This window comes from Phyllostomus discolor, chromosome 5, assembly GCF_004126475.2.
Source record: "Phyllostomus discolor isolate MPI-MPIP mPhyDis1 chromosome 5, mPhyDis1.pri.v3, whole genome shotgun sequence".
NCBI lineage: Eukaryota > Metazoa > Chordata > Mammalia > Chiroptera > Phyllostomidae > Phyllostomus > Phyllostomus discolor.
This window is the reverse complement of record NC_040907.2, coordinates 116,128,600-116,200,688: the sequence shown is the minus strand read 5'-3', so window position 1 is coordinate 116,200,688 and position 72,089 is coordinate 116,128,600.

Sequence of the window (72,089 nt, the reverse complement as noted above, 5' to 3'; positions counted from 1 at the left end):
CTGAAACATTTTTTCTTGTCAAAATGCGATGAGTACAGGGTTTGATGAGTTCTGAAACTGATGAGTACCAAAGTATAACTGTAATTATTTTAAACTCATATTAGAATAAAATTTCAGGGTAATGTCTGATTCTGGTCATGACAGAATAACTGTTTTCAGAATTGCCTAGCTTTCATAAAGAACAGGTTTACAAAATATAAAAGGCAACTCTGCAAAAGCTGTACCTCAACCAATGAAGACTGGCTGAACCAGATATTTAACCATTTACCATTAATATCCTAAAGGCCTTTGCCAAACCAGATCATGATAATCTACTCAAATAGAAACATTTATTTACTGGATGGAGTTAACAGAGGGAGTTAACAATTATCCTTAATCTACATAAAATTTTGCACCTGGTTTTTGACCACCTTCTTAGATTAACATGGCAAGATTCCAAGGGGCTTTGTGCAGGTGCACTAGACATCAGAAAACAAATTTCAGAGGCTGCAGTATTCAAAACTATGTAATATTGGGAAGAATAGACAATTGTAGTAATGGAAGAGAACAGGCAGTCTTATGGAAGAATATATTTTAAATATATTTCCAGTAATACCAAAACACAAAAATACTTAGAAAACTTAATAATGAACATGCAAAGCACTAAAAAACTACAGAACACTGCTAAGAGAAAGCAATATCCACTGTAATCAAACAAGATGCATAAAACAAAAACAATGAAAATTACCAAGAATTGTCAACTGTCTCTATCTGCAGATGACATCATTTTTTATGCAGAAATCCTTTAGCCTCTAAAATCAAGTATTAAAATTGAAAAGTGAAATTAAAGAGGTAACAGGATACAAAGTTAATGTACATACATCAATAGTATTTTATGCACATATAGTTAACAATGGGAAAATAACATTAAATGTATGCACTAAAACACATAAATTACTTAGAAAAAATTAATAATGGTCATATACCTAAATGGTGCAATTCACAACTATAATATACATATTTAGTCAAATTAACAAATTGATTCTAAAATATATAGGAAAATCTATAAAATTTAGACTATCCAAAGAATTTTTTGGAAGAAAAACAAAGTTGAAAACCTATGCAACATAATTTCAAGATTTCTATGGGAGTATGCCACATCCCTCTGGACTGCAGAGGCAGCAGCTAACTAAAGCCTGAATCTCAGCTCCTCGCCACAGAGAAACTGGACGAGCCCCAGCATAAGAGGACACCTGACCCAGGCACGGCAGGAAGCTCTGCAGCCCTGATAAATAATAAGAAGAAAAAAGATAGTCTTTTGATTTCAGTGGTGCTCGACCAGAGACTGAGTGGCTAAGTGGAACCATATACCTTGGCCTACCTGGCCCTGTGAGCCCAGAAAATGAGTTGCTAATTTTAGCCTGGCAGCTCACATAGGACCTGGTAAGGAGGCTGGACAACTATGAATATTGCAGCTCATACCGGTTGCCCATCCTCTCAAAACTATAGGTTGGGAGAAAAGTGAAACCCAGCCCTCCTTTTCCTGTGGAATACAGGAAGACCATCAAACATGCTGTATAGGTTTAAAGTCAGCAAGAGGATTACTTTTTTCTTTCCTCTATCTTTTTAATCATTTTTTTCTTCCCCCAAATGACGCAATAAGACGTGGAGTCATGAAGGGTCCCAAGACAGATCCAAAGGGGAAGCACAAGGCTAACCACCAAACTTGAGACACTGAGACAAATGTCACTTTGCTATCCCATAGAGCTGGCATTTTATTGCCTATGCGTATTATTATTATTTTTTCATTATTTTGCCACTTTTATTATACTAGTATTTTTAAATTTCTTTTCCATATGTTTAGTTTTCCTCATTTTATTACCCTGTTTCATTGAACTATTTGATTGGTTTTCCTTACTCCCTCTATATTATATTATACTTTTCTTCTTTCACTTCACCTGTGTTCCAATAACAAACTACTCTTGATCGTGTACTTTCTACTCTGGTTATCCAAATCGTATATTTCTTGTCATATTATTGTTGTTCCAGTACTATTGTAAATAATTGTTGTTCCATACAATTGTACATGCAACACAGCAACTCTCCCTTATCTTGGACAACTTCCCTTAATTCCTGAGCATTATCATTGTTGTGGTTATCCCTATTCTCTCTCACACTATGCCTACTTTCTATCCTTTACTCTCACTATATCTCCCCATCTAACCTTGCACACATGCTCTGTTTTTGTTTGTTTGTTTGTTTGTTCGTTTGTTTGTTTGTTTGGATTCAGCTCACAATCCTCCTCTCCTTTAACAAGAGTCTTATCTCTCTTACACCTTTCCTAAAAAGTGGCTACTTGGGTGAAATACCACAGTTAATGTTATATGTATCCAAAGAATCTCCTATCTCTTCTCTACTTGCTGTTACTTTAAATCCCATAAAATACTCTCCCACTGTCTTAACCCATTTTGCCTATCCCTGCCACAGATCACATACAAGAATAAGTGGGAGCTGTGAACATCAGTATACATGTTGGAGGAGAGAAACCACCAACAAAGGAACCACCAAAAGGTAAAAACCCAAGTACAATGAAAAAGCCCACAAAAACAGAAGAAAGGGCAAACTTAGAGAATCTAGACAAGGAGATCAAAGAGACCACACCACTCTAGAACAGCATAGAAGTCCTACCATTAAGTTCACTCTACAAAGACAACTAGAAAAGCGACACAGCACCAAGTGCAGAAACAAACAAAAAGAGTTGCCTAAAATGCGGGGACAAAAAAGAACATGCAATCAAAAGGAATGAAAGACTCCCTACTAAAGGAGCTAAAAGAAATAGAGGTAAGCAAACTATCAGATATAGTATTCAAAACAATGGTTATAAAGATGCTCAAGGAACTCACAGACTACTGAGTAAGGAACTGAGTGAGAACTACAACAATATGAAAAAGGAAATAGAAACTATAAACAAAACCCAGGAAGAAATGAACAATAAAAGCTCAGAAATAGACAACACAATAGAAGGAATTACAAGCAGGCTGGATGAAGCATGGGATTGAATCAGCAACTTGGAGGACAATGTAGAAAAAAACACTGAGAAAGAGCCAGAAAAAGAAAAGAGGCTCAGAAAGAACAAAGAGGTAGTAAGGGGACCGCAAGGTAACATGAAATATAACAATATCCATATAACAGAGTTACCAGAAGGAGAAGGAGAGCAAGGGATAGAAAACCTGTTTGAAAAAAGGAATAATGAAAACATTCCCTAATTTGATGAGAGAAAAAGTCACACAAATCCAGGAAACACAGAGTCCCAATCAAGAGGAACCCAAAGAGGCCCACTTTAAGACACATCATAATTAAGATTGCAAAATTCCTAGACAAAGAGACAATCTTAAAGGCAGCAAGGGAGAAACAGGAAGTAATATAAAAGCAACAAAGGAGAAACAGGAAGTAATATACAAAGAAGCCCCAATAAGACTAGCAGCTGACTTCTCAGTGGAAATGCTCCAAGCCAGAAGGCAATGGTGAGAAATATTCCAAGTAATGAAAACCAAAGGTCTACAACCAGGACTACTATATCCAACAAGGTTCTCAATTAAAATGGAAGGCCAATTAAGGAGCTTCCCAGACAAAAGAAGGCTCAAAGAATACACCTCCACCAAGACAGCTCTGCAATAGGTGCAAAAGGGACTTCTTGAAGAAAAGAAGAAAAAGAGTAAGAGAGACAAGAACACAGGTATGGAAAGATGGCAATGAGTAAGTACCTATCAATAGTAACCTTAAATGTAAATGGAGTAAATGCTTCAAACAAAAGACTTAGAATAGCCTGATGAATAAGAAATCATGACCCACGCCTATGCTGCCTACAAGAGACACACCTCAGAACAAAAGACCTACACAGACTGAAAATGAAGGGCTGCAAACAAATATTCCAAGCAAGTGGGCAAGAAAAAAAAGCTGGGGTAGCAATACTCATATCAGACAAAATAGTCTTCAAAAAAGGGCCATAAAAAGAGACCCAGAAGGTCACTTCATAATACTCAAGGGAAGAATCCATCAAGAAGACACAAATGTTGTAAATATATATACACCCAACATAGGAGTACCCAAATACATGAAGAAAATCTTGGAGGACTTCAAGAAAGTTATTAATGGCAACACAATTATAGTAGGGGATTTCAACACCCCACTGTCAAAAATGGATAGATCTTCCAAACAAACTATCAACAAAGACATTGAGACACTGAACAATGTCATCGATCCAATGGACTTAACTGATATATACAGAGCCTTTCATCCCAAAGAAGCAAATAAACATTTTTTTTCAAATGCACGTGGAACATTTTCAAAGATAGAACACATGATAGTATACAAAATAAGCCTTAAGAAAATCAAGAAAATTGAAATCATATCAGGCATTTTCTCTGACAACAAAGCACTGAAACTAGAAACAAACCTCAAGGAAAAAAAAAAACAAAAAACACTCAAACTCATGGATATTGAATAGCATGCTACCGAACAATGAATGAGTCAAGAATGAGATCAAGAAAGAAATCAAAAGGTTTCTGGAAACAAATGAAAATGAACTCACAATGATCCAAAACTTATGGGACACAATGAAGGCAGTCCTGAGAAGGAAGTTCATAGCAATACAGGCCTACATAAAGAAGATAGAAACATTTCAAAAGAATAGCCTAACCCTACACGTACAAGAACTTAAGGAAAAGCAACAAAGGCAGCCCAGAGTAAGTAAAAGGAAGGAAATAACCAAGATCAGGGCAGAATTAAATGACATAGAGACTAAAAGCACAATTCTAAGGATCAGTAAATACAGGATCTGGTTCTTCAAAAAGATAAACAAAGTCAACAAGCCGTTAAGCAAGCTCATCAAGAACAAAAGAGAGAGGACCCAAAGAAACACAATCAGAAATGAAAGAGGAGAGATTACAACTGACAAGACAGAAATACAAAGAATTGTAAGAAATTACTAGGAAGAAGTATATACCAAGACATTTGAAGACCTAGGTGAAATGGACAAATTTCTAGAAAAAATATAATCTTCCAAAACTCAGTGAAGAAGAAGCAGAAAGCCTGAACAGACCAATAACAGCAGATGAAATTGAAGCAGTAATCTGAAAACTCCCAACACACAAAAGCCCTGGACTGAATGATTTCACAGGAGAATTCTACAGAGCATTTAAGGAAGAGCTAACCCCTATCCTTCTCAGACTATTCTAAAAACTCCAAGAAGATGGAAGACTCCCAAACTCTTTCTATGAGTGAGAATCATCTTAATCCCCAAACCAGATAAAGACACAACAAAGAAAGAAAACTTCAGGCCAATATCACTGATGAGCGTAGATGCTAAAATCCTCAACAAAATATTGGCAAACCACATCCAGCAATACATTAAAAAGATCATACACCATGACCAAGTGGAATTCCTCCCAGGGATGCAAGGATGGTATGATATTCACAAACTAATAAATGCAATATATCACATAAACAAAACAAAAGACACAAATCACATGATCATATCAATAGATGTGGGAAAACCATTTGATGAGGCATAGCACCTATTGATGATAAAAACACTCAGCAAGGTGGGAATAGAGGGAGCATTCCTCCACCTGATAAAAGCCATATATGAGAGACCTACAGCCAACATCATACTCACTATGCAATAACTAAAAACTTTCCCACTAAGATCAGGAACAAGAGAAGGTTGTCCACCTTCACCGCTTCTATTCAACATAGCATTGGAAGTCCTAGCCACAGCAATCAGACAAGAGAAGGAAATAAAAGGCATCCAAATTGGAGAAGAGGAAACAAAACTGTCATTGTTCACAGATGACATGGTAGTGTACATAGAAAATCCTATAGACTCCACCAAAAAACTGCTCGACCTAATAAATGAATTTGGCACACCAGCAGGATACACAATCAATATTCAGAAGTCAAAGGCATTTTTGTATAGCAACAATGAAATATCAGAAACAGAAATCAGGAAAAAGTCCCATTTGATAAAGCAACAAGAAAAATAAAATGCCTAGGAATTAACCTAACCAAGGAGGTAAAAGACCTATACTCAGAAAACTACACAACACTGAAGAAAGAAGTTAAGGTAGACAGAAACAAGTGGAAACATACACCATGTTGATGGATAGGGAGAATTAACAAAATGTCCATATTCCCCAAAGCAATTTATACAATTTATAGATTCAATGCAATACAAATTGATGTAACAATGGCATATTCCACAGATATAGGACAAAGCTTCAAAAATTCATATGGAACCATAAATGGCCCTGAATAGCTGCAGAAATTTTGTGAAAGAAAAACAAAGTAGGAGGGATCACAATACCTCATATCAAACTGTATTACAAGGCCACTGTAGTCAAAACAGCCTGGTACTGGCATAAGAACAGATATGTGGACCAATGGAACAGAATAGAGAGCCCAGAAATAAATCCAAGTCCCTATGGTCAATTAATATTTGACAAAGGGAGCAGCAGCATAAAATGGGGCACATATAGCCTCTTCAACAAATGGTTGCCTCAGACAAGGGCTTGATCACCAAAATATATAAAGAACTCACATGACTCCATTCTAAGAAGACAAGCAACCCAATTGAAAAGTGGGCAATGTACTTGGACAGACACTTCTCCAAGGAGGACATACAGAGGGTGCAGAGACACTTGAAGAGATGCTCAGTATTGCTAGCTATCAGAGAGATGCAAATTAAAACCACAATGAGATACCACTTCACACCAGTCAGAATGGCCATCATAAACATGGCGACAGACAAGTATTGGAGAGGTTGTGAAGAAAAGGGAACCCTAGTGCACTGTTGGTGTGATTGCAGCCTGGGGCAACCACTATGGAAGACCGTATGGGATTTCCTCAGAAAACTGAAAATGGAACTGCCTTTTGTCCCAGAAATTCTACTGCTACAGTTATATCCTAAGAGCCCCGAAACACCAATCCAAAATAACCTGTGCACCCCAATGTTCACAGCAGCACAATTGACAATAGCCAAGTGCTGGAAGCAACCTAAGTGTCCACCAGTAATATATCAAAAAATGATGGTGCATTTACTCAATGCAATACTGCACAGCAGAAAGAAAGAATGAGCTCCTGTCCTTCACAACAGCATGGATGGAATTGGAGCGCATTATGCTAAGTGAAATAAGCCAGGCAGTGAAAGACAAATAATGTATAATCTCACCTTAACTGGAATCTAATCAACAAAACAAACAAGCAAGCAAAATACAACCAGAGACATCGAAATTAATAACCACTGAAAGTAACCAGAAGGGATAGGGGAGGGTACAGTGGAGGGAAATTGGTGAAGGGTTTTCAGGAACAAGTATAAGGGACACATGCACAAAACCAAGGGGAATGTGGAAACAGGGAAGGAAGGTGGGGATGACTGGCATGGTGGGGAGGCATCGGGGGGAAAGATAGAAAACTGTACTTGAACAACAATAAAATTCAACAGTATGTACTAAAAAAGCATAAAAATAATAAAATAAATAAAAGTTTAAAAAAAGGCTTCTGCTGGAACAACTTGTTATCTCTAAGTAAGTTATAAACATCAACATTACTTAACACCCATATAGAAAATTTCACCTAGAATGAATCATGGATCTAAATGTAAAAACTAACATTATAGAATTCTTTTAAAGCTACAAAAGTAAAAATATCTGTAACCTTGTTTTAGAACCTGGAAGTCATGAAATATAGAAAGAAAATAATGATAAGTTGAACTTATTAAAATTAAGAACTTCTACTCTTTAAAAGAAGCCAAAATGAATACAAAACAAATTCAACAAAGAATATATATAAGCAAACCACAGAGTGGGAGAAATTAAAAACAGGGATATATATATATATATATATATAAGCATATATCATATATGCACATGTGTATGCATATGTATATGTACTATACATATACACATATTCAAAATGAAACAAAATACAAAGAACATTTATTTAAAGGATAAAGATTTAAACAGACATTTCACAAGAGAAGGCAAATAAAATGTAGTCAACACATGCAAAAATGTTTATCATCATCAGTATTTAGCGCCATGCAAATTTAAATGACCACAAATTTTAAAACACACTTAAGAGAATGCCTAAAATTAAAAAAGACAATACTTTGGCTATGATTCAAAGCAACTATAATGCATACACACAGTGATGGGCATAACTAGGTTTATAGTTGTTCATATAGAAAATAATACAAAAATTAATAATAGTATAAGAATAAACTCTCCATTTCACATACTCACAATACTGCTGATAATAACATAGAATTGTACAACCACTTTAAAAATGGTTCAGCAATTTCTGAGAAATATTAAATACATATCTTGCATTGGAATTAATTGTTTCACTCCTAGGTATTAACATTTGTCAACCCAAATATTTGTACAGAAAATTTCAAGCAATTTTGTGTATAAAAGCCACAGTTTAAAAACTACACAAATGTTCAGCACCTAAGAAATATATAAACAAAATGTTGTGAAGCCATAGGATGGAATAGTGCTTAGCAATAAAAAGAAACAGCTCTTGACATATGAAACAACCTAATTGACTGTTGGAAATTGCCCTGCCTGGTATCAGAAGCTGTAACCCCTGGCAAGGCCAAGGCTGAGGGAACAACCTTGGACCATAAGCCACCAAGGAGACAAAAGCTTATCTCCCTGGCAGGAGCACTGCTTCTGCTCCTTTCCCTTCACACTGCCTGGCCCCCAATAGTTGGTCGGTTAGCCAATGACGGGTAAGATTCTCCAAGGGGGGAACGATCTAAGATAAGCACGATCACGTGGGAGGCCCCCAAGGAAGAACTTTGGGGGTTACAGCAAAAGGGGGTGATGGACCCTCGCCCCTCGGCTTTGACATGGCCTGAGTCCTCATTGTCTGTGAGAGAATCTCCTAATCTCTTGGCTGCCTTACTTCCTTTGCTCCACGTAAGCCTGAAACAATGACAAAGGATGGTGCAGTCCTGTGCTGGAAAGGGCAAGTTCCCTGGGTGATCAGACCTAAGAAAGAATATGTAAAATCCTGTAAAACCTGCTTTGTTTAGAATGCTCTCAATTGAATGACAAGGGTCTAAGGAAGAAGTAAGTTTGTTCCTTAAAGTTTTTTACAGCTCATTAGCTATCTGACCCTGACTCAGAATAGGCCCTCAGAGTTCCTTGTTATTTGATCCTTACTTCCCGTCAATGAGTAATGAGCTTTACCTAAATTCCTCTGTAAACAAACCCAATAAAAGCCATTTAGGAAAAGGCTCTTGGTCCTTCTCCTTCGAGAGATCGGCCACCTTTCCTCCACAAGCAGATCATGTCTTAGTAGACTTATTCTCATCCATGGTGGACGGGGGTGGGGTGGGGGGAGGGGCTCTGTGGACAAAGCTCCCCCACAATTGACTTCCTAAATTAACATTCATGGTGATAGAAGCCAGATACAAAAGAGTATACGTTATATGATTTAATTTCCAGAAAATGCAAATAAATCTCTAGTGACAAAAAGATCAATACTTGTCTGTGGTTGAAGGTGAAGATTGGGATCATTGAAAAGGAGCTCAAAAAATCCTTAGGGCATGATGAAAATGTTTTATGTCATGACCAGAGGTGGTTTTCTAAAGGTGACAAGAAAAAAAAATAAACTAGAACCATAAGCAATTTGTGGGTTGGAACCCTATTTGATTTTTTTTTGTTTTTGTTTTGCTCATCACTATAGTGCTTGTCATTTATAAAGTATTCATTAATATTTCTTGAATAAATGATCAAATGAGTACCTAGATTCTTTGATGTGTGAAATTCAGTGTATTTTAAATAAAATTATTTAAATTTGTTTCCTTAAATAGCATTATTCTAGACACAGACCTAAACTGGCTAAATAAATCTCTGCACCTGTTATAGTAATACCATTTACAGTAAACCTACAGTGGAAAAAATAATTGTATTAGTCTTTATCAGGACCTGCCACCAAGATTCCTCAAAACACAAGAGTTCCTAGACCTTCTAGGATAAAAAATTAAGATTTTACAATAATCGGTCAAATTCAACATTGATAAATTTTGAAACAAGTTAAATAAAAGGAAAAATTCACTTCCTCTATAGACTGGTATGTGGCTGGAAGGCTCTGCACTCACAATAAAATAGCAGAAAGTCAAGACACATATACTTTGTCTAAGGGCACAGTTTCAGTATCAGTGAGAATGGTGTGAGCATCACCCACAGCATCTCTACACCTAATCCCAGACAATGTGAATTTCACTACAGCAGGTGTCATCACTTAGGCTTTGCCAGCTGTGACTCCCACAGAGCTGTGATTCCTAGGGAGCATTGATAACACCTTGAGCCATCCTGGACTATGTAAAGAAGAGAGGCAACCTGGCTTCTAGAGCAAAGAACAATGATAATGCTAAGTTCAGAAGAAAACCAACAAAAAATCTCACTAGGCTTTCATAACTAAATATAAGTGAATTATAGTCATAATCCCATAACTGAAACTTGAAATATAAGGAGAGCAGGGAATACTTTTCCCTTTAATCTTTTGAAAAAATAAGGAAAATTAAACAAAGAATGATTTTTTGGCATAAGTGTCTGATATACTTTAAAACCAATATGAAGTAGAGGATGAATAGATTAAACCGCACCTACAATTTATGGTCTTTCTGAATATTTCAGTTCTTGTGACCCACCCCCACAGCGAACAAGCCACTCCTTGACATTGGGGTGCCCTAAAATGTTGTCAAAGGAATACAGATTACTCATTCACTAACTACTGAGAAAAGCAATTAATATTTTTTTCTCAGAACAACTTAAATTGCTTGTTTAAAGTGAGGTTAACATTTGCCCCTTCCTTGCATGTCTTCCCTGTCATGGATATAAAGGACAACGAGAATGGGAGTGGAGTGAGGAACTGAAGATTTTGTTTCAATAGGATAAAGAAGCTGACATCAAGACTCTCTCATTGACCAAACCTGAGTCAGGCTCCTCTTATTAAGGAGACCCATCCTTGAGCTCTGTCCTTTACCAGCTTAGTCCAGGGTTAGCAAGAACCCTGCTACTTTAGTTTAGCTAAAATCCCTCTACCCAGGATATCTGGTCAAATTCCTCATTCACCACTCTTAAATATTATCACCATGCCCTGACTTCAGTAAGAATCCTGTCAAGTCTGTTTAGCCAGCATCCCCCTTATCCCTGATGTTTCTTTGTAGTGGTTTTCTAACTAATGACCCCTACCCTGCCCCATGGCTATAAATCCCAACTTATCCTTGACTTGAAGTTGAGCCCAATGTTTCTACTCTACTGAAAAACTTGCATTTGAGTAGTCTGTGTTGAAAAAAGTTTTCCTTACTGACCTTAACAAATATATGAAAAGTTTTTCTTTAAACATGTCATAGTTATAGCTTATGGCATAGTTATAGCTTATGATCTCCATGTGAGGATTATTGGACTTTCCCCAGTCAACACCCACTTCAGCTCATATCCAAGCAGTAGGCATTTTAGAACACCAGTGGGAAAAACATTACAGAGAGTAAATGACCTAAATGTCCATCCCCAAGGGTTAAATGAAGCATTCAGTATGAAAACAGCATTTTTCAGGAAATCAAAAGAGCTATAATGGCTTCTGACATCTGTCACCAATGGCTAGCAGATTTTGAGTCATTAAATATGTGTAAATATCCATCTAGTTATTTAAAAATAAGATTTATATCACTGGATTGTTATTTTGAAGAAAATTTGTATATCACTTTAATTTTGTAAACTTCATATATATGTATATATATACATACACACAGATATTTGGTATTAACATGCACATTTTTGTTTCTATAGCTAAAAGAAAAACCGCTTTAATGGATTGTGAACAATTCACTTTCTGACATCCTAGAGCACTGGAGGAGGATCTGTGCAATTTACATTTGATTCAAAAATCATCCTGACTGTGCACACTAGCAACATAAATCAGCATTTATAAATGTACATCTTGCACTTTTTGATTCCTCTTCATTTAAGTGTTATATAGATTTTAGCATCTTTTATTCTTACAACTTTTTTTGGTAAAAAATCCATGATTTACACTTGTGTAATGGTTTGGACATTGAAAAACTTTAAGGCTAGAAAACCACTTCCCACAGGTCTCTTATTAATTTAAGTAATTGGAATGAATTAGCAAGTTAAAGCATCTATGATGTGGCTCTGAAAACCCCAAGGACCACTTCATAATTAAAGAATGCTCCTTCCTTACATGTTCCAATCCCGCTATTCATAAGTAGATAGATGATGATGATAGATGATAGATAGATTGATAGATGATAGATAGATAGATAGACAGACAAACCATGAAAGAGTTTGGGTAGTAATATTGGATATTGTGAAAACCTTCCAGTTGATTTTAATAAAAAATTCTGAATAAAACTGAGGGTACTGATGAACAAAAATATACAGGCAAAGAACTCTGAGCATTATTTGAGTACCCAGATAGAAACCAAGTTTTATTTAAAATTTTCTGTATATTTCACTACACTCGTATTATCTGCTTCCAAATGTCTAATTTAGATTATGTCTAGAAGAACCCAGGCATACTATAATTCATTTTCAAATGTTATTTGATACTGTAGATATTCAAATTCCCAATAATCGACTGATTGAGCTGAACATTGTTTTTTATTTCATTTGTAAGATATTAGAAATGAAGATAATATGCATATTCCATGGAAATTCTTCCTTGAATATCTGTAATTTCCAAGAATCCCCTCTTCCTTTTTCATTCTCCAGGTTCCTCCAAGGAAAGAAAGAAGGACAAAAGGAAGGAAGGATGGAGGGAAGTGGAAAAAGAAGAGCGAGAAAGAAGGGAGGAAAGGGGAAAAAGAAATCCCAATTATTAGTGTAAAACTCTATATTTCTAAAGAGAAAGTAAAACACTTGTGTATAAATCAGTTAACAGGTGCACTAGGCAATGAAGCTAAAGGCTAGGATAAGGGGTTTTATATTGGTATGAAATGTGTTGAGCAGTAGCTAGCATTTATTAAAGTTTGCACAGATTGTCTCATTTAATTTGCATTACACATAATATGTTCATTTGTTATTTCAACATCGAAGATGAAGAAGTTGAAGTTAAGAGGGGTTAGAACACAAACCCAACTATGAAATAACAGATTAAATTGCATCTGAGACAATCAATTCTACAGCAGAGTCTCTTAATCACTGAACTTTGGTGATATCTCCCAGAAATGTCTATTAAGAAACAAGCAAGCAAAATATAACCAGAAACATTGAAATTCAGAACAGACAGTAACAAGAGGGGAGGTAGAAGGGGATAATGTGGGGAAAAGGGGAAGGGTTTTCAGGAACATGTAAAGGACACATGGACAAAACCAAAGCAGGGCAGGATCAAGGGTGGGAAGTGGGGATGGCTGAGGTAAGGGGAAGTTGTGTGGAGGGAAATGAAGAAAACTGTACTTGAACAATGGTAAAAAATCTGGGAAAAATTAAAAAAAAATAAAAATTATTCTATGAATGCCATTTGAACAATCAGAGTTCAGAAATGAGCAAAAACAGAGAAACAACACATTTGTAGTAATACAAGTTGCCATTAGAAGGAAATGCAATACATTCAGATTTAAGATTAGCAAAAATAAAAAGTACTCTATGTCCATATAATTTTAGGTGAAGTGGATGATTTAACTTGAAAAATGGCTAAGAAAACTTCAGAAACCACATAAATGCTGAAATTGAATATATCATGAGAAATCTCAGTAGTTCACCACCAGATGGAACTTGCCTTCAGTTATCTGTAGGCCAAAAAGCTCTGGTCCTTTATCAAATAAGCAAAAAAGTAGTTAAATCTGAATTCTGTTTAAAGTGAAAATAAAATGCATTGATTTATACAAAAGTTTGTAACTTTTATTCACTTCCAATTAAATGGGTAAAGAAAACCTCTACATTTCTTGTGTAGACCAACTTATTAAGGATTTTCCTTGAAAAATAATTCTCAAAAAGAAGCTGGAATTGTTTTCATTCCCTAGAAATAGTGATGCCATTTCTATAGCTAGAACTAAAGAAAGGATGAAGAAATTTGTTTTTCTAAACTTATTAAGTCAAATTGCCATTTGGTTACATGACAGGATAGTATTCAATGCCTCAAGTGGGATTAAGTAGTGATACTTTTTGACCTACAAAGTCAGTGTAGTGTGTCAGACAGAACAGGAATTGAAAATCACTGAGACATGTTTCCATGCTGTTTTCTCAGTTTGTAAAATAGGCAAATTACTGAATCAATTTCTTTTTCCATAGAATCAACACCCCCACCCACCTACACACACTCAGACCTCAGAGATTCCTGCTGCCACCTGACTGATAACATAAAATAGCATGGTTATGGTTTACCTGCCATGGTTCTTTTTCTAATAGTTATACATTTCTCATTCTAATGTTCTGGCACTGAAATATTTCTTACAATAAATGTATGCATGTAGTGTGGTAACTTTTTTGTTTTTATTTCTGAAGAGCTGTTATAAAATTGCTGGTATATCTTACAACAAATAAGATCTCAGGATTGAGAAAACACAGAATTCAAAGTCATTAAGATGAACAGATACAATATAATTGTTGGGTCTTGGTGGGAAAAACAAATTCATGAAAAATTTATTTGTTGATGCCCAGAATATTTTTATTGACCATTACAGTGAATATTTATTACCAAGATGTTTTCATTAAATAACAAATGTTGGTCACCATAATTAATATAATTAACTTGTTTTATTTCCATTTTACAAATAAGCCAACAGACTCAGAAGGGTTTGCTATGTTCTTCTATTTCTTACAGGCACCTACTGCCCTCACTCTTCTGTAGATAAGGGTCTAGAAGTTTTAAGATACATTGAGAAGACTGTTGAAATAATTTAAGTGAAAGATAAAAGGAACCTATACCATATGGCATCAGTGGAACTGCAGAAGAAGGGAGAGAATAGGAATATTTACAAAGCAGAGTCCACAGAATTTACTAACAGACCGTGTGCCTTAAGGGAATGAAGTGCAGTTCCACACAATATGATTTTACAGATCTCCACAATAAGAGGTAAAAAAATACATGAATTACATAGATATGTGTATACACACACACACACACACACACACACACATATACATCTATGTATATATATATATATATACACAACAATTTACTATATATTTTCATAGATATGTGTTTACTCACACATCTATTTATATATATATACAACAATTTACTATATATGTTCTTTATTTTTCTTTCTCTCACTTTTAATGGTTTCCATTGGATAGTTCAAGTTTTCTTTTATAGTTTTACATATTTTGTTTTATTTTTTTATCTTTGTATTGTATTTTTTACATTACCTTTAAGTCCCCTTATACTCCCCTCCCACCAGCAATTACCACACTGTTGTCCATCTTCCTTTTTCCTCAGTCCCTCCACCTCCTAGTCTTGCCCCACCCCAGTTACCTGTCATCCTGCTCTCCATCTATGAGTCTGTCCCCCTTTTCTTTGTTAGTTCAGCTTATTCATTAGATTCCACATAAGAGTGAAATCATATGGTATTTGTGCTTCTCTGGCTTATTTCACTTAGCATAATGCTCTCCAGGTCCACCCACACTATTGCAAAGGGTAAAATTTCTTCTTTTTATGGCTGAGTAGTATTCCATCGTGAAAATGTCTTATAGCTGTTTTATCCACTCATCTATTAATGGACACTTGGGCTGCTTTCACATCCTGGCAATTGTAAATAATGCTGCAATGAACATAGGGGTGCTTATATTTTTTGAAATTAATGTTTTGGGTTTCTTTAGATATATTCCCCAAAGAGAGATCACTGTGTCAAAAGGCAGATCTATTTTTAATTTTTTGAGCTATCTCCGTATTACTTTGCACAGTGGCTGTACCAGTCTGTATTCCTACCAACAATGCAAATGTGTTCTCCTTTCTCCACATCCTTGCCAGCACTTTTTTGTTGTTGATTTATTGATAGCCATTCTGACATGTGAGATGGTATCTCATTATGGTTTTAATTTGCATTTCTCTGATGATTAGTGATGTTGAGCAAATTTTCAAGTCTATTGGCCATCTGTATGTCCTTTTTGGAGAAATGTCTGTCTACTCAGGTCCTTTGCCTATTTTTTAATTGGGTTGTTTGTTTTATAGGTGTTGAATTTTGTAAGTACTTCATACATTTTTTATATTAACCCCTTATCAGATGTATTGGCAAACATATTCCTTCATTCTGTGGGTTGTCTTTTTACTTTATTGCTGATTTAATTTGCTGTGTAAAAACTTTTTAGTTTGATGAAGTCCTATTTGTTTATTTTATTCTTTTGTTTCACTTGCCTGGGGAGATATATCTGATAAAAAGTTCCTACAAGCAAAGTCTAAGATTTTGCTGCCTATGTTTTTTTCTAGGATTTCTATGGTTGTAGGTCTAAAATTTATGCCTTTGATTCATTTTGAATTTATTCTTGTGTGTGGTATAAAAAGGTGGTCTACTTTCATTTTTCTTCATGTATCTGTCCAATTTTCCCAACACCATTTATTTAAAAAAAACTATATTGAGCCCATTTTATGCACTTGCTTCCTCTGCCAAATATTAATTGACTCTAAAGGTTTGGGTTTATATATGGGGCTCTCTATTCTGTTCCATTGATCTATCTGTCTGTTTGTATGTCAGTACCATGTTTTTTTTTATTACTATGGCCTTATAATACAGTTTGATATTAAGTAGTGTGATTCCTCCAACATTGTTCTTCTTTCTCAGGAATAATATGCAGGGGATTTTGTGGTTCCATATAAATTTTTGAAGTATTTGTTCTAGTTCTGTGATATACATCATTGGAATCTTGATAGGAATTGAATTGAATCTATCTATTGCTTTTGGTAATATGGACATTTTAATGATGTTAATTCTTCCTAACACAGTATGTGCTTACACTTATTTATATATTCTTCCATTTCTTTCTTCAATGTTTTATAATTTTCCAAGTACAGGTCTTTGACATCCTTGGTTAAGCAAATCCATAGGTATGATATTCTTTCTGAAGCAATTGTGAATGGGATTATTTTCTTGAATTCCTTTCTCTTAGTTTATTGGTGTGTAAAAATACAACTGAATTCTGAATATTAATTTTGTATCCTGCTACTTTGCTGAATTCTTTTGTTATTTCTAGTAGTTTGTTGGTAGAATCTTTGGGTTTCTCTCTATACAGAATCATGTCATATTGGAATAAATACAGTTTTAATTCTTCCCTTCCAATTGGATGCCTTTTAGTCCTTATTCTTGTCTGGTGACTGTGGCTGGGACTTCCAGTACTATGTTGAAAGTGGACGTCCCTGTCTTGTTCCTGATCTTAAAGGGAATGCTTGTATTTTTTTCCCATTGAGTATGATACTGGCAATGTGTTCGTCTATATGGCCTTTGTTATGTCTAGGCATGACTCCTCTATTCTTACTTTGCTGAGAGCTTTTGTCATAAATTGGTGCCAGATTTTATCAAATGCTTTTTCTGCATCTATTGATATGATCATGTGGTTTTAGCCTTCATTTTGTTTATGTGGTGAATAACATTTGTTTATTTGCTGCAAGCCATTATTGAATGTTGTATCAACCTTGCATTCTCAGAATAAATCTCACTTGATCATATTATATGTTCTTTTGGATGAATTGCTGTATTCATTTTGCTAATAGGTTGTTGAAGATTTTCACATCTATGTTCATCAGAAATATTGGCCTATAATTTTATTTCTTTGTAGTATCTTTGTCTGGTTTTGGAATTAGGATAATTCTGGCCTAATAAAATGAATTTTGGAGCCCTTCCTCCTCTTGAATTTTATGAAATAGTTAGAGAAGAAGTGTTAGTTGTTCCCTTTTGAAGTCATTCAGTCCAGTTCGTTGGGAGCTTTTTTTTTTCTGCTTCAATTTCACTAAGTGTAATCTGTCCATTGAGATTCTCTGATTCTCCCTGATTTAGTTTTAGAAGATTGTATACTTCCAAGAATTTATCCACTTTATCCATGTTGTCCAATTTTCTGGTATATAGTTGTTTATAATATTTTCTTACAATCATTTATGTTTCTTTGGTTGCAGTTATTTCTCCCCTTTTGTTTCTAATTTATTTATTTGGATCCTTTCCCTTTTTTCTTGATGAGTCTGGTTAAATATTCATCAGTCTTGTTTATCTTTTCAAAAACAACTGCTTGGGTTAATTGATCTTTTGTGTCATTTTTTAAGACTATTTTGTTTATTTCTTCTCTGATTTTTATTATTTCCTTCTTTCTACTCACTTAGGGCTTTGTGGTTTTTTTTTTTTCAAGTTCCTTTAAGTGTAAAGTTAGATTGTTTATTTGAGCTTTTCTTTTTACTTTTTTTCCTTTTTGAGGTAGGCCTGTAATGCTATGAATTTCCCATTAGAGTTGCCTTCCCAGTGTCCCACAGATTTTGGATTGTCCTGTCCTCCTATTCATCTATTTCAAGGTATCTTTTGATTTCTTCCTTAATCTTGTTGTTGACCCATTCATTGTTTAATAACATTATTTAGTTTTCATGTCTTTGCTTTTCAGTGTTCTTCTTGAGAATGATTTCCAGTTTCATAGCATTGTGGTCAGAGAAGATGACTGATACAATTTCAAACTTCTTAAATTTAGTGAGATTTGTTTTGTGTCCTAACATGTTGTCTATCCTGTGTGTGTGTGTGTGTACGTGTGTGTGTATATATAGAGAGAATTTCCAAATAGTGCAATAAAGCAGGCCATATCTGTGATACTGAAATTTGAGGAAATGTGACATAGAACAGGAACACAAATTTATAGAAAACCCTCAAACAAAACTAAGCACCAGATGGGCTGACTTAGAAATGAAAACCAGTTTTCCCAACATAATACATGGATAATCTCACAGCATCAATAGACAAAGGGGAATAGATTGCTGACCATGTAATTAATTAAAGACATTTGAAAGAGAAGAGCCAGTTGTGGCAGTCCTTTTGTACCCTGACTTCTACCTAGGTATACAGAGGAGTTGGCTGTGTATCTGAACAGTGGTTCTCAAACATTACGGCCCTCAAAATTACCTGGAGGATTTGTTCAAATGCAGATTCCTAAGCCAAACCCCTAGATTTTCTGAGTCAGTAGGTTTGGAGCATTATCCACAAACTTTCATCTCTAATAAGCTCCCAGAGAATGCTAATGTCTCTGGCCCTTGTTCTACATTTTGAGATCCAGTGTACTCCACTATAGCTCAGAGACCAGGTCTTTAAAGTTCATATCTGTTTCTGATTGCCCCTTGTACAGGGTAGAGCAAAAGTAGTTTTATAGTTGTGAGTATGCAAAACACGAGTTTTTCTTGTATTATTATTTATTAAATATTGTATTACTTATGTTACAATTGTAAACATTCCTTTGCCTACCCCTGTATTGGTGTTGAGCAGATATAGAAAAGCAGCAGATGCAAGAAGGTAATGGCAGAACTCCACAAAAACATAAAAAACACAAAAGGCATTGGGAGCCAGAGGCTGCCAACCCATAACTTAAGTAGACAAATCTCTCTACTGAAGGGTTACAGATCTTCTTATTTTGTTGGGGTCTCCTTGCTTGTGTAACCTGATGATAGCTTGCATTTTGACACATCTGGACTCTTGCTTACCTGCAGTCACATAAGTTACATCCTGTGGAAAAATGCCCACAGCAAGAATAGCTGGTCTCAGCCACAGAGTAAACATTTGCCAAATACCTAAAATGACTAATTTAGCTATGCATTGAAAAACATAAACTGGCTATGAAGACTCTCTGGGAAGTTGAAAAAAAACAAACTTCATATTAAAGAAGGACTAATTGAATAAGCAAAACATTTCAGCACAGTTGAAAGGGAAGAAATGGAAAACACAAGGGAAGAGTCAAATAGAAATATTGGTTAGTGTCTGTAGAGAATTTTAACATAATATAGTATCTATATGATAATAAAAGAAGTCTATACAGGAAAAATTACAAAATGGAAAAAAATTGAGACATTGATGATTTGAGACATCAACAGAGGACATCTGCTGAGCTTCTGGTTCCACATGTAAGGAGCTTAGAAGTTGCTTGTTACTTTGTCCTAATGGTAAAAATCTGAACAGACTGAGAAATCAATAACTCTTATTGGATCCATAAAAGAGAGAGTATACAGGGAAAACTACCATCCCCAAAACTAGAGAGATGGACAAGCAAATGCAGAGTCATGACTTATGAGGTCAGAGACTTACGAGCTGAAACCACAACAGGAACCAGTAGGAAAATCTGCACTGTAATTAATGAATTGCTGGAGGCTCAGTGTGCACAACTCTGAGAGTTAAAAACTCCAGGGAGACCCATTAGTGCTGGTAGTGGAGGAAGGAGTCCCACAATATTCTGAGATTTACTTCCAAGAGAAAAGTAGATTCCAGGAGTAAATATCAGAGAAAAATTGAAGGCTTCTCGCAGGGGGAGGGAAAAATGAATCAGTTTGAAATATGCCAGGGCATTGTGTTCTTCTTAACAAGACTCAACCTCAGGGTAAACTACTTAACTAGATAGAGCCTAACCAGCTAGGGTTTATAGAGCCTAACTGATCTGTGAACAAAAATACCCAAATCCAACCCACTCTAGTCATACTGTCCCACCTAATGGGGGGAAGAAACCCTAAAAAACACTTGTTAAGTTCCCAGTCCAGAAGCATAGGCTAACTAAGACTAAGACCCAATCACAGAACTGTAGGACACCTCCCTTCCTCTTTACCTCACAAAACTAAATGTATATTTACAACAGTTCCTTTCATGTGGGACATAATATCTAGCTATCAAGAAAAAAATTACAAGATATACCAAAAGGCAAAAGATACATTTTTTCTTTCTTTTTATCTTTATGTTTTACTGAGGTATAATGGACAAAAACAAAATTTGAAGAGACAGGCCAAGCATCAGAAAAAGACATGGAAGGACGTTGAACTTATCAGACCAGGAATGTAAAACAACTGTGATCAATATGCTAAGGGCTATAATAGGTAAAGCAGGAAGCATTCACAAACAGATGGAAAATGTAAGTAGAGAGATGGAAATCCTTAGAAAGAACAAAAAAGAAATGCTGGAGATAAAACACACAATCACAGAAATAAAGATTGCCTTTAATGGGCTTATTAGTTGGCTGAACAGAGATAAGGAAACAATCTTTTTTTTTTTCTTTTTAATAGAAAACCAAAAAGCAAAGAACAAAAAGAAGCATCTAAGGACTTTGGAACAACTGAAAAAGGGGTGACATGGAGACAATGAGAATACCAGAAGAAAAACAGGAAGGAACAGAAGAAATATTTGAAATAATAATGATTGAGAATCTCCCCAAATTAATGTCAGACACTAAACCCCAGACCTGGGAAGCTTAGAGAACACTAAACAGGATAAATGCAAAAATAAAACAAGCAAACATAAATAACAAATAATCCCTACACTTAGGCAAATCATTTCCAAACTGCAGAAAATCAATGATAAAGACAAAATCCTGAATGAAGCCAGAGGAAAAAAAATAGCTTGTCTGTTGAAATAATACAAAGAGTTGAGAGGGGCATCACCAACATGGCAACATAAGTTGTTTCTGACTTCACTCCCCTTCACAAAAAGATCAACTAACAACTACAAGAAGACATCACTGAGAGAATCCTTGAACATGCAGATGAAACTTAAGCACCCTCTTGAACTTCAGAGACCTAGACACACTGTATTAGAAGTGTAAGAAAAGTGGCTATGCATTGACATCATTACTCCTCCCCCAGAACAATGCAGCACCAAGTAAAGAGGTCTCCTCTGAGCCTCCGTTCCTCCAGTGAGGAAAGAGAACCCAAGAGAGACGATCTATCTCTCCACAGCATTGTGTGTTGCTTTGTGGGAGCCCCTACTCTAATCTCACACCATGGGAATTAAGGTGAATCTGTGAGCTCAGCCACTGGGACCCTGACTATGAAGAGGGAATGCTTGTAATAAGCACTGTGGGCATCTTGGCAGTCCCACTTCACAACTGCAGTGCCCAGTAGTAATTCCAGTAAGTGGACTTGCTCATCTGCAGAAACAAATTGGGGTGCACATTTACCAGGGAAGTCAGTAGGGCACATATATACCTGATTTGGATAAACAAATGATGAGTTTTCCTTGCCCTAGAGCCTAGTTTGCTCATGCCTGGACAAGGTGCTAAGTCACAGTCCCACATTCTGTGGAGAGTGTCTTCCAGTTGAAATATGTATGTATCTATGAATTGCCAGTAAATTTGCTTGAAAATGTAGTCTAGCAATTTTATTTTTTAACCCCCTCCAAACAAAAATATCAGTTGTAAAACATTCTTTCAGTTCTCTCACAACTTAGATTTCAGGCTATTCTACCCAGTGCAGAAACTTCTTGAATTGTTATTGCATGATTGGAGCAAAAGCACCACCCTGCATACCTTCTCCATGCCTATATTTGAAGAGCCAAAGGCAGCTAGGGAATTTTACTCATCATTGCACGTAGTTACTGCCACAAATTCATGATCTCAGTAAGCGTGTAAAATGGCCTAGTGATCTTAGTCTGGTTCTTTGACCTGCTGTCTCACTCTGACATAACTACTTTTTATCTTGCCCATGCTTCTCAAATACTCCACCCCTCCATCTTAAACCACAGTCCCTACAGATGCCAGGACTGCTGCTTAAGAGAAGATCAGATTAGAACTCTCACCTTCCTTTTGATAAACATACTAGCATACTGTCTCCTTTTACAGAAGAAAAACTGTCCTCCTTGTCTTTGAGCCTGATTCCTTTACCCATATTTAGAATCCCCATTCTCATGAACTTCAAAATATTTGCCTTTCTGTTTGATATATTCAACATCTCTCTTTCTATTAAATTTCCCATTAAATATACTATATCAAATCATAACCCAACAGACTTTTCCAGATATAACCATCTCTCTCTTCTCTCAGATGAACCAATTTCAAAATGTTTACACTCAGAATCTTTATTTATGCACACATACTTCACTGAATTTTCAGACAAACCATCTGTTCCTATTATGAAACTAAAGAAGCTTTTTCTATGGTAACAATGTAACTAAGTCCAGTAGGTATTTTTTTTTAGATTTCCCCATGTTTCACCTCCCACTAGCTTTCAATCCTATTTGACTATTTTTTCCTTGAAGCATTGTCTTCTTTTTACATTACTGACATGTCTGTATCTAGATTTTCTTTCTTACTCCCTGACAACCTCTCAGTCTTATTTCCATATACCTCTTCTTCATATTGACATATGAAATTGAGCTTCTTCAAGGTTAAAGATAAAGGTCATTTTCCTCTAACTCTATGTTCTTCTAGGCTATACAATATTAGTCCATAATTTCGATTACCAAAATATGCATACTTCTCTATCTCCAGCCTAAACTGCTCCACTGAACTCCAGAATGACCTGACATTTCCATTTCCATGTCTCAAGTTCACATCAAACTGAATACATTCTAACTAAAATTGTGAACTTTCTCTTGCATCCTTTGTCTAATGGTATGGCATAGGTCAAATGTTCTGAATCATTTTCACACTTTCATTTTCTTCCCTCAATTTATCACCAAGTCTTATTACATTATACCCTAAACTACCACAGGCTGCCCTTGTTTCTTCTTGGGGCTACTGAAATAAAGCTCTAAGAGGTTGCTTTGTAATGTTCAGGTATACCTCCCAGGACATTTTTTTTTATGCTGCATAATGCAGGATCCTTTAAAACACAATTTTAAAAAACCATCTTCTCTCCCATTTAAATTTAAAAAGCCTCAATGAAATTCTCTGTTGTTTAACAATGCTTTGAATGGCCTGTTACCACTATTTTATCTTATGCCAGCAGCCTTGACATTTCTCAATTTATTTGTGTGAATAATTCAACCTCTATAACATCCCCACACCTTTCATCTGTATATGTATGTGTGTGCAGGTATATGAATATATATAAATTTACATGTATATATTTTTCTCCTTCCCTGTTTAAAAAATATTAAATTAGTGAAGAGTGTAGAAAACTACAAAAATAAGATGTGATACCAGTGATACCCACAACTCATGTATGATAAAGGTATGGTCAAAAATGTTTAATGTCACTATTAAGACAATAAAATATTACAGTTACAATTAATAGCCCTGTTAAATGTTTTCTAATTCCATTCTTCTCTTTCATTTCCAAAAGTCATCCACTATCCTAACATACATGGTTATCCTTTCTAGCCAATTCCACAAATCCATATGCATTTATTATGAATTTATTTTCTTTTTTGATGAAATACTTTTGAATTTTATTGCTGTTCAAATACAATCTTCTGCCTTTTTCCCTAACCCCTTCACAAAACCTCAACTATCCCAACTTCCCTCTCCTGTTTCCACCACCTCTCATTTTTGTCTATGGGTCCTTTATAGTTGTTCCTATAAATCCTTTACCATTTACCCTCTATTTATCACCTCACATCTCCCCTCCGTTTACAGTCAGTTTGTTCTTAATTTCAATGTCTCTGGTTATATTTTGCTTGACTGTTTGTTTTATTGATTAGGTTCCAGATAAAGGTGAGATCATATGGTATTTGCCTTTTACTGCTTGGCTAATATCACTTAACATAATGCTCTCCAGTTCCATCCATGTTGTTGCAAAGGGTAGGAGCTTCTTTCTTTCTGCTACATAGAATTCCATTGTGTAAATATACCATGTTTTTTTGATCCATTCATTTACTGATAGGTACTCAGACTGCTTCCAGCACTTGGCTATTGTCAATTGTGCTGCTGTGAACATTGGGGTGCACAGGTTATTTTGGATTGGTGTTTCGGGGCTCTTAGGATATAACTGTAGCAGTAGAATTTCTGGGACAAAAGGCAGTTCCATTTTCAGTTTTCTGAGGAAATCCCATACGGTCTTCCATAGTGGTTGCCCCAGGCTGCAATCACACCAACAGTGCACTAGGGTTCCCTTTTCTCCACAACCTCTCCAATACTTGTCTGTTGCCATGTTTATGATGGCCATTCTGACTGGTGTGAAGTGGTATCTCATTGTGGTTTTAATTTGCATCTCTCTGATAGCTAGCAATACTGAGCATCTCTTCAAGTGTCTCTGCACCCTCTGTATGTCCTCCTTGGAGAAGTGTCTGTCCAAGTACATTGCCCACTTTTCAATTGGGTTGCTTGTCTTCTTAGAATGGAGTCATGTGAGTTCTTTATATATTTTGGTGATCAAGCCCTTGTCTGAGGCAACCATTTGTTGAAGAGGCTATATGTGCCCCATTTTATGCTGCTGCTCCCTTTGTCAAATATTAATTGACCATAGGGACTTGGATTTATTTCTGGGCTCTCTATTCTGTTCCATTGGTCCACATATCTGTTCTTATGCCAGTACCAGGCTGTTTTGACTACAGTGGCCTTGTAATACAGTTTGATATGAGGTATTGTGATCCCTCCTACTTTGTTTTTCTTTCACAAAATTTCTGCAGCTATTCAGGGTCATTTATGGTTCCTATGAACCATAAAAATATGAATTTCCAAAAATTCATATGAATTTTTGAAGCTTTGTCCTATATCTGTGGAATATGCCATTGTTACATCAATTTGTATTGCATTGAATCTATAAATTGTATAAATTGCTTTGGGGAATATGGACATTTTGTTAATTCTCCCTATCCATCAACATGGTGTATGTTTCCACTTGTTTCTGTCTACCTTAACTTCTTTCTTCAGTGTTGTGTAGTTTTCTGAGTATAGGTCTTTTACCTCCTTGGTTAGGTTAATTCCTAGGCATTTTATTTTTCTTGTTGCTTTATCAAATGGGACTTTTTCCTGATTTCTGTTTCTGATATTTCATTGTTGCTATACAAAAATGCCTTTGACTTCTGAATATTGATTGTGTATCCTGCTGGTGTGCCAAATTCATTTATTAGGTCGAGCAGTTTTTTGGTGGAGTCTATAGGATTTTCTATGTACACTATCATGTCATCTGTGAACAATGACAGTTTTGTTTCCTCTTCTCCAATTTGGATGCCTTTTATTTCCTTCTCTTGTCTGATTGCTGTGGCTAGGACTTCCAATGCTATGTTGAATAGAAGCAGTGAAAGTGGACAACCTTCTCTTGTTCCTGATCTTAGTGGGAAAGTTTTTAGTTATTGCATAGTGAGTATGATGTTGGCTGTAGATCTCTCATACATGGCCTTTATTAGGTGGAGGAATGCTCCCTCTATTCCCACCTTGCTGAGTGTTTTTATCATCAATAGGTGCTATGCCTCATCAAATGGTTTTCCCACATCTATTGATATGATCATGTGATTTGTGTCTTTTGTTTTGTTTATGTGATATATTGCATTTATTAGTTTGTGAATATCATACCATCCTTGCATCCCTGGGAGGAATTCCACTTGGTCATGGTGTATGATCTTTTTAATGTATTGCTGGATGTGGTTTGCCAATATTTTGTTGAGGATTTTAGCATCTATGCTCATCAGTGATATTGGCCTGAAGTTTTCTTTCTTTGTTGTGTCTTTATCTGGTTTGGGGATTAAGATGATTCTCACTCATAGAAAGAGTTTGGGAGTCTTCCATCTTCTTGGAGTTTTTGGAATAGTCTGAGAAGGATAGGGGCTAGCTCTTCCTTAAATGCTCTGTAGAATTCTCCTGTGAAATCATTCAGTCCAGGGCTTTTGTGTGTTGGGAGTTTTCAGATTACTGCTTCAATTTCATCTGCTGTTATTGGTCTGTTCAGGCTTTCTGCTTCTTCTTCACTGAGTTTTGGAAGATTATATTTTTCTAGAAATTTGTCCATTTCACCTAGGTCTTCAAATGTCTTGGTATATACTTCTTCCTAGTAATTTCTTACAATTCTTTGTATTTCTGTCTTGTCAGTTGTAATCTCTCCTCTTTCATTTCTGATTGTGTTTCTTTGGGTCCTCTCTCTTTTGTTCTTGATGAGCTTGCTTAATGGCTTGTTGACTTTGTTTACCTTTTTGAAGAACCAGATCCTGTATTTACTGATCCTTAGAATTGTGCTTTTAGTCTCTATGTCATTTAATTCTGCCCTGATCTTGGTTATTTCCTTCCTTTTACTTACTCTGGGCTGTCTTTGTTGCTTTTCCTTAAGTTCTTGTACGTGTAGGGTTAGGCTGTTCTTTTGAAATGTTTCTATCTTCTTTATGTAGGCCTGTATTGCTATGAGCTTCCCTCTCAGGACTGCCTTCATTGTGTCCCATAAGTTCTGGATCATTGTGAGTTCATTTTCATTTGTTTCCAGAAACCTTTTGATTTCTTTCTTGACCTCATTCTTGACTCATTCATTGTTCGGTAGCATGCTATTCAATATCCATGAGTTTGAGTGTTTTTTGTTTTTTTTTTTTTCCTTGAGGTTTGTTTCTAGTTTCAGTGCTTTGTTGTCAGAGAAAATGCCTGATATGATTTCAATTTTCTTGATTTTCTTAAGGCTTATTTTGTGTACTATCATGTGTTCTATCTTTGAAAATGTTCCACGTGCATTTGAAAAAAAATGTTTATTTGCTTCTTTGGGATGAAAGGCTCTGTATATATCAGTTAAGTCCATTGGATCGATGACATTGTTCAGTGTCTCAATGTCTTTGTTGATAGTTTGTTTGGAAGATCTATCCATTTTTGACAGTGGGGTGTTGAAATCCCCTACTATAATTGTGTTGCCATTAATAACTTTCTTGAAGTCCTCCAAGATTTTCTTCATGTATTTGGGTACTCCTATGTTGGGTGTATATATATTTACAACATTTGTGTCTTCTTGATGGATTCTTCCCTTGAGTATTATGAAGTGACCTTCTGGGTCTCTTTTTATGGCCCTTTTTTGAAGACTATTTTGTCTGATATGAGTATTGCTACCCCAGCTTTTTTTTCTTGCCCACTTGCTTGGAATATTTGTTTGCAGCCCTTCATTTTCAGTCTGTGTAGGTCTTTTGTTCTGAGGTGGGTCTCTTGTAGGCAGCATAGGCGTGGGTCATGATTTCTTATTCATCAGTCTATTCTAAGTCTTTTGTTTGAAGCATTTACTCCATTTACATTTAAGGTTACTATTGATAGGTACTTACTCATTGCCATCTTTCCATACCTGTGTTCTTGTCTCTCTTACTCTTTTTCTTCTTTTCTTCAAGAAGTCCCTTTTGCACCTATTGCAGAGCTGTCTTGGTGGAGGTGTATTCTTTGAGCCTTCTTTTGTCTGGGAAGCTCCTTAATTGGCCTTCCATTTTAATTGAGAACCTTGTTGGATATAGTAGTCCTGGTTGTAGACCTTTGGTTTTCATTACTTGGAATATTTCTCACCATTGCCTTCTGGCTTGGAGCATTTCCACTGAGAAGTCAGCTGCTAGTCTTATTGGGGCTTCTTTGTATATTACTTCCTGTTTCTCCTTTGTTGCTTTTATATTACTTCCTGTTTCTCCCTTGCTGCCTTTAAGATTGTCTCTTTGTCTTGGAATTTTGCAATCTTAATTATGATGTGTCTTAAAGTGGGCCTCTTTGGGTTCCTCTTGATTGGGACTCTGTGTTTCCTGGATTTGTGTGACTTTTTCTCTCATCAAATTAGGGAATGCTTTCATTATTCCTTTTTTCAAACAGGTTTTCTATCCCTTGCTCTTCTTCTCCTTCTGGTAACTCTGTTATATGGATATTGTTATATTTCATGTTACCTTGCGGTCCCCTTACTACCTCTTTGTTCTTTCTGAGCCTCTTTTCTTTTTCTGGCTCTTTCTCAGTGTTTTTTTCTACATTGTCCTCCAAGTTGCTGATTCAATCCCATGCTTCATCCAGCCTGCTTGTAATTCCTTCTATTGTGTTGTCTATTTCTGAGCTTTTATTGTTCATTTCTTCCTGGGTTTTGTTTATAGTTTCTATTTCCTTTTTCATATTGTTGTAGTTCTCACTCAGTTCCTTACTCAGTAGTCTGTGAGTTCCTTGAGCATCTTTATAACCATTGTTTTGAATACTATATCTGATAGTTTGCTTACCTCTATTTCTTTTAGCTCCTTTAGTAGGGAGTCTTTCATTCCTTTTGATTGCATGTTCTTTTTTGTCCCCGCATTTTAGGCAACTCTTTTTGTTTGTTTCTGCACTTGGTGCTGTGTCGCTTTTCTAGTTGTCTTTGTAGAGTGAACTTAATGGTAGGACTTCTATGCTGTTCTAGAGTGGTGTGGTCTCTTTGATCTCCTTGTCTAGATTCTCTAAGTTTGCCCTTTCTTCTGTTTTTGTGGGCTTTTTCATTGTACTTGGGTTTTTACCTTTTGGTGGTTCCTTTGTTGGTGGTTTCTTTCCTCCAATATGTATACTGATGTTCACAGCTCCCACTTATTCTTGTATGTGATCTGTGGCAGGGATAGGCAAAATGGGTTAAGACAGTGGGAGAGTATTTTATGGGATTTAAAGTAACAGCGAGTAGAGAAGAGATAGGAGATTCTTTGGATACGTATAACATTAACTGTGGTATTTCACCCAAGTAGCCACTTTTTAGGAAAGGTGTAAGAGAGATAAGACTCTTGTTAAAGGAGAGGAGGATTGTGAGCTGAATCCAAACAAACAAACAAACAAACAAAAACAGAGCATGTGTGCAAGGTTAGATGGGGAGATATAGTGAGAGTAAAGGATAGAAAGTAGGCATAGTGTGAGAGAGAATAGGGTTAACCACAACAATAATAATGCTCAGGAATTAAGGGAAGTTGTCCAAGATAAGGGAGAGTTGCTGTGTTGCATGTACAATTGTATGGAACAACAATTATTTACAATAGTACTGGAACAACAATAATATGACAAGAAATATACGATTTGGATAACCAGAGTAGAAAGTACATGATCAAGAGTAGTTTGTTATTGGAACACAGGTGAAGTGAAAGAAGAAAAGTATAATATAATATAGAGAGAGTAAGGAAAACCAATCAAACAGTTCAATGAAACAGGGTAATAAAATGAGGAAAACTAAACATATGGAAAAGAAATTTAAAAATACTAGTATAATAAAAGTGGCAAAATAATGAAAAAATAATAATAATACGCATAGGCAATAAAATGCCAGCTCTATGGGATAGCAAAGTGACATTTGTCTCAGTGTCTCAAGTTTGGTGGTTAGCCTTGTGCTTCCCCTTTGGATCTGTCTTGGGACCCTTCATGACTCCACGTCTTATTGCCTCATTTGGGGGAAGAAAAAAATGATTAAAAAGCTAGAGGAAAGAAAAAAGTAAGCCTCTTGCTGACTTTAAACCTATTCAGCATGTTTGCTAGTCTCCCTAGATGCCATAGGAAGATGGTGGCCTGGCTTCACTTCTCTCACTTCCTGTGGTTTTTAGAGAATTGGGACCAGTTCTGGGCTACAATATTCACAGTTTCCCAACCTCTGGCCCAGGTCCTTTGTGATCTGCCAAGCTCAAATAAGCCACTCAATCTCTGGGTGTACAGTGTGAGTCAAGCTCTGGCTCTCTGTTCCACTCCACCATTCAGCTTCTGGGCATGCTGCACAAGTCAGGCCCAGGTGTTTGGTTCCACTCAACTACTTAGACTCTGGGCATGCATTGGGCCTCAAGCTCAGCTGTGTGGTTCTGCTTAGCCACTCAGTCTCTGGGCACACATAGCTCAAATCACCATTACAAAGCAGCTGCCTGCCCTTCTTAATAAGTGCATGGCTTTTGACACAGCCCAACTTTTGAAGTAGTCCCGAGGCTATCCAAGTCAGGGTTTGACATGGTTCAACTCCTCCCTTCTCCAGGTGTTGTGCAGCTCCCCAATTTTTCTTGTGTTGGTGTCCACAGTCCCAGCAGATGTACACTGCCTCTGTGTGTCTCTCACTTCATCTCCATTCCACCCAGCAATGTCCAGCATCCAGGTCCCTCCTGGTGTCAGAGTACCGTCCCTGCTCTGGTAGGGGAGGGAGATGGTGATCTAATTCTCCTCCCCAGATTCTGCCTCAGGTGCTGGGTGGGGGCTGCAGGGACCTACGTCTCTGCACAGATCCTCGGGACCTTACTGTCCCAGCACAATCTCTCACCCTCTGTTTTTCAATGCCCTCTACAATTTTGTCCTCCAAACTTCATGTAAGCTAGGAGTCTATTGACTGTTCACTTTGTTCCTCAGAAGATTGGCTAGATGTTCCAGCTGGGCAGAGGGAGAACTGGGCTCTGCTCTCACCTACCTCCCCACCATCTTGTCCCAAGTCATTTTTACCTCCATTTATTTTCTCTTTCTCTTCCTCTCTTTCCCTCTGACTAAAACAGCAATATATTGCATTTCTTTTTTTGCATTTTCTATTATTACATACAGGTAATAAGATTATACTTATAATTCTGCAAGAAGTTTTTACTGAATTTTGTAATTTGGTAAACAAACATTAGTATGTGTGAAAATAAGGTATTCATTAACACCAGAAGTATTCATCTTTCTCTATTAATGAATATCTTTCTCTTGCTTTTTATGCTACTATAGGTAATTTCACAGTGAAATCTTTGTATATCTCCATATACATACATGCATAAGTTTCAAAAGCATATACTGAAAATTAATGGGTAATAATATATGCACAAGTTCAACATTGTTAAATATTGGAAAATTGTTTTCAAACATCTCATATGCATTCACATTTAAAGTAATGATATTTAAATTTCCATGTCCTCATATTTATGATATTGATGATTATGAAATGGGATCTCTCATTTTAAATTGACTTACCCGATTATAAGAGATTAAATATATTTTCAAAAGTATGTCATTTGCACTTCCTCCTCTTAAATTTATTCAGGATGTTGTTTGCCCATTTGATTTTTGTTTGGACTAGCTTGTTCTATTGCTCTATAAGTATTCTCTTTTTTTTCCTTTTTTATTAAAGTTTTTTCAATACACTTTACATTTAATATTATTTTGTATTAGTTTCAGTTTTAGCTTCAGTTTTAGCTTCAGTTTTACAGCATGGTGTTTAAACAATCATATATTTTACAAAGTGTACCCCCTGATATTTCCAGTATCCACTTGGCTCCTTATACAATTATTATATTATTGATTGAATTTTCTATGCTATATTTTATATTGTCATGGCTATTCGTAACTGCCAATCTGTACTTCTTAGACATTTTACCTTTTTTACTCAATTCCCCAACCAGGGAATTCCCCAACCAGTCAACTTAAGGTTGACTTCTCTGGCAACCTTAAGTCTGTATTAAGAGTCTATTTTTGTTTTGCTTGTTTGTTTGTTTGTTTTGTTCTTTAGATTTCACATATAAGTAAAATCACTTGGTATTCATCTTTCTTTAATTGACTTATTTCACTTAGCATAATACCCTCAAGGTTAATCTATGCTGCTGTCACAAATATTAAGATTTGGGTTTTTTTAATTGCCAAATAATATTCCATTGTAAATATGTACCACAGCTTTTTTATTCACTTGTCTATTGATGGGCACTTGGGTTGCTTCCATACCTTGCTTATTGTAAATAGCACTGCAATGAACATAGGGGTATATATACTGTTTAAAATTAGTGTTTTGCATAAGCATTTGTTTAACTAACCCTTGGCTGGTTATGTGTTTTGCAAATGTCCAACATACTGTAATCTAACTGTACTTCCAACATACTTCCAAACTGTAATCTATTTTATTTTTTAACTTTTTTATTGTTCAAGTATAGCATTTTTAAAACTTAGGTTATGTATGTATTTAGAAATACAGAAATTATTTAAAAGCAATACCAATTTTATCAACATTTCACTTTTTTTAAGAAACCTTGCCCTACCATGACATTCTTCTAATTTTTTATCTAAGCTTTCTAAAGTTGTCTTTTTCAGAATTAGAGCACTAGTTTATGTGGAGTTTATCCTATGTGCAAAGTCAGGTGATCTAATGTCATAACTTTCCAAATCAAATATCTGAAAGCAGTTAATTAATTAATCAGACCAGAGATTGGCAAACTGTGGTCCATGGGCCAGCTGCCAGGTTTTGTAAATAAAGGTTTATTGGAACACAGCCCCCCTTATTTATTTACAAATTATATTTGTCTAGTTTTGTTCTACAACAGGACAGCTAAGTAGTTATGACATAGACTCTATGGTCTGCAATACCCAAAATAGTGACTATCTGATCCTTTAATATGAAATTTGTCAATAATAGGAGTGGTCAAAATTTTATTTACTGCTTTATAAACTATGAGTTGCTACATACCAAGTTCCCATAAAAGGTTTGTTTCTGTTCTGTTTGTCTATAAATCTATTCCTTTGCCTATATCACACTGTTCTAATTACTATAGCTTTACAACATATTTGTATACCTAATATACCAATTTCTCTCCTCTTATCCCCCCCCACTTATTCTGCTTTAAAGTTTTCTCAATGATAACTTTGTAAATTTTTGGTAGATTGAGTCTTATATATGTTCACATTCTCATTTATATCTCTTACCTGTCCTATTTTCTTTCTTCATTTCTGAGCTACCTTATAGATAATTCTCAGTTTCTCCCAGAAACAGATTGGAATTACAAATGACAATAAAAATGAATGGTATGCTCTCCACCTCAAGAGCATGCCCACAGCTTTCACCCTTTCCCCCATCTTCTTCCTCCCAAGTGCATTAATTACCTGTGTCTTTCTCCTAAGCTCCAAAGGCCTTCTGCCTTTTGACTTGTTTCCTGAGCCTGTACAGCCCACCTGGCTCACTTTTACTACCTCTGTAACTTTCTAAATAAGTTTTCTCTTATAATTAAAAAAAATCTGAATAACCAACCAAAGACTAGCTGAACAGAAGTCTTATAACCAAGGATTTACAGAAGAAGCTACACTGAGACTTGTAGGAAGGGCAAAGATCTGAAAAGGACTGCCCCCACTCCCATGGGTGGCCACTGAGATCCTGGAGGGATATCTCAGCAGCAAAGTTTTCCCCAGAGGAAGAGGGGGCCTTAGTACTATATTGGACTCCATAGCCAGGAGTACCAGAGCCAGGAAGAGGCACATATATAATATCTCACTGTGAAAATCATTGGGAATTCTGTCCAACAGGGAGAGATTAGGGTCTTCTAGACACACAGGTGCCCTATTAAAGTGCCAATGCACAAAATTTCACTAGCAACCATACACCTTGGGCTACAGTGGAGGGTAGGTGGAACATCTAGAATCACATGAGGTGTGTCTGGGACTTTTGGCTCTGGGGACAAAGCTGAAAGGAAAGCTGCCAAGATTCCCCACCACAAAAGTCTGAAGACAACTGGCAAATAACAGACTTCATACACACGGGGACTTTTGCTGAGTGGCCTCAAATCCAGCACTAGCACCAAGACTGAACCTGTAACAATATGGTGAACACCACTTGTTCCTACCTGGTAATTCATTGAGAACCTTCCTCATACCACCCAAGTACCACTTGAAGCTCTTTCAGTGACTAAACCTAACAGGCAACTGACAAGCAAAGGAAGGCAGAAGTGGATCTCAGAGCACCTTAGCCTATTGCTGACTTGCCCCCAGACTTGGTGCTGGTGGAAACCAGCTTTGTTTCACAACTGGTCCTTCCCACATATATCCAGTCCCAGCAGAGGCAGCCAGAAACTGTAAATTTGTTTGCAGGTCCAAACAGTTGGCCCAGGACAAGCCATAGGCAGTGTATAACATTGACCTGAACCAGGGTTTCTCTCAAGAGGCCCCAGCAACACCATACCCAGTGACAAGCTTCACGCAACATCAGAGCAGGATCCAATCAGCTTCAAAAGTGGCATATGCATAGTGTGATCTCAGCAGCACCAGACACTGCTGAGGTGAATTCCACTTAGTATGGTCAGTACCTACATAGCAGCTCATACACTGTAGTCAAGGTCAATATTCACAGTCAGCCAACCTGAAGGTTGAAGACATGCATAAAGACCAATAATCATCAAGACTCAATTACAACAGGAGAGCTTACATAACACATATAAGGGGCATTCCTGAAGTACCTCGCTCAGGCGATCAAGAACACTGCTTTACTGTACTACACAAGACACCTACTATATAAGGCCACTCTACCAAAATTAGAAGACATAGCAGATTTACCTAATGCATAAACATAAACTCAAAGAAGCAGACAAAGTGTCAAGAGAAAAAAATATGCCTTATATCAAAAAATAGTAGAAATATCTAGAAACAGAGTGAAATAAAATGGAGGGAAGCTATTTACCACATATAAAGTTCTAAAAAAAATGGTTATAAGAATGCCTAAGGAACTTAGTGAGAACTCAAAAGAACTCTGTGAGAACTACAACAGTATGAAAAAGGATGTAAGAGTCATAAACAAGAACCAGTCAGAAAAGAGAATACAATATCTGAAATGAAGAATACATTAGAAGAAATAAACAGTAGGTTAGATGAAGTAGAGGATCAAAAGAGAGATTTGGAAGACAAAGTAGCAGAAACAAAACAGAACACCAAAAAAAGTTTTTAAAAATAAGTATAGTTTAAAGAGCCTTTGGAACAACATGAAGCATACCATAATCTGCATCATAGAAATATCAGAAGGAGAAGTGAGAGAGCAAGGGATCAAAAACTTATTTGAAGAAATAATGACTGAAAACTTCCTTAAGCTGTTGAAGGAAAAAAACGCACAAGCCCAGGAAGCATAGAGAGTCCTAAAGAGAATCCAAGAGTCACAAAACAAGACACATCATAATTAAAATAGCAGACGTTAAAGACAGAGAGAGAATCTTAAAATTTGCAAGAGAAAAGCAGTTATCTACAGTAAAACTTCCATAAGGCTGTCAGCTGATTTTGCAAAAGAAACATTTCATGCCAGAGAGGATTGCCATAAAATATTCAAACTGGTGAAAAGAAAGGAACTATAACCAAGATTACTTTTTCCAGCAAGGCTGTCATTTAAAATTGAAGTAGAAATAAAGCACTTTCCAAATAAGAAAAACGTAAAGGAGTTCATTAGCACAAAACAATATTACATGAAATGTTAAAGGGTCTTCCAAAAGAAGAAGGAGGAGGAAGAGGAAGAAAGAGGAAAGGGGAACATAGTTATAAAGAATATAATGGCAATAAATCTGTACCCATAAATGATCACTTAAGATGTAAATGATTTAAATGCTCCAATCAAAGACATGGGGTAGCTTAATGGACAAGAAAACAAGACCCACATGTATGCTGTCTACAAGACACCCACGTCAAAATAAAAGATACACAAAGACTAAAAGCAAAGGGATGGAAAAAGATATTTCATTCAAGTGGAAAAGGAAAATAATCTGGTAAAGCAATACTTATATCTGTCAAAATGAAACTTAAAACAAAAAATATAGTAATAGACAAAGGATACTACATAATGATAAAAAAGATTAATCAGCAGAGAATATAAGCCTGTAACCATTTATGCATCCAACATATTAGCACCTAAATATATAAAACAAATCTAGATGAACATAGAGGGAAAGACCAACAGTAATACAGTCACAGAAGGGGATTTGACAAACCCATTGACTACAATGGATAAATCTTCCAGACAGAAAATCAACAAGAAAAAAAGGGCCTTAAAAGACACACTAGATCACATATGTTTAATAGATGTTTTTAAAGCATTTCAGACAAAAGCAATAAAATATGCCTTTTTTCAAGAACACATGGAACACTTTCTAAGATAGACTATGTGTTAGAACACAAAATAAGTATCAATAAATTTAAGAAATTTAAATTATATCAAGCATCTTCTCTGATCATAATGATATGAAACTAAAAATCAATCACAAAAAAACCCCTGAAAAACACACAAACACATGGAAGCTGAGTAATATGTTATTAAACAATGAATGGGTCAACAATGAGATTAAGAAAGAAATCAAAAGACACTTCGAAACAAAAAATAATGAGAACACAACAACCCGAAATCTATAGGATTCAGCCAAAGCAGTCCTGAGGGAAATCCAAAGCATTACAGGCCTACCTTAAGCAACAAGATCAATCTCAAATAAACAATGTAATTTTATACTTAAAGAAACTAGAAAAAGAATAACAATGCCCAAAGTGAGGAGAACAAAAGAAATAATAAAGATCAGAGAAGAGACAAAAAGAGTCTAAAGAAACAATACAAAAGTTCAATGACACAAAAAGGTAGTTCTTGAAAAAATAAACCGGACTGGAAAAATTTTAATCAGATACGTCAAAAACAATGAGATGGGACCCAAACAAATGAAATCAGAAATGAATAAATAGAAATAACAACTGACACCACAGAAATACAAAGGATGGTAAGAAAATATTTCAAAAAACTATATGCCAACTAATTGGAAATTTGAACAAAATGAATAAATTTCTAGGAACATACTTCAAAAACAGGAAAAATCTGCATATCAGAAAATCTGCATAGAAGCAGTAACCGAAAAATTCCCATCAAACAAAATTACTGGACCAGATAGCTTCACAGCTGAATTTTACCAAACATTCAAAAAACACTTCACCTTCTTAAATTTTCCAAAATACACAAAAGGACAGAAAACCCCCATGCTCATTGTGTCAGGCCAGCATTGTCTTAATGCCAAAACCAGGTAAAGACACTACAAAGAAAGAAAATTTTAGACAAAAATCCCTGGTGAATATAGATTCTGAAATCCTCAATAAAATATTAGCAAACCAGAACCAACGATACATTTAAAAAAATCATACACCATGATCAGGTGGGATTTATTACAGTGATGAAAGATTGGTACAATATACACAAATCAATAGATGTTACACACAAGAAAGAAGAAAGAAAGAAAGAAAGAAAGAAAGAAAGAAAGAAAGAAAGAAAGAAAGAAAACACATGATCATATATGTAGATGGAGAAAAATCATTTGATAAAATCCAGCATCCATATGATAAAAACTCTCACAGTGTGGGAATAGAGGGAACAAACCTCATCATAAGAAAGGCTATATATGAAAAACTCACAGCCAACATAATATTCACTGGGCAAAACCTAAAAGCATTTACAGTAAAATTGGGAAAAAGATAGGGATGTCCACTTTCACCACTCTTATTCAACATAATATCGGAAGTCATAGCCACAGCAACCAGACAAGAAGAAATAAAAGACATCAAAATTGGAATAGAAAAAGTAAAACTTTCACTATTTGCAGATGACATATTATATGGAGAGAACACTAAAGATTCCACCAAAAAAACCCTGCTAGAACTGATATATGAAATCAGGAAAGTAGCAGAACATAAAATGAATATCCAGAAAGCAATTGCATTTTTATACACCAATAATAAACTAGCAGAAAGACAAACTAAGAAAACAATCCCATTTACAATTATATTTAAAAAATAAAATATACCTAGGAATAAATTTAACCAAGGATGTAAAAGACCTGTACTCAGAAAATTATATGGCACTGAAGAAAATACAAATAAGTAGCAGAATATACCATGTTTATGGATAGAAAGAATTATCATTAATATGTCTATACTACCCAAAACAATCTACAAACTCAATGCAATTCCTATCATGATACCAATGATGTATTTCAAAGAACTAGAAAAACATTCCAAAAATTTATATGAAATGCAAAAGACCTAGAGTAGCTACAGTAATCTTGAGAAAAAAGAACATGTTTGGAGGAGTCACAGAATCTGATATCAAACTACACTACAAGGCTGTAATAATCCAAACAGCATGATACTGGAAAAACACCCACATGTAGCTTAATGGAACAAAGTAGCCCTGCAATAACCCATGTCTTTACAGTGAATTAATATTTGACAAAGGAAGCAAGAACCTACAATTTGATAAAGACAGTCTATTCAAAAACTGGTGTACAGAAAATTGAAGAGATATTTGCAAAAAAAATGAAACTAGACCACCTTCTTACACCATACACAAGAATAAACTCAAAATAGGCTGAAAACTTAAATGTAAGATTTGAAACCATAAAAAATTTTAGAAGAAAACATAGTAAAGCTTAAATATTTCTCATAGCAATAATTTTTCTGATATATCTCTGCAGGCAAGGAAAACAAAAGAAAAAATAAATAAGACTACATCAAACTAAAAAGGGTTTGCACAGAAAGAGAAACCATCAACAAAATTAAAAGAGAACCCACTGAATGGTAGAATATATTCCCCAAGGATAGATGTGATGAGGGGTTAATATCCAAAATTTATAAAGAACTTTTACAACACCAACCCCTCCCAAACAATCCAATTTAAAAAATGAGCAAAGGACTTGAATAGATACTTCTCCAAAGAGTACAGATGACCAATAGACATATGAAAAGATGCTCAACATCACTAATTATCAAAGAAGTGCAATTTAAAACCACAATGAGTTATTACCTCATTCTTGTCAGAATGGTTATCATCAATAAATCAACAAACAAGTGCTGGTGATGATGTGAAGAAAAAGGAACCCCCATGCACTGTTGGTGAGAAAGCGCATTGCACATTGGTACAGCCACTGTGGAAAACAGTATGGAATTTTCTCAAATAATTAAACATAGAAGCGTCTTATAACCCAGTGATTTCACTTCTGGCAATATATCTGAAAAAACCTATAACACTGATTTGAAGAAATATATGCACCCCTGTATTCAGTGCAGCATTATTTTCTATCTTTTTTTATGTTTTATTTTAATCATTGTTAAAGTACAGTTTTCTGCCTTTTACTCCCATTCCAGCCTTCATTTTTAATGGTCAAGTTTTGGAAGCCATTTAAATGGTCATCAGTAGATGTGTGGGAAAAAAAAAGCTACAGTACATTTACACAATGGAATACTACTTGGCTGTAAAAAAAAAAAAGGAAGAAAACATTACCTGTTGTGACAACATATATGGAACTGGAAAGTATTATGCTAAGTGAAATAAGTCAGTCACAGAAAGACAAACACCATATGACTCTATTTATATGTGGAATCTAATGAACAAAATAAACAAACAGAATAGAAACACACTCATAGATATGGAGAACAGACTGACCTCTGTCTGAGAGGAACTGGATTGTGTGGCTGGGTAAAAAGGTGAAGGGATTAAGAAAAAACTCATAAACAAGACAACAGTGTGGTGATTATAAGATGGAAAATGGGTGGTGGGAGGTGGAAGAAGGTAAAGGGAGATAAAGGGTGATGGAGACTTGATTTTAGATGGTGAACACAATACAATATACAGATTATGTATTATAGTATTATACACATGAAATCTATATAATTTTACTATCCAACAAATTCAATACTTTTTAAAAAGACAATATCAAATAACATGGATTTAACAGTAAAAAAAACAGCCAAAAATAAACAATTAAGAAATTAAATATACATTGTATATTTTTTAATTACTTGGGTTATAGAAGAAACCGAAACAAAAATTAGGGGATTTTATGTCTTTGGAATTGTGTACATGTCATCTATAGTATTTACAAGAAAATATATTCTTTAGTTTATTTACTAGAATATAAAATTAGCACAGAGTATTTTTAGTACAGAGTAGTATTGTGTAAAGTATTAATATAGAGTACTAAAATCAGCTAAGCATTTATAATAAAAGATTTAAAAGGATAATATGAAATAATAATAAAATAAAACCAAGAGCTAGTTTTTTAAAAATATTTTTCAATTACAATTTACATTTAATATTACTTTTTGTTAGTTTCAGGTGTACAGCATCATGGTTAGACAATCATATATTTTACAAAGTGTTCCCCATAGCTGCTTGGTACCATATATAGTTATTATAATATTATTTCCTGTTCTCTATGTTACATCCCCATGACTATTCTGTAACTTCCAATCTGCACTTCGTAATCCCTTCTACTTTTTCACCTAGTCCCCCAAATCCCTTCCCCTGTGTCAACCATCAGTCTGTTTTCTGTATTTATGAGTCTGTTTTGTTTTGTTTGTTTATTTTGTTCTTTAGATTCTACATGTAAGTGAAATCATATGGCATTTGTCTTTCTCTGACTGACTTAATTCACTTAGCATAATACCTTCTAGATCCATCCATGCTATTGCAATGGTAACATTTCATCAAGAGCTAGCTCTTTTTTTAAAAAAAGATTTTATTTATTTATTTATTTTTAGAGAGGGAAGGGAGAGAGAAAGAGAGAGAGAGAAGAAACATCAATGTGCAGTTGCTGGGGACCATGGCCTGCAACCCAGGTATGTGCCCTGACTGGGAATCGAACCTGCGAAACTTTGGTTCGCAGCCTGAGCTCAATCTACTGAGCTATTCCAGCCAGGGCAAGAGCTAGCTCTTAAAGAAAGCAGATGAAAGACAAAAATGTTAACTATTTGACCAAAAAAAATATACATCAATAGCAATATGAAAATTAATGTAACTGTAGTTAGAAGTCTTTAAAAGACAAATATTCTACATCTATGAGTTTGAAAATCAATTTATATATGTATAAATGTATAAAATACAAAATATGTATGTATATGTACATATATAAAATCAACTAATATGTATAATATACATCTATGTACTTATGTATATTAATTGGTATATCAATATATGGTGCATATTAATATACACATTCAGGAAAGACATAAAAAAATATAAATTCTTTCATGTAAATAATAAGCACCAAAAAAGTGGAAATAACTTTATCAATTAATAGCAAAGTTATATAATATCTTAGGAAGCTAAAGTGAAATACTATGTTAAATGGAACATTTACACCCACAATTATCTATCAAGATTACTGAACCAAAAAATAAGCAAAATGTATAAATTCAAGAGAAACCTGATAAGCAGAAGAGAGAGAAAGCACAGAACTATGGAATGTTTTGATTATTATGTTCTTTTTCACCCTCAGAGTACTAATAGCAAAGACAGTGTGAATTACATAAAGTGGAATTAATGCCTCAATAAAAGGCTGACACTGGCTCTGCCACTGCCAGTTATTCTGACACTAGAATCTCCAGCTTGCATTAATAGCAGTATTATCACCTTCAACTTTGACACTGCAATAAACAATTAGAGGCAGAGTCATATGTGGCTGCCTCATCTTACCCTGATAGATATCTGGTGAGGAGTTTGAGAGTGATTCAAGCCATAGAGAATGAGATCCAGGAGAAATAATTTCTTTTATCAATATAAGAGACATCTTCAGCCTGTATTCTTAAAATAACTTCTAAATGTGGTGAAATTCTAGTTAATTCGGCCAGTGATGTCTCATGAGATGGCAACCTCTATAGCTCACTTGTATTATAGAGTAGCTGTAAGCTGGGAAAAGCAAAGGCTTATAAAGTGTAGAACTATATTGTTCTCCTGCCTTTAGATTTGAGCAGTGACAGTTGCCTGCTACTTGATAACTTCTCCCTACCCCTTACTATAACCAGGAATGTTGGACCTTCCTAGAGGGGCTAGTGAAAGTTAACAGTAAAATGTGGAGAAAGTTAACAGTCAAATGTGAAGAATAATAAAAATGTGCTAAAAGACATTACTGAAAACCAGAACCAACAGAAATGTTCAAGGGAGTTGGAGGATGTATGTTTGGAAAAACTCATAAATATAAAATTTTCCAAGATTATAATGATGGCATTTGCCAAGAAAATGTACTCATAAATTTAAAGCACCCAAAACTGAAACACAAATTTTCTCTCCTTAAGGAAATGCCAACTTGATTCTAAAGTTATCTAGAAAATTAAATACTAAAGAATAAACATATGTATTTTTAAAAAATTAGATGAACCTTTTAGGTGCTCACACCAAAATAAGGACCATAATGGTACATAGAAAAAATAACTACTCTGCAAGTCAGCTGGTAAAAACTGTATTTCCAGAACCATCTTCAGACGGACAGAATTAGACAACAAGTAGCATTTTAAACTTGTGTGAAGACTTTATTGAAAGAGTTACAAATAATATAAAGATAGTCTTGGGAACTGAGAGAAAACAGTAGAATATGAGAAATTTCTACTTCCTGAAATGACTGAGGTATTCTTGAAGACATGAATTTTGGTTTCAATTAATTGCCATTACCCAAACTTTCAAAAATAATTCAACCACAGAGCAATCTTTCAGTTCATAGTTACTCTGGGAGATTGGGTACTATTCACAGACTATATTTTATACTTGGCTTTATGTGGGACACTGAGGAAAGACAGCTACAAGATATAAAACATTAAGAATCTGAAAAATAAAAAAATAGTAAAAGATGTTTAAGAAAAATGTGCCTACCTCCTTGCACAAAAACCCCAAAATCTAAATGATAAAGAGTTGGGCAATGAATTTGTTACTAACTTGGGTACTACTCCAGAGGTCTGTATTTGAATATTAAAATGACTCCATGAAGCAAAATGATGCTAGGACACTGAAGCTGACATGGATATTACAGTTTCATAAGGCTGTAATAATAAAAGCTAGTGGTGGTGGGAAAATGAAAACAACTGTATTTGAACAATGACTTTTAAAAAAAAAGAATGTTTCAGGTGGTTATTTATGTCCCCTAAACTATAACAGCATAATTAGCTCTCATTCATGTAAACGCTTGAGCTCTTGTTAAGCTTTCAGTTGTAGGATATGGCTCCAAAATTGTTTATGCTTAGGCTAAGGAGTAGATAGGCCTTATTCTGCATTGCTCTATTCAAGACTTTTTTTTTCTTATTCTGTTCTAGGCCCCAAACTTTTAACGCTAGCGTATAGTCTAAAGAAAACAATCAATATGATGAAAGAAATTTTTTTAGTCATAAGAGACATAAATGAACTGTGGGTATTCTGAGAAGACTTAGATATGAGAAATTCAAATTAGGCATGTGAAAGAGGCAGTAATAGACTTTTTATATGTGTATCCAAAGGCTGAAATGAAAACCTAATGGTAGATAAATAAATAAATAAATAAATATGCTATATGAAAATAGATCTGAAACAAGTCAATGTCACCAAATAGCCATCCAAAAGCGGTTTAATTGATATATAAAAATTTATTTGATGACAAAGGTGACATTCATTATTAAACAGGATAGGCTGTTCAATAATATGTGCTGAAATAACTATATACTAAAAATTAGACATCTATATCCCAGTAAAAATAAATATAAGAAAATGTTTTTATAATCTTGGTTTAAAGAAACCCCCCTAAAGACATCAAAACTCATAAACCACAAAGAATATTACTGACTAAATTGGATAAATGACTAAATAACTTAAAATAAAACATAAGTTATGAAGAAAGGTTAAAATATATGTGATGATTTTTAAACATTTTTTAAACTGTTGACACTCTTTCTAAGAATTGTAGAGCCTAATGCTTAATTATCCTTCTGTTGAATATGGGTCAGTCTGAGGTACTTGAAGCTAATGAATGAAAGGCATCAGAAATGACTGCATCACATACAAGGTTAGTTCAGAAAAGGAAATACTGTTTTTGTCCAAATCTCTCTTAAAATGCTTGATCTTGGAACTCAGCTACTATGTTTTGAGAAAGCCCAAGTCACAAGAGAGGTCTTATGTAGGTATGTGGTCAATAGCTCCGGCTAATTTCAAAGATGGAAGCTAGGATCAACCAAAATACATGTAAGCTAATAATTCTTCAGATGATTCTAGTTTTTAGCCTTTGATTTGAACCAAATGAGGCAGGGTGGAACAAAATCAAGTTGTTCCCATCAAACCTCGTCCAAATTACAAATTTGTGAATAAAATAAACATTACTATTCTTCTAAACAACTATTTTTATGGGCAATTTGTTATGAAACAATACATCTTTAGAACAATATCTTTTGTATAATAAGATTTTATACAATTCAGCCTTGGCCAGGTGCCTCATTTGACTGGAGCATCATCCCATGTACCAGAAGATCCAGGGAGTCAATCCTTGGTCAGGGTACATACTTAGGTTGAAGTTTTATCTCCTGTGGGGGCATCATGCAGAAGGCAACCAATCTATGTTTCTTTCTCACATCCATCTCTCTCTCTCTCTCAAACCAATATATATATATATATATATCCTTGAGTGAGAACCAAAAAAAAAAAAAGATTTTGTGCAATTCAAAATTAAAATGACACACTACCTAAAAATTGACAAAAGTCAAAAAGTAATGCATAGGAAAACATATGAACAGTACATGTACCCCCAAAATGCACAATAATATTAGTTATTGCAGGACTTAAAATTATAATGGCATGGTAAAAACATATGTGCCATAATAATATGGCAACTTTAACTTCTGTGACAAAAAGGATCTTAAAAAATACATTTATCAAAAAATAATTGCAGAGGACTTCCAGCCAAGATGGAGGCATAGGTAGACACATTTTGCTACCTAGCACAACCAAAACAAGGACAACAACAAATTTAAAAACAAAAAATAACCAGAACTACCAGAAAATTGAACTGTATGGAAGTCTGACAACCAAGGAGTTAAAGAAAAAATACTCATCCAGACCAGCAGGAGGGGCAGAGAGTGGCAGCTGGAGTAAAGAAGACTTGCAGTAAGACCACAGCTGGCTGAATGGGTGAGGTGGCACCTGGCAGAGTAGGTGGTCACACATTTGTGTGTGGATAAACTGGGAGGAGCAACTAGGGAGTGAGACAGACCATGCAACCCAGGGTTCCACTGAGGGGAAATAAAGCCTCAAAACCTCTGACTAAAAAAACCTATGGGGGTTGTGGTGGCAGGAGGAACTCCCAACCTCACTGGAGAGTTTGTTGGAAAGACCCACAGGGTTCTAGAATGTACACAGAACCACCCACCTGGGAATCAGCACCACAAGGGCCCACTTTGCTTACGGGTAGCAGAGGAAGTGACTGAAAGCTAGAGCAAACTGAGCAAGTGGCATTGTTTTTTCTTGGACCCCTCCCCCACATACAGTACCACAACTCAGCAAAGTGGGTTGCCTCACCCTGGTGAATAACTAAAGCTCTGCTCCTTACTACAAAACAGGCATGCGGAGACTATATATATATATGGCCCAAATGAAAGAACAGATCAAAGCTCCAGAAAAAATACAACTAAATGACAAAGAGATAGCCAACCTATAAGGTGCACAGTTCAAAACACTGGCAATCAGGATGCTCACAGAAATGGTTGAGTATGGTCACAAAATAGAGGGAAAAGTGAAGGCTATGAAAAGTGAAATAAAGGAAAATGTACAGGGACCCAACAGTGAAGGGAAGGAAACTGAGACTCAAATCAACTGTTTCAACCAGAAGGAAAAAATAAACATTCAACAGGAACAGAATGAAGAAACAAGATTTCAAAACTAGGAGGAGAGGCTTAGGAAGCTATGGGACAACTTTACATATTACAACATCTGAATCATAGGGGTGACAGAAGAAGAGGAAGAGCAAGGAATTGGAAATTTATTTAAAAACATAATGAACAAGAACTTTCCTAATCTGGCAAAGGAAATAGACTTCCAGGAAGTCCAGGAAACTCAGAGAGTCCCAAACAAGTTGGACCCAAGGAAGTACACACTAAAACACATCGTAACTACATTACTCAAGATTAAACATAAGGAAAGAATCTTAAAAGCAGCAAGAGAAAAAGAGACAGTTACCTACAAAGAAATTCCCATAAGACTATCTATCAACTGATTTCTCAAAAGAAACCTTGCATGCAAGAAGGCAAGGACCTACATACAAGATTACTCTATCCAGCAAAGCTCTCATGTAGAATGAATGGAAGGGCAAAGTGTTCCCTAGCTAAGGTCAAGTAGGGGAGTTCATCATCACCAAGCCCTTATCATATGAAATGTTAAAGGAACTTACCTAAGAAAAAGAAGATAAAAAATACGAACAGTAAAATGACAGCAAACCCACAACTATCAACAACCAAACCTAAAAAAAAAAAAAAAAACAAAAAACAGGCCCTGGCTGGCTTAGCTCAGTGGACTGAGTGCGGGCTGTGAACCAAAGTGTCACAGGTTCAATTCCCAGCCAGGGTACATGCCTGGATTGCAGGCCATAACCCCCAGCAACCACACACTGATGTTTCTCTCTCTCTCTCTATCTCCCTCCTTCCCCTCTCTAAAAATAAATAAATAAAACCTTTAAAAAAATGAACTAAGCAAACAACTAGAACAGGAACAGATTCACATAAATAGAGATCACATGGAGGGTTATCAGTGGGAAGGGAGAGAGGGGAGAACTGGGAAAATGTACAAAGAATAAGAAGCATAAATGGTAGGTACAAAATAGACAGGGAGAGGTTAAGAACAATGTAGGAAATGGAGAAGCCAAAGAACTTACATGTATGATCCATGGACATGAACTAAGGTGGGGAAATGACAGTGGGCAGGGGGTACAGGGCAGAGGGGAATAAAGAGGAAAAAAACTGGACAACTGTGATAGCATAATCAATAAAATATATTAAAATAATAATTTCAAAATATATAATGATACATCATATATACATTTATTAACATGTAAAATATACATAAAATAACTGTCAAATTCTACAACTATAAGTCAATAAAAGAAACCTTATTTTCTGATTAATACATCACATGTCCATATGTGCACATGAAGTTGGTTGCAGGTACAGGGTTAAGACAAGAAATTTAATTTGTATTCTACATACTTTTGTATTTTTTTAAAAGTATTATGCATTACTTTGGTAATCATAAAGAATCAGTTTTTAAATTTTTTTTAAAGATTTTATTTATTTATTTTTTAGAGAGGGAAGGGAAGGAGAAAGAGAGAGAGAGAGAAACATCAATGTGCGGTTGCTCGGGGCCATGGCCTGCAACCTAGGCATGTACCCTGACTGGGAATTGAACCTGTGGCACTTTGATTCACAGCCCGCGCACTCAATCCACTGAGCTATGCCAGCCAGGCAGAATCAGTTTTTTTTATTAAGCTCCCACTGTGTAAAGGAGTGTGGACTCTTTGGAGCTGGTGCAGAGTGGAGAGAAGTAAATATATATGACTCTCTTGTGTTGTTACCAATAGAATCTATGCCCTGATCAAACAAAGTGAAAAGACAATCCAGAGATTGAAATAACATTTTGCAAGTCATATTTCTGAAGAAAGACTTGCATCCAGAATGTACAAAAAACTCCTACTACTCAATAATAAAAAAAGAGGGCTGAAACATTTACAAAGGATTTCAATAGACATTTCTCTAAAGAAAACATACAAATAGCTATTAGCACATGAAATAACACTCAATGTCATTATTCTTTAGGGAAATGAAAACCAAAGCCACAATGAGATACCACTTCACACCCATTAGAATGACTATAATCAACAAAATAGACAATTATTAGAATCCTCTTTCATTGCTAGTGGGAACTTAAAATGGAACAGCTATTTTGGAAAACAGTTTGGTAACTTCTATGAAATGTTAAATAGAGAATCACTATATCACCCAACAATTCCACTCCTATAAAATAAATAAAACCCCAAAAACTTGTTTGCACAAATTCATAGCATTATTCATAGTAACCAAAATTTGAAACAATTGAATGCCCATTAACTAATGAATGGTTAAACAAAGTGGTATATCCATACAATGGTATATTAATAGGTAATTAAGATATATGCTACAACATGAATGATCCTTGAAAACATTATATTAAGCAAGGGAAGCTCATCACAGAAAACCAGTATTGTATGATTCTATATTTATACAAAGTTCCTAGAATAGGCAAATCTTTAGAGACAAAATGAATCAATGGTTGCCTGGTGTGGGGAGTGTGGTGAATGATGAGTGACTATTAGTGGGTATGGAGTTTATTTCTGGCATGGTAAAAATGCTCTAAATTTATGTTGTGGTATATACACACAACTCTACAAATACACTAAAAACCACTGAATTACATATAATTTAAATGGGTGAATTGTATGCATGTGAATATCTCAATAAAGTGTTTTTTAATAAAATAACTGTAAGCAATATCTTGGTCAAAATGTTCAGTGCCTTATGAATTCAAGGTGGGTAGGTCACAATAGCTTAACTAGCCCTGGAGAGAAAAAAAGTTTAGTCTTTCCATGTACACAAATTGGTAAAGGGTCAAAGGTCTTTATTGTAGGAGGAAGTAAGAGCAGAAGGAAGATCCCAAATCAGAGGTGCAGAAGCTACATAATTTAATCTCCACCAAATTGTTCTTAACTTAAAGCCATTGTATATTATATAACCACCTAATACATTCTAGTACTATTCAGGGTGTAAATAAAATAACACTGGGTTGTATTCTGTGTTTATCTCTCAATTATGGAAGGCCAGAAGTGTATCTTATCCATCACTAAATTGCTTTGGATCTGTAAAACGCAACATATGTTCAACTATTGCTGGTAGGAAATAAGAATGAATTCATTAGGACACTCTAAAGAGATTCAATGGACTGTTATAAGCAGATCCAGAGCATTATCTTGTCGTCATTTACCAAAAGAGGTAACTGAAGTTCAGATATGTTATTTATGCAAGACTATATAATCTGACACAGAGTAAGGAATGAAACTCAGTTCTACCTGCTTCTTAAGACTATGCTTAATCCAGTACCCCTCTTTTAAGGCCTCAAATCAAATTCCTCATCTGTGAGGAAAAAGTTCATGTGGACCTATGGTTTTCATAAAGTGGTCCCTGAATTAGCAGCATCAGCAACACCTGGGAAATTGTCCAAAATGTAAATTCTCAGGCGCCACCCAAGCACACTGAATTAGGCAGTTTAGAGATAGGGCTCAGCAGTCTGTTTGAGCAAGCCTTTCACAAGATTATAGTAAATTCTAAAGTTACACAACACTCACATAAACAAAAGTGAAATATAGAACACTTATTTACAAAATAGGATATTAATAACATCCAGCTTTCTTTGCATTTTTAGGCTCTTAAGCTATCTGCCCAAGAAATAACATCTCTTTCTAAAGTGACAAACTATACATATAGAAAATTTTCCATTGATGTTTGTGAATACTTTTAATTAATTAAGCTATAAAATATAAAGAAAATTCAGTGAGTCTCCCAGTTTGTATTGAGAACTGAGACAGTTCTAGGCAGATGAGATTCATGGGGAAACAAAGAGTGCCTCCCCCACCCTCAAAAGTGAAGACTTTTCCAAGTACTTTAAGCCAAGGCCTGGAGTTAGATACAATACACAAATGCCAAAAGCTTCAAGCCTCCATTTTAGAAGAAACTGTCTTTTAGGTTTCCAAGGAAACAGAGAAATTTCAGGTTTGAATCTTGATTTAGACTGAATTGAGTTCTAAAAATCATTAGGATCTACACCCGAGGCAAAAGGTTAAAAATAGTGTATTGCACTTTGGCCACCAAAAAAACACAAAATAATAGGTAAGAACAATTGCCAACTGCACAAATTCTCCCAATTGCATTGCATTATTTTGAAGAATGAATTATTTCTAATTGCTACAGTCACACATGAGTTAGCAGGAGGAAGAGAAGATTCCCAGCATTTATGGAGATGTGCCTCAGAGAGATTCAAATATACAGTTAAAAATAAGAAAGAAAGACACACAACTTTTATTAGGCAGTAAAACAGATTCTAAATAATTAATGGATGATTGTAGAACCAATATGTGTGTGCATATGTGCCAGTGTATATAATATGTGTGCATGTGCATGTGTGTATGTGTGCGTATAAAATAAGAGACTGGATATAGATTGCATCAATTAAGAGTTTCTCACATGAAAATAAAATCTAGGTTGAAGAGAAAATAAAAAATTCCCTGGAGCCTGGTATTTAAAAAAGATGATAAAGTCAGCCAAATGACACATCTCGATAATCCTAGCTAGATGTACTGAACATGGCAGACCATAAAACAAAGTAGTATAAGATTGAACCCCAAGGGACCAGCACTGATCATCAGTAAAATTTATACTATGACTGTTCAGTTGAGAAAAGAATAAAAAGTACTCAAAATAGTACAGTATTTTATCTTTTCATTTTTTTTTAAAAAAAGTGTTTGCTTAATAGTGCACTGATAACTTTTTTTATATTATATGGGAAATGTTATAATATTTTTCAGAGTAGACTATGCTATCTTTTTTTAACATTTTTTATTGTCATTCAAGTACAGTTTTTCTGCTTTTTCCCCCAACCCCTCCCCACCATCCCAGCCCTCCCTGCCTCTTCTGTTTCCACCCCTCCTTGTTATTGTCCATGTGGCCTTTATAATTGTTTCTGAAAACCCTTCACCCTTTCTTCCTATAATCCCCTCCCTTCTCCCCTCTGGTCAGAGCCTGTTGTTTTAAAGGTTCCTATACCATTTATGGAAATATTTAAGTAGGTATATGCATATTTATAAATTAATAGGCTTTATATTTAGAGCACTTTTAGGTTTACAGAAATATAGAGCAGAAAGTTCCAGGATACTCCCATCTCATCACTCAGTTTCCCCTGTTACTAACATCTTGTATTGATGTGGCACATTTCTGACAATTGATGAACCAGTAGTTATACATTATTAACTAAGTCTATAGTTTACATTGTGGTTCACTCTTTTGTGTTTTATGCTGTCTGATTTTCGAAGCTACACTGTCCTAAAACTTCCCTGTGCTCTACCTATTTGACTCTTACTCCTCTGCTCTCCCTCTCCCTAGCCCTCTGTCAAGCATTGATCTTTTTCTCATCTCTACAGTTTTGCCTTTTCCAGAATGTCATATAGATGGGATCATAAAGTATGTACACTTTTCAAACAGGCTTCTTTCACTTAATAACATGCTTTTAAGATTCATTTATGTCTTTTTGTGGTTCAAAACTCACTTCTTTTTATCCCTGAATAACATTCTATTATATGAAGGTCTCAGTGCATACCTGTTGAAGAACAGCTTAGTTACTTTCAATTGTTGGCAATTATGAATAGAACATATATATATATATATATATACACACATATATATAAACATTCATGTATGGATTTTGTATAGACTTCTCATAAGCTGTAAAATTATATTTTAATCAACACACAATCTTGAAAAAATGTATTTTGCACCCTAATATCTCTTAATCACTGTTTTCCATGTCAGACCCATGACATTTGGTCCTTAAATAAAAAAGAGAGGAAAAGAAGAATTGTTACCAAACAAAAATGGGGTTTGGCTGTTCACTGCCAAACACAGGTATTTTCCGAAGACAAAGGTTGGTGGAGAAAGAAAATGTCTTTATTAAAATGCAGCATAATTTAAGGAAAAGGGATTACCCAGCTCCAGGCTCCTCTCTTCTTCAAAACAGAAAAAAAACATTTGTTCCCCAAAAGTCTGAAACCCAAAACCATACCCAGAAATTCTGCTCCATCCTTGTCTGTTCTTTTGAGTACAAGACTGCTAGACAGACTGCTCTCTGGCTTCATGCTCTCTGTAGTCTGCACACCGGGTCATGCTGCCATCACCACACCACCACATGCCTTCCGGGGCCCACAGCTCTGCAAGTGCCCTGGCCCACCCATCCAAGCCAGCAGACCAGAGGAAGGGCAGGGCAGGTTTTTGCCTACTCTTCTTTTGAATTTCTCAGGCCAAACTTCCCTGCACTCCAGAAATATTCAGCACCCCCAGCCAATTCCGTCCTTTTCCCAGGTTTAACTGGCAGGTCAGCACCTCCCCCAGCTGCCATGTACCTGAATGGTGTTTGAGAGCTTTTCACTAGCCTCTCTCATGCGAGGCCTCCTTCCACGTCTCTGCTTTTGGATAAAGAAATCTGTAGTTACACGCTGCGCTTGCTTGTTTACAACTGTCTTGGGCAGCCTCATCTTAAAGCCCTTTCCCTCTTCAGATACCACATTGATATCATGATTCAAAGGAACACTCATGGCCAAAGGAGTCAGCTTCTGTGCCCTGTGCCCATGCTTGGATTCACCTATGTATCTTGTATATTTGTACAACTTCTGCTAACTATACTTTTCTTGTTTGGCATGATTTGAATTTTTAAAATATTACTTTTTTGATTGCACCATCTGAAATTCTATTTTAAGGGAAACACAAGAATAGTAGACTTAATCATCTTCCTGGAAGTCATGAGACTTTTTAAGACATTCTCACATTTCCCCAGTTCCCCGAAACTTTCTTCTTAGGACATGTTTCTCAGTCTTTTCATCAATAAGATTCAGTCATGATTTTAGTTCAATTATATGTCAAATTCCCACACTATTTCTACCTGAATGCAAGGAATAGATATGTCATTCTACATGTTAATAGATAGCATACAATGATAAAATCTCAAGATTTTACGTTACTTTTAATGTCAAAATCAAGCTTTGAATATGGCATAACAAACTTATTTATATATTATGCTTATTTGTATTGTGTAGTAGAAATATTGACATAATGAAGACATAATCTTAAAATCTTTGTAAGAGACTTCAAGGATGCCATTTAGATTTAAGGATGAGAGAAAACCTTAGGATATCTCCCACTTGAATTATTAATAAAATTGCAAAATTCCACAGTAAATTCCTTTTGTGAAACATAAAATAATCACAAAAAGTAAGAAAGAATGAAAAAAAAAGACATGAGAGGGATTGAAATAACAACTACTATGTTAATTACAATGGAGGAAAGATCCCAAACAGGAAATACAAGAACAGTGAGGGGCTAAGATGGCGTCGGAGTAGGAAGGAGCAGATTTGGCCTCCCTCCTCTCAAGGGAGAAAACCCCAACTGATCTATGGAGTAGAGAATCAAGCAACCAACATACTTCAGCATTTGTGAAAATAGGGGACCAAGGATTGTGGCAGAACTGAAAAACTGGACCCTAAGAAGAGTGCTGCAACAAGGTAGGGTCCCGGGGACCAGAGTGTGGTCCGGGGGCTGCAGCCCCCGGCCCAGGGCCCACTGCTGGGTTTGACACAGAGTCCTTGGGAGAGAGCCGGAACAACTGCTCCCTCCCCAGCCAAACAAGGTCTGAGCAGCACTGGGAGGAATCCAGGTGCTAGCAAACACACAAGGACTGTGAGCACCTTTGGAGGCTGTGGACACAGGAGGGGCTGGGTCACGCAGCAGGCCCTGACCCCCACAGTCACCAGTCTGGCTGGAGAGTTGTGCTGCAGGAGAAGCCAGGCCATTGTGCAGAGAGGCAGGCTTGAACAGGAGGAATTTCTCAAAAGGAAGGAGTGAATGGACAGGCGTTGTTTGGGGAATTCTCGTAAAGTGATCAGTTGCTCCAGCCTCTCTGCCACCCAGACATGGTCCCGTGGTCACACATGCAGGGAGAGCATCTCCACACCCCAATCCACAGCAGTAACCCTGGGGAATGACCTGATTCCCACACCCAGGGCACAAGGCTGAGGAGCCACATTAGCTTCCCAGACAGTGCAGGAGCCAGTGCAAGCTCCACTGACCCAGGAAAAAAAGCCATAACAATCACCCCTCAGCCTGCTGCAGCCAGCAAGAGCAGAAAAACTGGTTTGGCCACTTTGAAACCAAGAGACTTTTTAATTTGATTCTATTTTTTAACAATTTTTAATTTTTATTGTTTTTATTCTCTTTTGATTTCTTTTTCCTTTCTTTCCTGATTTCTTGTTTTATTCCTTCATCCTTCCTTTCCTCCAATTTTATCTCTTCTTCCTTCCTTCGTCTGCCTTTTCTATTTCTACTTTTTAATTTTTTTTCTAAATACCTACAAGTGAGACAAAATCCTGGATCTGAGAAAAGACCAAAGTTGAACCCAAAGAAGGGGCATCACAACAGCTGGGACAGTGAGACAAATTTCACTCTGCTATGACAGAAAACCTGCAAGTTATTGCATATTTGTATTATTTTTTTTCCAGTATTCCTACATCTTTTTTAATAGTATTTTTGTATTCCTCTTCATTTTGTATAGTCTGCTTTGCTAGGCTGGATATATTGTATGACCTGATAGCTTTCCACTGATATCTCTTTCCATACTGTATTGCTAATCTACTGTCCTTTAACTCACCTGTGTCCCATCAGCACACTACTCAAGGTTCTATACTCCCTATTCTTGTTACCTAGATCTCATAGATTCTGGCATATTATTGTTGCCATAATATTATTGTAAATAACTGCTGTTCCATGCAATTATAACTACTTCACAACACCCCCACCCCCCAGATCTTAGCCCATTTCAAAGTTTCCTGAACTATATTACTGTAGTGGTTAACTCTATTCTCTCACACATTACACCTATTTACTATCCTTTACTCTCACCTTACCCAGAATCTGACCTCCCACAACCTCCCTGCTTTATAGATCCAACTCACAATCCTTCCTTCCCCAACAAGAGTCTTATCTTCTTTCCATCCTTTCTAAAAATCAGTTAGCTGGGTGGAAGATCACAGTTAACACTATACATAGTCAAAGGATCTCCTATCTCTTCTCTACTTGCTGCTACTATAAATATCATAGAATGCTCTCTTGCTTCCTTAAACCATTTTGACTCTCCCAACCAACTGATGACAAAAAAGAATAGGTGGAGGTGGTGAACACCAGGATACCCACTGGAAAAGGAAACGCAACAACCAAGGAACCACTAACAGATAATAACAGAAGAAGGTGAAGGAGGGAGTGGTAACCACACAAACCTCAATCCAGGGCCTATCTGGAAATACAACTAAACAGTAGACACAGTACCCAATACAAACAACTGAACAAGAGCAAGAGAAAACCCTTTAAACTTTATACACACAGAAGAACCAGCTTCAACATAACCTGCCCTCACCAGCACAGCAAAATACAGGAGGTGGTGGACAGAGTGACCCTCATTTAACTACCTGATGGGGAGGAACCACCAAAGAAAGACTCAACAACAATGAAAACCCAAAGGCAAACACAAAGCTAACTTAAATGACAGCCCAAGGCCAGTGAGCTTGGGAGATCAAGGACACTGCACCACTGAAACTCACTGCTATTCTACTAAAGAAGTTCACACCACAAACCCAGGGAGCCAGAACTGATCAATTTAAGAAGCTGAGGCTAACAAGAAGAGTCTCACAAACAATGGAAAGACAAAGAAACAATCCCCAAATGAAAGGAAAGGAGGAAGCCTCAGAAAGAATGCGAAATGAAATAGAGGCAATTCAACTATCACATATTGAGTTCAAAGCAATGATTATGAGGAAGCTCAATGAGCTCACAATTAGCTACCAGAAACTACAGGGAAGCTACAATGAACTCACTGAAAACTACATCAACATGAAAAAAGAAATAGAAACTCTCAGCAAGGGCCAAGAGGAAATGAAGAATACAATTTCTGAACTGAAGAACACAGTAGAAGGAATGAAAAGCAGGATCGATGAAGTAGAAGATTGGATCAGCGAGCTAGAGGACAAAGTAGAAGAAAACACCCAGAAAGATCAAGAAAAGGAAAAGAGGCTCAGAAAGAATGAAGAGGGATTAAGAGAAGTGGAAGACAATATGAAACATAATAATGTCTGTATAATAGGGATACCAGAAGGAGAAGAAGAAGAACAACGGATATAAAACCTGGTTGAAAAAGTAATGATGGAAAACTTCCCTAATTTGATGAGACAAAAAGTCACACAAATCCAGGAAAAACAGAGAGTCCCAATCAAGAGGAACCCAAAGAGGCCCACCTCAAGACACATCATAATTAAAATGGCAAAATTTCAAGACAAAGAGAGAATCTTAAAGGCAGCACGGGAAAAACAGGAAGTAATATACAAGGGAGCCCCAATAAGGCTAACAGCTGACTTCTGAATGGAAACACCACAAGCCAGAAGAGAATGGCAAGAAATATTACAAGTAATGAGAACCAGAGGTTTGCAACCAAGGCTACTTTACCCAGCAAGGCTCTCAATCAAGATAGAAGGCCAAATAAGAAGCTTCCCAGACAAAAGAAGTCTGAAAGAATACACCTCCACCAAACCAGCTCTGCAAGAGATTCTAAAGAAATGCTTTAAGTAAGGGAAGGAAAGGAGAGAGAAAGAGAGAGAGAGGAACACACATACATAAAAGACAATGAATAAGTACCTATCAATAATAACCTTAAATGTAAATGGATTAAATGCTCCAATCAAAAGACATAGAATAGCTGATGGGTTAAGAAAATATGACCCACACATATGCTGCCTACAAGAGACCCACCTCAGGATAAAAGATCTTCTCAGGCTGAAAGTGAAGGGCTGGAAACAAATCTTTCAACCAAATGGATAGGAAAAAAAAAAAGCCGGGGTAGCAATACTCATGTCTGACAAAGTAGACTTCCAAAAAAGGGCCATAAAGAGAGACCCAGCAGGCCATTTCATAATACTAAAGAGAAGAATTCACCAAGAAGAAACAAATATTTTAAATATATATAAACCCAACATAGGAGCACCCAAATACATAAAGAAAATCTTAGAGGACTTCAAGAAAGATATGGACAGCAACACAATTATAGTGGGGGATTTTAACACCCCACTATCAAAAATGGACAGATCTTCCAAACAAAATATCAATAAAGATATTGTGGCATTGAACAATACCCTTGATGAAATGGACTTTACTCATATATACCAAGCCCTCCATGCAAAAGAAGCTAAATATACATTCTTCTCAAATATACACGGTACATTTTCAAAGATTAACCACATGATAGGACACAAAACAAGCCTCAAGAATTTCAAGAAAATTGAAGCCATACCAAATATTTTCTCAGACCACAAGGGACTGAAGCTAGAAACAAACCCCAAGGGGAAAAAAAAACCCAAAACACTCAAAATCATGGAGATTAAATAACATGATATTTAACAATGAATGGGTCAAGAATGATATTAGGGAAGAAATCAAATGGTTTCTGGAAACAAATGAAAATGAACTCCCAACAACCCAAAACATATGGGGCACAGCAAAGGCAGTCCTGAGAGGGAAGTTCATAGCAATACAGGCCCACCTAAAAAAGTTAGAAACATTCCTAAGAAACAATCTAACTCTGGGTCTACAAGAACTTGAGGAACAACAACAAAGACAGCCCAGAGCAAGCAGAAGGAAGGAAATAACCAAGATCTGAGAAGAATTAAATGACATAGAGACTAAAAGCACAATTCTAAGGATCAATGAATCCAGGAGCTGGTTCTTTGAAAAGATAAATGAAATCGACAATCCTTTAAGCAGACTCATCAAGAAAAAAGAGAGAAGACCCAAGTAAACACAATCAGATATGAAAGAGGAGAGATTACAGCAGATACCACAGATATACAAAGGATTGTAAGAAATTACTACAAAGAACTGCATGCCAAGAAATGAGAAAACCTAGATGAAATGGACAAATTTCTAGAAAAATATCTTCCAAAACTCAATGGAAAAGAAGTAGAAAGCCTGAACAAACCAATAACAGCAAAAGAAATTGAAGCAGTAATCAAAAAACTCCCAACACACAAAAGCCCTGGACCAGATGGTTTCACAGGAGAATTCTACAAAGCATTTAATGAAGAGCTAACCCCTATCCTTCACAGACTATTTGAAAAAATCCAAAAAGATGGAAGACTCCCAAACACTTTTTATGAGGCCAACATCATCCTAATTCCAAAACCAGATAAAGACACAAGAAAGAAAGAAAACTTCAGGCCAATATCACTGATGAATATTGACGCTAAACTCCTCAACACAATACTGGCAAACCGCATCCAACAGTACATTAAAAAGATCATACAACATGACCAAGTGGGATTCATTCCAGGGATGCAAGGATGGTACAACATTTGCAAATCAGTAAATGTAATACATCACATAAATAAAGGCAAAGACAAAAACCGCATGCTCATATCAATAGATGCAGAAAAAGCATTTGATAAGGTACAGCACCCATTTATGATAAAAACACTCAGCAAAGTGGGAATAGAGGGAGCATTCCTCAACATAATAAAGGCCATATATGAGAGACCTACAGCCAACATCATACTCAATGGGCAAAAATTAAAATCAATTCTGCTAAGATCAGGAACAAGACAAGGCTGTCCACTTTCACCACTTCTATTCAATATTGTACTGGAAGTTTTATCCACAGCGATCAGACAAGAAAAAGAAATAAAAGGCATCCAAATTGGAAAGGAGGAAACAAAACTGTCACTGTTTGCAGATGACATGATAGTGTACATAGAAAATCCTATAGACTCCACCAAAAAACTGCCTGACCTAATAAATGAATTTGGCAAAACAGTGGGATACAAAGTCAATATCCAGAAATCAAAGGCATTTCTGTACACCAACAATGAAACAGCAGAAGCAGAAATCAAGAAAAAAATCCCATTTGAAATAGCAAAAAGAAAAATAAAATATCTAGGAATAAACCTAACCAAAGAGGTAAAAGACCTGTATTCAGAAAACTACATAACACTGAGGAAAGAAATCAAGGAAGAAACAAACAAATGGAAACATATAGCGTGTTCATACATTGGAAGAATTAATATTATCAAAATGTCCATACGACCAAAAGCAATTTACACATTCAATGCAATTCCTATTAAAGTACCAATGGCTTATTTCACAGACATAGAATAAACACTTCAAAAATTTATAAACGATAAATTTATAAACCATAAATGACCCCGAATAGCTGCTGCAATTTTGAGAAAGAAGAGTAAAGTAGGAGGGATCACAATACCTGACACTAAACTATACTACAAGGCCACTATAATCAAAACAGCCTGGTACTGGCATAAAAACCAGCCCTTGGACCAATGGAACAAAACAGAGAGCTCAGAAATAAACCCAAGCCTCTACGTTCAATTAATATTTGACAAAGGAAGCAGCAACATAAAATGGAATAAAAATAGCCTCTTCAACAAATGGTGTTGGGAGAACTGGACAGCCACGTGCAAAAAAATGAAACTTGAGCACCAACTTACACCTTATACAAAAATAAATTCAAGGTGGATAAAAGACTTAAATAGAAGCCGTGACACCATTAAAGTCCTAGAAGAGAACATAGGTAGGAAAATCTCAGATATTTCACGCAGAAGCTTTTTACTGACATGTCTCCTAGAGCAAGGGACATAAAGGAAAGAAGAAACAAATGGGGCCTCATCAAAATAAAAAGCTTTTGCACAGCTAAAGAAAACAGTATCAAAATAAAAAGAGAACCAACTGTATGGGAAAACATATTTGCCAATGGTACCTCAGACAAGGGTTTAATCTCCAAAATATATAAAGAACTTGCACGACTCCACTCTAAGAAGACAAGCAGCCCAATTAAAAAATGGGCAAAGGACTTGAACAGTCACTTCTCCAAGGAGGGCATACAGAATATCTAAAGACACATGAAGCAGTGTTCAATATTGTAGCTATCAGAGAGATGCAAATTAAAACCACAATGAGATATGACTTCACACTGGTCAGAATGGCCATCATAAACAAAGCAACAAACAAGTGTTGGAGAGGTTGTGGAGAAAATGGGACCCTAGTGCACTATTGGTGGGACTGTAGACTGGTACAACCACTATCGAAAACAGTATGGAACTTCCTCAGAAAACTGAAAATGGATCTGCCTTTTGACCCTGCAATTCCACTGCTGGGACTATATCCTAAGAACACTAAAACACCAATACGAAACAACCTTTGCACCCCAATGTTCATAGCAGCACAATTTACAATAGCTAGATGCTGGAAGCAACCTAGATGCCCATCAGTAAATGAATGGATCAAAAAACTATGTTACATTTACACAATGGAATTCTATGCAGCAGAAAGAAAGGAGCTCCTATCCTTTGCAACAGTTTAGATGGAGGTGGAAAGCATTATGCTAAGCGAAATAAGCCAGGCAGTGAAAGACAAATACCATATGATCTCACCTTTAACAGGAACCTAAACAACAAAACAAAGAAACAAGCAAAATATAACCAAAGACACTGAAATAGAGGACAGACTGACAGTGACCAGAGGGGAGAGAAGAGGGAATTTCAGGGGAGAATGGAAAGGGTTTATAGGAACAAATTTAAAGGATACATGGACAAAAACTAAGGGGAGGGTGGTAATGGGAGGGAAGTGGGGAGGGTTGGAATGGGAGTAAAAGGGAGAAAACTGTACTTGAACAATGATTAAAATAAAAAAATAGAAAAAAATGAACAGTAAATTTGTAGATTAAATAAAAGTTCTAGAAATTCTTACAGTTAAAAAATTTAATTATATGAAAGAAATTCATACAGGAAAAAAAAGAAAGATGGGCATCAACCAGAATAAATAACATATATGCAAAAAATATTTTTTAAAAATTAAAAAAATAAACTTCATTGATCTAAAGTCAAAGAACACAATAAATAGTGAGAGAAATTATTGAATGGGGAAAGTTGCAATTTTATATGCAGACAATTTTTACATTAAATGCAAAATAAATAAAATGATTTCACAAGTATTGAGGAAGAAAACTTTCACTGAATTTTCTAATAAAATAATATTAGTTACAATCAATCCTGTGCTCTGCAGCACTGTAACAAAAGTCATCAAAATGTACAGAAAAATAAGAAGAAAAATTTACACACATGAAAGAACGCTATAAACCATATCACAGAAATGAAGACAAAGAGGAAAAAACCTATATAGAGAATCAACAAAACCAAAAATTAGTTATTTAAGAAAAGCAACAGTATCTATAAGCCTCAGGCAAATCTAATTAAGAAAATGAAGAACAAAAAAGCCTGTATTATAAATATCAGAAGTGAAAGAAGCAACTTCACTGTAGATTCTAAAGACATTAAAATGATAAAGAGTATTATGTAAACCAGTTTATGACAATAAATTTGAAAATTTAGGTTAAACAAACTAATTTCTAGACAGAAAAATGTTTTCACAATCAACACAGAAAAAATAATGTTTTAATAGTCCTATATTTATAAAATAAATGTAATCTGTAATTTAAAATCTTCACATATACACACCAATGAACAAATAAAAAGAGTAAATCTTCCATGTGAATTATCACTTTAAACTATTAAAGAAAAATACAATCAACCTTATACAATATCTTCTAGATTATTTTTTGGAAGAGGAGATATTTGCCAAATCGATTGTTTTAGCCTTGATTTTAAAGTACAAATGACAACTAAGGGTAACCCTAATAATAACCCTAAGGTGGCAATATGGCAATATGTCACCATCAAATGGAATTGATTCAAGAAATGAAAAGTTGGTATAATATTTAAAAATCCACCAATGTAATTCTTCATATTAACAGGGAAAATAACAGTATAACATACATAATATATATTTTTATTCTTATATAATGTAATATTTTTGGACATATCTATCCTTATAATAATACCACACTATCTTAACATATTAACATTTTAAATCTGGGTAATCGTTAGAGTAAGTTGTCTACAAAAGTTCTTATTTAAGTTTTTTTTTGTTTATCTAGGTTATTTGAATTCTATAAATTTTAGATTTAGCTATATCTTTTAAAAATTATGCTCAAAGTTTGAATTAGTATATGAAAAGTTACGAAGGATTGACACCTTAACAATATTGAGTTTTGCAATCCATAATTAATTTCACTCAATATTTGTTTTATTTACAGTACAGAGATTTTAGATGTTACTAGAGTTTTTACATTTCAATATATAGGTGTTTTACATTTATTTCTAGATAATATTTTAGCCCTATTAACCATTGAACACTGTCAATACTCTATGGATTCTTGATACATGTAACATGAATTATTTCAAAAACATGTTGAATGTAAGAAGCCAGATGCGAAAGAATAATGTAACAAAGAAATATCACTTACATAAAACTTAAAACAGGCAAAACTAATATATGGGGATAAAATTATGAATGATGGCTTGTCATTAGGAGTAGAGAGAAATTATTGGAAAGAGACCTAAAAGTTTATTAAATATTTGAAATTATTTATATCTTGATCTAAAAGGAGATCATATGGGTGAAAATGTGTGAAAAAATGATAAGCCTGTTCATATAAAATTTGTACATTTTACTGTAAGTAAATTATACTTTAATATAATGCTGTTTTAAAATAAGTACATTATTTCAAATCATAAAAGTGACATTGGGACAATTTTCAAATGTAAAAACTGTAGTGATGATGTAATGTTTTTGAAAAACAGTTCCTGAAATATCCAAAACCTTCTTTAACATATCAGGTTTCTCTCTTTAAGTCTCCAAGGAAAAAAATATGCATAGAAACAAACAAATAAAAAGCAAAGGGACAGTGTATTACTTATTTGGCTTTGACCCCAAACTGCAGTTTAGAACTTTACTAAACTAGTCTGAACTCCAGAGCTTCTTTTCATCTAAGCTCTATATCCTAGCATTGCATTAAACCAAATCTGTCAAATGGTTTTCATCCCAAATCTAATTCAATTACAGGGAAAACCAAATAATAAGAACTCAACAATTAGGCAGCCCAGGACAGTAAAAGCAAGAACAAGGTAGTTCGCTCTTGTACTTTGAGCAAACAAGTTAAAGCTGCTTGCCTCCTACCCTCTGAAAAGAGTCACTAATAGAGCCAGTAAGCTCACTCCCAAAGTGAGAGCAATTCTTTGTAAAGGTGCAGACTAGCTTCATTCACCCTAGGCTGTGGACCGATACAAAGTCCTTGGATTTTATGAATGTAGAGCTGTACTCCTCCTCAGAGAGGTGATGTGAGTGGAGGTTGCATGGAGTTGATTGGACCTGTGAGTTGTCTCTGCCTGAGAGTTTAGTATTAATGAGTTCCATGACTTCTGGGCTTTGTTTAGCTAAAAAAAAAAACTTTTAGTTTTCCTTATAAAAAGAAGGTAATAATACCAAACACATAAGTTGCTTTTAAGAAGTATGTGCCATGCATATAAACCCCTAAAAGTCATTCTTATCATGTAGCAGGTGGTAAAAAAATGTTTCTTTTTCCCACTTTGGTAAATATTATTTGGTTATTTTTTCCCTTAAAGTTGAAAATTCTGTGGGTGAGCATCTCTTACTTGTTCACCATATAAAGTAGTAGGTGACAGATAGGTGCTAAGTAAATATTTAGTGAGAAAATAAACACCAAACATTGTGTTAAACCATTGTGAAGGGATATATGACTGTGGTTGCTATGGTCACTTATTTTACAATATACTGAGAAACTGGCGTATAAATACCTAAATAATGGAATGAAATAAACACTGTGAAGCCCTATGCAATCAGAAGGGGACTCTAATACAATTAATGGGAGTATGTTAATTTGAATCATCATGGAATGGATGAGTCAGGTTTTTCTATCATGTGCTTCACCACCGAAAAATGATGTTTGATTTGAGCAAGGATATAATCTTTAGAAGACCCAGCTGAGGGGACATCTTGGAGCAGGTAACATGTGAGTATAAGAAAACATCTAACAGGATACAAAATGCAGCCTCAATTAACAACTATTAAGTGATGCTCTTTACCCTAAAAGCAAAATACATGGGTGCCAGAATTGAGGACTATGGGTAGTACTTAATATGAGTCCTGTAGATTTACCTACAGAATATGTGTTTTCTGTCCTCCAACTCTAGGTTATGTATTCCGGAGGTTCTGTATTCTAGAAGATAAATGCCTCCACCAAGGACACAGTAAAATCTCATAAACTTTAAGCTACAGATAACACAACTTCAGGGTCCTTTTGCCAAGAGACCAGCAGGACAGGAAAATGACCATCCTGGCAGATGTAACTGACCCTGATAATTAAGAGGAACTATTCATTTTTATACACACTGTGGAAGGGAAGAATTCATTTGGCAATTAGGCAGTCCATTGGACCATCTCTTGGTTCTCCCTTGCCTAATCTTGGTGAATAGACAAATACAGTAGTTTAATAAGATTATTGCACCCAGGACATCAGAAGAATGAAGGTCTGGGTTAAACAAATAGATAAGCCTCCTAAACCACCAGAACTTCATTGCCAATGATGAAAGGAATATGTAGAGGAAATAAAAGATGAATATTAGTTACATATCTAAGACCAGCTACAATAATGGGGACTGTAGTTCATTCCACTAAACTTCTTTTATGTTTCCTCAGAATATCTGTTCCCACTTGGAATGAACATGTATAACATAAGTGGAACCAAGTGGCACAAAGAATGGAATGTTATGAGTGTCATAGTTTGCCCCCAGAGATCCCCACTTTTGGACCAAGACATTCATTCCTCTAGCTGTCAATAGTGTTGGTTTCATATGGCTCACAGCTCAGTTTCTTCCAGGGATTACCCATGGACAAAAGAAGCCTCAATCAAGGTTAATCCCTCCCCAGGCAGCCCATACCCATTTCCTCAATTCAGGACAACTACAAAGTTTTGATGAACTCTAAAGCTCTTGTGGAATCAGCTGGAGATTTTCTTGAGACTGCATCACAGCCCTACTTCTTCCCCTGCCCAGCCTTCCCTCCTTCAGTCCCTCACAGGTATTGTTCCCAAAGCACTACCCAATAAACTTACTGCATACAATTCCACTTCAAAATCTGATAAGCTGACCTAAGAAACATATGTTGCCAGATTCCATTGAGAAATCCTCTAGCACTGGTGCCTAAATATAAATACCTATACATCTCCCCATAAATCCTCATTATGATGTTTATATTTAAAATATTATCAGTCATTTACATGTGCCAAGAACTTAATAATATATCATTAAAAGAGCAAATTCACATGCCATGAATATAATGTTTCAAGTTTGTATTTGTGTGTAAAAGCTAATAAGTATGAAAGTTAAATTTCTTGCAATAAAATTTATTTATTTATGTCAACCATGAGGTATGTATTAGAAACTATAACCATCTCAACTATATTAAACAATCCCATGATTTATCATATGCCTTTGTAAAAATTTAGAGAACACTGGGCACAATATAATCCAACATGAATTACCTTATACAATACTTCCTCAACTTTATTTTTAGTTTATGGCTTTAGTCTTTTTATCTAGGATGCTGTAAGGGGCTCAGAGGGGGAAACTATGGTACCTGTGAGTTTCTTACACTTCTGTATTCTTTATTCTCCAAAGACCAATGCTCACCCTTTTGCATTCTATAATAAAATGAATATTGTGTTTGATCCAACACAAAGTAGTATCATCCTACACATTTGCCTCTCTCTCATTTTCCACAACCCCGTCAGTTATCAATTCTCTTAATCTGCTTCTTCACTGTGTCTCAAATCTTTTTTTTTCTCCATTCCTTTTACCATAACATGAATTCAAATATTTATTCTTTGAGAACGTGTATGATAATATCAGTCTCCTCTTTAGGTTTTAGGTATAGCCAATGATAGCATCTTAAACTTCTTTCCTACTCCTTCCACATACCTTCATCTCTTCCACTGTCTACTTCATTCTGCAAGGGTGTCAGGACTATATACTTTTATCATTTTATTGTTGTTCAAATACAGTTGTTTCCATCCCCCCCATCACTAACCCCACTCCAGTTATCCCCACTTCCCACCCTTGATCCTAACCCCCTTTGGTTTTGTCCATGTGTCCTTTATACATGTTCCTGAAAATCCTGCCCCTTCCCCCCCTCCATTATCCCTTCCCACCTCCCTTCTGGTTACTGTAAGTTGGTTCTTAATTTCAACGTCTCTGGTAATATTTTGCTTGTTTATTTGTTTTGTTGATTATGTTCCACTTATATGTGAGATCATATGGTATTTGTCTTTCACCATCTGGCTATACCACTTCACACCGATGAGAATGGCCATCATAAACAAATCAACAAACAACACATGTTGGAGAGGATGTGGAGAAAAAGGAACCCTAGTACACTGTTGGTGAGAATGCAGACTGGTTCACCCACATTGGAAAACAGTATGGAATTTCCTCAGAAAACTAAAAATGGAACTGCCTTTTGACCCAGCAATTCCACTACTGGCACTATACCCTAAAAACCCTGAAAGGACCATATTTGTAAATCACAAATCTCAATTGTTACTCTCTTACTTAAAATCCTTTGTTGTATGTATGTTAAGGTAAATTTTTATCACAGAATAAATGATCTGGCTCTCTACTTTTTTTTAACATCTTCTCTTACCCGTCTTTCATATGTATATGGAAGACAGATATATAATATATATCTGTTTAACCTGTCCTTAACATTTATAACTTTTCTAAATATCACATTATCTTTTATGCCCCCACATATTTCCCTTATTTACCACCTTCTATCCTGTTAACACTATTTGTGTACATATTTTTACTCAATATAAGCATTATTTCTTCAGTTATACTCTTCCCTAATTCACATTCTCTCTATAAACCTGCCAATGGCTTGCTGTGTTTGATTCTTTGTTATCCTGTAGCCAGTACTAATTGCAATGATTTGCAGCCATGTATTTACTTGTGTTCCTTTTTATTGTACTCAGATACAGGGATCTTATCTTGAGTGACTTTGTATCTCTAGAATCTAGCATAGTTTTAGCATGTTGTTGATACCCAAAAGTTATGGATTTAATTAGATTGGGTTGGATTGAATTGGATTATACTGGATTTAACTAAACTGAATATAAACATTTAGGATTATTGACAATAGCCCAATAGCCATATGAACAATTTCCCTTCCCTAAATTTAATGTTTACAAATTAGTTTATTCCTCAGTGTACCTCTTTAGACACCCTGTGAGGCAGGTAAGGGGACAATGATAGACAAGAGTACCAAATTTTGCTCACTAGGTTGATGATTACATTCTTTGAATTTAACAAGTTGGTCGTGTTTTAACTCTGAAGTAGAGGCGGTACTTTGAACACTGTAGAAATCAACAAATCATCAAGAATTAAGAATGTTAGAAAAGGTGTTAACCCTACTGCTATAGAGTTTGTGTACTTGTTACTTTTCTTCCAAGACTTCTCAATATCTGCTCTTATTACTACTTATTTTCTTGGAGGGAGTTCATATAAAGATATATGTTTCAATTAAGACAATATTTTGTACTTTGTTCTCCCTATATTGCTAACCTTAGGTTAATTGTCTGAATATTATTAAATTCATTCACTGCAATAATGCACATAAAAGATAAAATTAGTATGATATTTGAGAGAAATACACAAAATAATATTAGAATAAAGCTTCATCTTTGAGTAGTCTGGCACATTAATACAAAGGATTTTCAAATTATGAGTTTTTTGTTATTGCAATAAAAACTAGTTTATCTTTTGAAATATCATTTTTCACATAAGCACAAGTGGATGATATAGATGGAAGACAGTGATTAGAAGGAGTGAGAAATGAAAATAACCACAAAAAATAGTATGTTTCACAGCAACCAGAGTCTTTAAAGAATCTTCAGCCCTGGCTGGCATAGCTCAGTGGATTGAGCGCAGGCTGCGAATCAAAGTGTCGCAGGTTCGATTCCAAGTCAGGGTACATGCCTGGGTTGCAGGCCATGACCCCCAGCAACCGCACATTGATGTTTCTCTCTCTCTCTCTACCTCCCTCCCTTCCCTCTCTAAAAAATAAATAAATAAATAAAATATTTAAAAAAAAAATCTTCAAGTTATATAACAATGGGGGAAATGAAAACAAGAAGAAGTAAGCTCTCCATCTAAAAGTATGAAGTATTGGTTTGATAAGAAAATAAGACATAGTATTCTCCAATTTAAATGTGTTTATCAGACTTTATCTACATCTTTTACATGTAAAATAGTTCTCTTCTGAGAGATGAAAATTTTATAGAAGTAGAGCATAAAATGATGGTGGCCCAGGGCAGAGGGGAAGGAAATGGGCATGGGAGATGTTGTTTAAGAATGCAAAGTTTCAGTTATGCAAGATGAGTAAGTTCTGGAGATCTAATGTACAACAACATGACTATAGCTAACATTTCTGTATCGTATACTTGAAATTCTCTAAGGGTGTTAATCTTAAGTGCTCTCCCTACAAAAAAAAAGAAAAACGAAAACTGTGAGATATACATATGTTAATTAGCTTTTTGTGATTATTTCACTCTACACACATAAAATTATCAGTTATAAAAGCCACACCAGAAGGATATATTTATTGATTTTAAAGAAAAAGGAGAGAAAGGAATATAGAGAGAAATATCAATGTGAGAAACATAGGTCAGTTGCCTCCTACATGGGCCCCAACCAGGGATAAAACCCACAACCTAGGTATGTGTTCTGACCAGGGACTGAACTCACAAACTTTTGATGTATGGGACAATGATCCAACCAACTGAACCACCTAGCCAGGGCTAAATATATGTAAGTTTTAATTGTCAGTTAACTCAATAAAGCTGAGGAGAAAAGTAAATAAATAAATGAAGCAATGTAAACCTATCACTAATCTTGGTAAGTCAATTCAAGATATGTGACCAAAAGTAGGCATGCCTCTAGATTTATCTTTGGCTTTTCTCTCTTCTGCAATCATTTTTATCCTTTTCTGAGAAGTCATTCTTACCCTTATCCCTTATCCTATGAAACTCTCATAGATTTGTCAATACTATCTGTGTTAATTCTCCCTAGTCCTGACTCATTTCCTAAGCTTCAGCATCAAACACTAGCTCTCTACTTGATACTTGCCATTATACAACCCATCATCAATGTTTAATATAATCTATTGCAAAAAAATAAACTGCATTCATTACAAATAATACTATTTAAGACCAACAAACATGAGATAGTGTTAAAGAACTTTGAAATTAATTTCATTTTCATATTCAAAGTCTGGAGGTAACAGACTCTCTCTTTGACAAAATTTTAGTGAAGCTCCTCTGACCCTCTTCTCAACTAGGAAAAAAAAAACATGTCACAAAACCTCAGTGCTACAAACTTGAACAAAAACTACCATGATGTCAAAGCAGCTCAAGGTTTTGTCCCTGTGCTAAGCCAGATCTGTTAAGTTCCTGGAAAAGCTGAAGGCTGCCAAAAAACTAACTGTTTGTTCCAATGAAAACTGCAAAAAGATACCTTAAACCAACATCTACCTTACCTAAAAGTTCTCAAAATCAACCACTTCACCCCCAACTTCTGTAATTTTTCCACTATTCCTGATTCTGCTCGAGACAACCTCATTCCTTGCCTCTAATTCCTCATCCTTCCTTTAAAACTCTAGTCATTTCTTACCAGATTAGAATTGATTTCAATTTTTATTGAAGTCTCCTGAATTACTGCAATAGCCTGAATAAAATCTGTTTTATAGCCTTTAACAAAAGGCTGGCTCTGTTTCTTTTTGACAGAAGTAGTTGCTGCAGAACTGATTGGCAAAGCCCTGGGCCAGGAATCTGTTTTCCTTTTCCTTGTCTTTTGTTCCTCTGCTATGTATGGCTTCCAATCCCAACACCTCACAGTATAGGATGCTTGCTACAATTCCAACTATTATGGCTGTATTTCAGCCAATTAGAAGGAGGAGGAAGGGAAGATAAAATATACCCTTTAAAGAAAATTCTTGGAAGCCACACAAACCACCCTCTGCTGGTATTATATAGTCACATTTAGCTATATAGATGCTGGAGATAGGAGACTTTATTCTATGAAAACTTATGCTCTGGAAGAATTAGGGATTTATCATTACTGGAAAAAAAGGAGAGAACCAATACTGAGACACAACTAGTATGCTCCACCATACCACTTCCCTAACTGCTTCTCTTTATTTAATCATTATATATATATAGTTTAGTCATCTGAGTCAAAACTTTTTAAGCCTGGAAATAAAATTGAAGCCACATTTTTTGTTTAATAAAATAAAGATATTTAATTAGATGATTTCTAAGATCTCTTTTAGATAGTCCATAGAAAATCATTTGCCAAGAGATAACAAATACTTTTAAAAGTGTATCTGATAATGAACATAGAACTGAAAATTAAGTCTCGGAAAGCAGTAAGTGGCTTCCACTATGTACACATGAAATACAGTTGAATGAGCCCTAAACTGGAATTATTAATCCTTGAAGAGATATTGACTACCAGTCAGGGTGCTGGAGGTGGAAACTGGCATAATAACACCATACTTCAAAGATTTCCACAAGTGTAAGCTTGAAATTTAGCACCTAGAGATGAGTTCATTTAGTTCAAAACTTGAAAATAAATATTATATAATTAAGCTAGTCTCATAATATTGAAACAAATGTGATTTCTCAAAAAGCATTGCTTTAATGTAATAATAAAACTTCAATTTAATGATATTGTAACCAAATGCAGGTTTGGCTGCCTGTAACTATGAGAAGCAATACTCAAGAGTCAGGTTCTGATACAAAAGACTGATTTATTCAGGTGCTGGCAACCTGGAAGATGAGGTCTCATCCCAAAGTCCATCTTCCTAAGAAGATGGGGGACTCTTGTCTCAAAGCCCAATTTCACCTCTCAGAGGAGGCAGAGGTTTTTATAAGGAGGGAGAAGGGAACAGAACAAAAAATCAAGAGAGGGGATTAAAAGGTTCTCTATGTGCAGATGAATACAGTCCATTTTGATAAGGGAAGTGATGGTCCCATGTGCATCATCCTGGTTTAGTGATCCTGGCCTCACATCTTTCTGGCTTTATGTCACTCTGGCTCCCAAAGCTGGGATGCCTGAAGTTTGGAACCTGTATTATTTGAAGTTAGTTCTTAGGATTCTTATACAAACAAGCTGTTTAACTGCAAGCTACATATTAGTCAGAGTCAGCACTTAGGGAAAAAAATGTCAAAAGAATTGTGGGGTGGGTTAAAATTTCCCACCATTACAATTTTCCAATATTACAATTTGATTATATTTTGTTTTAAATTAGTGCCTGAGTATTTTTAAATGGAAATAACATTTTTCCTTTTTTAAGAACATATATTATACATTCTTAAACGTATTTATTTTTAGAGAGAGAGGAAGGGAGGGACGATGAGAGGGAGAGAAACAGAAATGTGTGGTTGCCTCTCCCACACCCCTTACTGGGGACCTGGCTCACATCTCAGGCATGTGCCCTGATGGGGAATCAAACCAGCGACCTTTTGGTTCGTAGGCCTGCACTCAGTCTACTGAGCAACAATAGCCAGGGCTGATCTGTTTATTGATTAAACAAAATTTGTCCTAAAGAATTGGAGCCCAGATTTTTATGGCAACATTTTTGAAGTAATATTTCAAATTAAGACTTTGTACCAGTTCTTGAGTCTATTTTGATATATTATAGTGGCCTAGAAAATTAATCACTTATCAAGTTTTAAAAGTATATTATCATATTTTCTTTCCTTAATTTAAATTATTTTATTGTTGTTAAATTATAGTTGTCCATATTTCCTCCCCACTCCCTCCAAACCAACCTCCCTCCCTTGGTTCCACCCTCCCCCTTGGTTTTGTCCATGTGTCCTTTATAGTAGTTCCTGAAAACCCTTCTTCCCACTGTCCCCTCCCTGCTCCCCTCTGGCTATTGTTAGGT